The sequence below is a fragment of the Glycine soja genome, chromosome 1 (assembly GCF_004193775.1).
Source record: "Glycine soja cultivar W05 chromosome 1, ASM419377v2, whole genome shotgun sequence".
Taxonomy (NCBI): Eukaryota; Viridiplantae; Streptophyta; class Magnoliopsida; order Fabales; family Fabaceae; genus Glycine; species Glycine soja.
In genome coordinates, this window is record NC_041002.1 from 7,051,867 (window position 1) to 7,123,955 (window position 72,089).

Below are 72,089 nucleotides of genomic sequence, written 5' to 3' on the forward strand. Positions count from 1 at the left end.
TCAATGAGGTTTTTCACTAACATGATACCATCTTGCATATATGATTGAGTCTTAATGTATGTGTTGCATAACACATGTGTAATGATATTTGTGACTTGTTACGTGATGATGTGTAATGAATTGTGTGAGATGTTGTGTTGTGCTTGAGATATGTTGTTTTGAACACATGATTAATGTGAAGGTGTGGAATGTGATTTTGTGATTGAATCCTTAGGACAAGTGATGTTATGCAATGAATGGTAAAATGATGTGAATTGTGCTAAGTTAAGCCTCTTATACTTATATTATATGTGTGTGTGTGTGTTTTCATTTATATCTACTTGTTTAGGAATGTGATAACTCACTCCCCGTATGTTGCTTGTGTTTGGATCCTATGATGATCTCGAACCTTGTGTTCATGGGAGCAGATGGTTAGGTGGATGACTTTAAAGAACCTCGTGTTAGAGGATGCTGAGACACAATGCTCTGATAGGATGTGACATTGGGGCATGAGTTTTTATTTCAATTAATGATGTTATTTTACTTTATTTTATTCCATTGCTTAACTTGAGTTCTTTTGTTAACTTTGACAGCCTTGTTCTGAGCTGGATATGTTTTTAATAAGTTTCATTTCGTAATAGTGAAACAAATGTGATCCTTTTACCCACATGAATTTGTGTACGTGATTTAAGTAAAATTGGTTCAATTAAATTCCATATTTTTATATGTTTTTCTTAAGTATATGTATGTCGAGGTAGAGAGTGTCACAGTTGTTAACGCGTTTAACTCGTGCAAACCAATAATCCCAAATCGATGGTACATTCTTGTATGAGAAATATGAAGGAACCTTGTTGATTGCACCTCCCAAGATGGAAATGGTTATGTATTGCAAATTGCTTTTGGCATTGTTGAGAAGGAGACACAAAGTAACTAGTCATGGGTTTTTTCTAACATACGACATATCACCTAACAAAAAGACATGTTTGATCTCAAATCGACATCAAGGCATCAAATTAGTGATGTCTCCACAACCACCTAATGCTTATCATGTGTATTGCATTCGTCATATTGCAAGCAACTTCAACCATAAATTCAAGAATGCAAAGTTAAAAGAAGAGCTAATCAAATTAAGTACGTCATCATTATATTTATATCTAATTAGTGGTAAACACATTTTTTTTTCTTCCACTTTTTCTGTAGCTTATACAACATGTTTGCACCAGTTTAAATGAAGACTTGAAAAATTTGAGGAGATAAATGAGGAAATTGTGCACTGGATTGGGGCATTTTGAAAGAAAAATGGAGCTTGGTACATGACCAAGGTGGTCGTAGGTATGACCATATGACAACCAATCTATAAAAGGCAATCAATAAGATCTTCAAAGGTGCATGAAATATGTTGATAACCACTTTGGTTAAGGTTAGGGGAGTTCAAGGGTCTGGGTGACCTATGAACCCAATCCAACCCAAATAGATTGGGTTAGGTTTTTAAGTGTTTCGTCAAAACCAACCCAACCCAATTAAACCTAGTACTAAACGGGTTGGGTAACTAGTTTTGTATTTTAGACCCGTGACCTAACCCAACCCAATTTGAACATATATATTATTTTAATAATAATAATAATAATAATAATAATAATAATAATAATAATATACACAAAATCAAAATTCAAAAATACTAAAATAACAATTAGGTTTAGGTAATAAATGAGAAAACACAAAGCCTTTGTTGTTTGCTGTTTCACCGTCTCAACAAAGCTTAAACCTTGTCTGAGCCGTCTCTCTCACTCACGTCGTGGTAGCCCTGACACCCTAAGTCATCGTTGTCGTTGTCATAGGAGTTGTTGGATGCCACGGCTTCATCCCTTCGTCATGCCTTCACGAGTTTCCTTTTGTTTTTCACGGGTTTGCACGAGTTCCTTTTTCTTCTCTTTTTCTTCCCTTTTCCCTTTCTTCTTTTTCTTTTGTTCTTACATGTTTATCGTATTTTGATTTTTGCAAAAATGCATGAGTTCCCTTCACGAGTTCCCTTCTATTCTTCACGAGTTTGCAAGAGGAGTTCCCTTTTCTTCTCTTCTTCTTTCCTTTTTTCATTCCCTTCTTCCCTTTTTCTTTTGTTATTACATGTTTATCGTATTTTATTTTTGCAAGTTGAATCCGAAGAGCAACTCGATATTTCCAAGGCTTCCTCTGTCTCTGTTGTTCTTTTCTTTGCCTTCTACAAGGTGTCGTTGTCAATTATGATGCCTTCCTTCTTAATGAAAATTGTGTTGTTATTGTTATTGTATTGGTATTTCTCATGTCTCTTGTCCAATAGAGTTTTTGTGCTTACTGCTTAGGTAATGTTAATTTCAAATTAAATGACAAAGTGGGTCCTGAGCCTATTGTTAAAGAACATAATTTTTTTTCTTAGGTAGTGTTAATTTCAAATTAAATGGCAAAGTGGGTCTAGAGCCTTGAGTTAATTTCAAATTTTTGTGCTTACTGCTCAGATAATGTTACATATTTTCGAGACAATTGTTAATGAACATATAATAATAAATGATTTTTTAATATCAAGGGTCTCGAGCCTTCAATTTGTTAATGTACTAATACAAAAGTTGACTAAATATACTTCATAAAGGTTATATTCTAGTGTTTTGGTTGTATTCACATTTATTTTGGTTCTATAACAATAATAACTTTATGAGATTTTGGATTGTATCTCTGTTTGATTGAGATTTTGGATTATTTGAAGGTTTTATAAATGGTAGATATTAATTGAGATTTTGGATTATATCTCAGTTTTTTTTAATTGAGCATATTCTATTGTTGATATTTTTCCTTTATATTGCACATGTTATTGATCGATGCCGTACCCGAATCAAATAAACATGAAAATGCAGTAACTAGGAAGTGATCCTAGGTCATTTCCCAACGAGCAGTGACAAACCAAATGTTCATAATATACTTGCAGTGACAGTAACGATTGGGGGGGGGGAGGTTTGGTTGTTTGGTAATTAAAGAGCAGAACAAGTAAACAGGAATACGAAACTACTAATATTAAAAACGAGTTGTTTCCTCTTATTCAGAAGCCATCCTCTTATCCTGGGTTATGGAGAATTCGTCCCTAACAGTCAACCACTTAATCCAACCCTATTTCAATTTACTAAGCGAAAATCAACTTAGGGTTTTCAATACGTGATTAGGCACCATATACACCAGTTAGCCCTTCGTCCATTAAGCATGAACGCAAGTTAGGCTTAGAGGCAATTAATCGAACACGAAGCGTGCACTGATTAATATTCACGAAATTGGGATAACTGGTGAAGGGAAACTGCCAGGAAACCACATTACAAGCGAAACCTCAAAGAGAGTTAGGCTTCGTCCTCAAAAGGAAACAACACCAGAAAATCTAGCCTTCCATGGATTCAAACAGAAAACGCAAATGAAACATTAAACAGAAACGTAAATGAACAGAAACGTAAATGAAAATAGAAGAAGAAGCAAGAACGAAACTGTAATTAGAAGCAGAAAACGTAAAATTGCATTACGTGAATAGTAGCATCAAGCAGAAAAACGAAAACCCTAAAACAAAAGCTCTGAATAATGAATAGCATAACAGAATGCCCTGCACGAATCCCAAGGCAGCTATTTAAAAAGAGTCACTCAAAGTCATTGGGCCCTATTACAATACTCTAGCCCAAAACGAAATAAACACTAAACAACATAAAATAAAATTGCGAAATTTCCTAACTAGAAATTAACTAAGGTAAGCGCTGCTTTATTTTCCCTCTTCAAGTCCACAACCAAAATCCGGATTAAGCCCAATGTTTCATTAATTCCTGAAATTAGATTAAAAACATCAAATTAGCTAAATGAGCCCAAATAATAAAACTGCCTAATTAATTGAGAATTAAGACCAATCAATAATTAAAATGGTGCAAAAAGGGTTTAGAAAATAGAAGAAAATGGTGACACATCAGTTATCTTACACAAATGACAAATAGAAGTTGTACTAGAAGTGTCAATGCCTCAAGTCCTTTGCCATTGCTTACTCCTTCTTAATGTCCTATCGAACCTGCACATGCTAAAGCTCCACCACTATTAGAACAAGTGCCGGAGGTTCCTACACAACAAGGGTCAGAAGCTTTGTCTTCACAAACAAAGGTGCTAAAAAGAAAACCTGTCAAAACTCCTTATAGTGTTTGGGTTCATTTTTATAAGGTAAATGATGATGTTTTTTTGCAAGATTTGCCGAAAATCATATAAGGCTAATAGTTCTAAATATGAAACTACTAATTTGATGAAGCATGTAAGCGACTGTCAGAAAAACCCTAACAGGCAAGTTTATAAGAAATAAACGACTATTGACTATTGCTCTTGGAAAGGGATGTGAGGGTGACCCTAATGTTGTTAGTATGAAACTTGTTGAATTCAATCAAGAGCGGACTCTTATAGCACTTGCAAAGATGATAATTATAGATTAAATTCCTTTTAAATTTTTTTAAAATGAAGGGTTTAGGAAGTTCATGGAAGAAGCTTAACCCTATTTTAAAATTCCATTTCGTGTGAATTTTGCTAGATATTGCATTTTAGTGTTCAATGATAAAAAGAAAAGTTGAAATGCTTGTTGTCTACAAATAAACAAATTATTTCACTTACAACTGATACATGGACATCAATCCAAAATGTAAACTACATGTGTGACAACTCATTATATTGATGAGGCATTTAGATTGCATAAGAAAATATTGAGATTTTGTTTCATTGTTGACCACAAAGGCGAAACCATAGGGATAACCCTAGAGAATTGCTTGAAAAAATGGGGGATTGAAAAAAAATTGTGTAATAATGGATAATGCAAGTGCTAACAATGCAACCATTTCATATTTAAGTAGAGGTCTAAGTGTTTGAAATGGTCATACTTTGTTGAATGGAGAGTTCATGCATATGTGATGTTCCACTCACATGAAGGAAATTGACTCCTCAATTAGTAAAATAAGGGATGCATGTAAGTTTGTGAGGTATTCTCCAAGTAGGCTGACAACTTTTAAGAAGTGTGCGAAGGAAGTTAGTGATGCAATCCTACCCCCCCAAGGGCATTGGATAGAAGACTCCAAGAAGATTGGGACAGAGATGCAAGAGAAGGCCCTAGGGTTCTCATGAGCCTTAGGGTATATTTCAGGTCTATGGGCTAAGTATAAGTCAATTTATCTTTGTATATATTAGATTAAGGTTTCATTATTTTTGGGCCTTGTATTTAGGACTTCATAGTGTAGGGAGGGTACCCTAGTAATGAAAGATTTTTCAGCCCTTATTTTGTGATTTCACATGCATTAAGTGTACTATTTGATGTGTGTGTGTGTTGAGAGATAAATTTAATTGAATTGGGAGAAGCCCAATCCAATTAAATTTTGGACCATCTTAAGGAGGAGGTGAACATTTGCTTGTTACACCCCATTGCCACATCATATAGTCACACTTTGTGCATGCCCTTCATGCTTTACATGCCTCATGACACCTAAGCACACTTAGTAGAGAATCTTGGACTTGATCTTGGATTAATGGGCTGAACCATAGCTAAAATTCACTAATCATAATTAGTGAAATTTTGGTTCCAAATTTGGCTCCACAAATTCAAATTCAAATTCAAATTCAAGTGAAATTTGAATAGAAATTCAAATTTCCCTCCAATTTTGTGTGACACTTAAGCTGTAAATAGAGGCCTTGTGTGTGCATTTTTTCAACTTTGATCATTTGAGAATTACACTTCAAAGTTCAGACCTTAATTGAGGCACAAAATTTCATGCTACTTCTCTCCTTCTACCTCTACTCATCTTCTTCTTGACTCATCCTCTCCTTGAAGTGGCGTCTCCAATCATCTTTCTTTCTTCTCCATTTTGCTGCCATAGATCTTCAAGAAGCAAAGGACTCCATTGATGAAGAAGATCCAAGGCCTACAAGCTCCACCTGGAGCTATATTATTAGTGAAATTTTGGCTATGGTTCAACCCACTAATCCATGATTAAGTCCAAGATTTTCCACTAACTGTGCTTAGGTGTCATGAGACATGTAAAGTATGAAGGGCATGCACAAAGTGTGACTATATGATGTGGCAATGGGGTATAGCAAGCAAATGCTCACCTCCCCCTTAAGATGGTCCAAAATCTAATTGGATTGAGCTTCTCCCAATTCAATAAATTTATCTCCCAACACACACACATCAAATAGTGCACTTAATGCATGTGAAATCACAAAACTACCCCTAATACAAAAACTAGTCTAGGTGCCATAAAATACAAAGGCTAAAAAATCCTACATTACTAGGGTACTCTCCCTTAACACTTGATGTGCCAACTAGGTGGAAATTCACTTATTTGATGTTAGATGTTGCTGAAAAATTTGAACAAGCTTCTTATCGCTTTGAGTATGTTAAGGCAGCATATGTGCTCACTCTTCTTACTAGTGAAGGAGGATGTCCTAAATAGGTTGATTGGAAACATGCTCGTGTTTTTGTGAGTTTTTTTTAAGGTTTTCTATTATGCAACTTTTTCTTTTATGGTTCATTGCATGTTACAACTAACAATTTCTTTAAGATGTTGGTTATGTGACACCTTCTACCCCGACATACATATATTGAAAGGAAATATAATAGCGGGAGTAATTTAAAAATATTTACTTCACATCTCAATATAAAACTTTTCAATGAAGTAAAAGGTTCACATTCACCAATTAACCAAGTTAAAACTTATTGATAAGAATATAAAAACATGTTCCGGTTCCAAACAAAGACCGTACAAGTATTACTACTGAAATTCCAATGAGAAACATAGAAGTAAATCATGTTTAACTACATATCTTAAACTAGCATATGATAAAACAACATAAAACTCTAAGCCCCGATGTCACATCCTATCAGAGCATGGTGTTCCATCGTCCTCTAGCATGAGATTATCTATAGCCATCCTGATGAGGACATGACCAAGAGCAAGAGCAAGGATCCACTTGAAGGACTTGGAGGACCTATGACAAGGGCTAGAGCAAGGAAAGCCAAGGAAGCTCTTCAACAAGTGTTGTCCATACTGTTTGAATACAAGCCCAAGTTTCAAGGAGAAAAGTCCAAGGTTGTGAGTTGTATCATGGCCCAAATGGAGGAGGACTAAATGACACCACTTTGTTTCAATTTTAGAGTGTTTAGTTTGTCTAAATAATGGCCCAATCCTTGTAAAGTTGGCTGACCAAAAATATGTTTTGGGTTAATCAACTAAAAGGGCTTTAGTTAGGTTTAGTTCAAGTTGTAATAAGGGCCCAATTGGCAACCTGGGCATCAGCCTTTTGGGAGACCAAATGGTGGCTGACTTGTTGGCTGTTGGGGGTGACTTTTGGTTGCCACAATTTCAGTTACACTCAGTCATTAAGTTTTTTTTAATTCCCTAGGTTAATGGCATTAAGTTATTTTAATTCTAGGTTAGTGGGCCATTACTAAAATCTGCTGTAAAGCTTCTATATAAGCTGAACCATTTTATCAATAAACACAAGTTGAGTTTTATTCAGAAAATTAGAGTTTATCTCTTTTATCTTAGTGAGAGTGATTCTCCTAAATTCTTGAGTGATTCAAGAACACCCTGGCTGTATCAAAGGACTTTCACAACCTTTGTGTGTTGCCCTCGCTGGAAAGAGTGATTCTTTCCTTCCTATCATCTCCACCCTTGTTCTTTCAAACCACAATTCCAGAAAATCCACCTCTGCCCAAAATTATCTCGTGACCATAACTCCCATTTTACACACTCAAATTAAGTGATTCTTGAGCCTAAATTGAATTTCAAAACGAGACCTTTCACCTCGTTTTGGAATCACCTCATTTGGAGCCTTGTAGCTTCCGTTATTGCCATTTCTATATTTCTGTCCAGCCACCACTTAACCTACGTTTTACCATCCCATTCATCCATTTTATGCCAGAAACCACCTTATTAAGACCCACGAAATTAACCACCTTATTTTCCATCCTTTCCTTAATCAATTTCCGCATTTTCCATCAAGTTTTAATCCTAGACGATCCTAAGTCAGCCCTTGTGCCATGAGGGTTCATATCACATCCACCTAATCATCTACTCCCATAAACATAAGATTCGAGATCATCATAGGATCCAAACACAAACAAAACATAGGGAGTGAGTTATCACATTCCTAGCTAATAAAGACAAATGAGACAACATGTAGATATACATATTATATAAATGAAATACAACTTACTTAAACACAACTCACATCATTTCACCACTTATCGTATAACATCACGTCTCAATAGAACACGTCTCACACATTTTCACATTATTCATGAACTCAAAGATCAAAACACAATATCACTCAACCAGACAATAATGATCAATACATAAGCATTATGTAACAGATATACTAAGACTTAATCTTAGATGCAATGTGGTACCATGTCAATGAAAAACCTCGTCGGGCACCCAAGAATACATGACAAGACAGACCACACACTGGTAAGTCAAGTTACTCTCATTGGGTGAAATCATAGGAAGACCAGTCAGAATCATGCTGTTTTACAAGAATGCTCCAACCATGTGGGATTTGCACAAACTTAAAGGGACACTCAAATCAAGTGTATTTACTCCCAAGGCCCAGACTTCGAGAAGTCCATTGAGGCCTCTCCCTCCTGATTCAGGTCCAACCTAATTTTTTTTAACACATAGACTCTACCCTACCTATGAAATATGCAATACACACAACTACTCAATTGTTTTTAAAATCATTTTAACTTGTCATGCCTCAAAGTGACTAGACTCGTCGGGTTCCTATAGTGGAACCCATCATAAAATTCGTCACGCATTAACTCATCGCTCTTAAAGGGTCTTACAGTTGTGCAATTGTACAACTCATAACTCACAACTCAATGCGTACAACATCTCAATACACATGTTTCTTGCAATTCAACACATACTCAATTTATCATATACACCCAATCTCAATCACAATGTTATAATCCCAAAGCAACATGTTAAATGGTCTTACAATTGTGTGATTGTACAATTCATAACTCACAACTCAATGCATACAACATCTCAATACACATGTATCTTACAATTCAACACATACTCAATTTATCACATGCATTCAATTTCAATCACAATGTTATAATCCCAAAGCAACATGTTATCACACCTCATGAATCATATACACATCACACAATATTAATATTTACATGGCACAAAACATGCATATATTAAATTGAACTATATTATTTTCCATTAAAAAGAGTTAATAAATGATTAAACTAAAAATGCATTAAAAGTATTTATCATTGAATCTTAATATATTAATTTCCTTCAATTTAATTTTATTATTTGAACTATTAATTCCTAATTTATTTTAACAATTCATATACATATATTTGTGTGTGTGTGCATGCTATAATCATTAACACGTAATAAGCTTGAGACCAAAACATGACAAGGAACGTTTCCAACAATCTAATTCTCATGCTAATCTAATAAATCTTGTCCTATTCTTTATATAGCTTTATGATTATCCAATTGATTCAAGGGCAAAGTGCAACCCTGCCATTCGCTTGGTATCATGTAGTATTATATAAAAATCTTTCCAATCATCATCAATAAGCAAAATACAAAAGTTGTCGTCAGTTAATTGAACAATAATATATTAAAATCAAATAGATATCTCATGACACAAATATACTAAAAGCGCACTCAATTCAAGATAATAAAACAATCAAACATACAATTTATGGGTACGAGAAATAAGAGAAAGACACACATTAAAATCATAGATAAATTTTTAAAGCACGAAACAAAGGAATATAACACATCAATTTCACAACAATTTCACATTGAAACATCAATTGATCCATCAAACACAATCAGCTCGCGATCAAAAGCATGTGAACAAAATTGAATTTCATAAAACATCCCAAAATTGATCCTCTAGGGATTCCTACACATGTTCATTCTAATCCCCAAGCGTGATTAACTCATCCCTTATCTCTAAGCGGGCTCACGTGTATAGTCTGACAACGATAGCGGTATCTCTAACGATTCCCTAAGATTCCTCAAGCTTTTTCTCTAGTTGCTCTGCTAGGATTTTCAAATGTTATTAGAGCCTCAATTTCACTATCTTTGTGCGAGAGGCATATCTATCTCTATAGACATTATTTTACAAATCCCAACGGTGGGAATATGTAAAGATGGGTTCCAAAGGTGGTGTTTAACTTTTAGGATGATCCAATGGTTAACGAGTTTGGAATCATAATTTTACTGGGATAAGTTTGGGTGTATACGGAAAAAAAAATTGGGAGAGGAAGAAGAGAGAATGGATTTTGGAGGAAGAGAGAGAAGAGAACATGCTTAGGTTTATAAAAACTACTCTGACTTTAGGGCTATTTATATGCCTGGGTATTCTAAGTCTATCATTTAACCTATTTTTCTTTATTTTATTATTTTATAAAAATGAATTATATTTTACTCTTTTATTAAATAAATAACCAATTAAAATATCCTTTTATTTTCTAGAATATCATTTTACTCTATTTTCTAATATTATGAAACCCTTATTTTAATTAACAAAAATCTTTTTCTCTTATTTATTTAATTTCTAAAAATTCTATTAATTTCTAGTCCATATGACAAATCATTAAAATTCAATTTCAACCCAATATCTCACCCCAAAATATATACTTAATTTAATTAATTATAAAAACTCAAAATACACACTTAATAAATATCAATATATATTTATTTACCAAAAAATAGGGTGTTACAAGTTAAAATTCAGAAATCCCTGAACCAGTGGAGGCACAATGATAATCCAGTGATACAAAAGATGACAACTAATATGCAGCTAAAGTTTAATAAGTATTGGGAGAGTGGTGAGATAAACCATATTTATCGCTACTTTTCTTGATCCATAAAACAAATTTGAGTATATTGAATTTTGTTTTAAGAAAATGTATGGTGTTAAGAAAAGTGAAGACATGATGATAAAATTGGATGATCTCATAAAAAATTTGTTTGCGGAATATGTAATACAACATCCTGTTTCCATTGATAGTAGTACTTCTAGTACTCTAGCTTCAAACATTGCCTCAACAATTAATGCAAACAATGGTGATGAGGATGAGGGTTGGGACGGTCAATTTAGATTGAAAATGAAGAAAAAACATGGTGAGGAGAAAAGGAAGGAGTTCAAAAGGTATTTGGAGGATGAGATTGAAGAAGACAACCCTGGATTTGACGTTTTGGCAAGGTGGAAAATGAAAGCAACCAAATATCTTGTTCTTTCTTTCATGGCTAGAGATATACTTGCCCTTCCAGTGTTTACTGTGTCATTTGAGTCCGTATTCAACACAGGAGGTCAATTACTTGATCCATTTCGTAGTTGCTTGAATCCCACTATGGTTGAAGCTTTGATTTATGCCCAAAATTGGCTTAAAACTGGTAAGCAAAATGTTAATAATTTGTGGTTAGAATTAGATGAAATAGAAAAGATTGAATCAGGTATGAAAATTCCTAGTTTTTTTTATTTGTTTACAATATTCTATTCTAATGATATTTTATTTTAATTTTTAGAGTTGTATGGTTTGGCTTCAAATACTGCTAATGTTGGGACTAATACTAGGACTACTATTGGGACATTTAGTATTGGGAGTTAGGACCACTAGTTCTTAAGGTAATATTTTCACTGCTTTAAATATAATGGCTATCTGAGAGAGGAGCTATTGGATATTGAACAAACATGTAAAATGTGTGTCATATTTAATTGAATTTTGTTATTGATACAGACTTGCAAGGAGTGCGGCATGACATTATGGTTGTCTAGCATTGCAGTGTTTGAGCAATTATCCAACATTGGATCTTATGGTTGTCCAAGTCCAACAAATTGCGTTATTGCTTTCAGTTTTATTTTGTATCATTATTGTTAGGTGTGTGAAGTACTTCAGATGAGAAACACCCTCAAAGTGGTGAGATATATTATGTCTTGGACAAATTGACTATGGACATGAAGGATTTTGGTTATAAGCCACAAAACAATTCAAATTAAAAAAAGTCCATTTGAGACTAATACATACTTATTATTCAACTTGTATTAATTTTTGCATAACTTATTCAAATTTAAATTTTGCAAAATAAAATTTTTAAAATGTTGTGACCCAATTGATCCAACCCAGCCTAACCCATTCATGACCGGGTTGGTTTGGGTTGGGTTTGATAGAAAATTTCTCAAATTCAACCTAACCTAACCCAATTTTTTTTGATTGGGTTGGGTGATGGGTTTAGCCAAACCCGACCCAACCCAACCTATGTACACCCCTAGTTAAGGTAGCATACAACATATTGGTTCACTATTTTGTGTGAAGAGGTGTGCAAGCCTGAGCAAAATACAGTGTTGGTCGACACTATTGCAAGAGGTTGTTAGATGCCCTTAGAAAAAATCAGGTTGAAGCTTCTGTGTATCATGTTAAAAGATACGATATCAAAAAGACAAAAATTGATGTTGAGGAGCTGTTCAATCATGTCACACAACGAGGAGGAAAAATGAGGTCTGTTCTATTGAACGAACGTTATTGTGAGTGTGGAGTTTTTGAAGCCTATAGATATCTGTGCTCCTACGTCATCACAATGTGTGCCCATGTCCACATCAGCCCATATCAGTATGTAGACAATGTGTGCAAAATCAAAAACATCATTAAAGCCTATTCGGGCAATTGGAATCCCCTTGGCTCCAAGGAAACCATTCTTGAAAAAAGTGAACCTATTATTGTTTTGGATGAATCCAAAATACGTGATAAGGGTCAACCAAAGTCTATGCGCATAAGGAACAAAATGGATTGGATAGAATCTCAACACACACAAACATATAGCTAATGCAGGCATCAAGGCCACAATAAGACTAATGTCCACAGAATTGACATCAATGTGTCCATTGTAATTTTAATGCATTTTGTTGTTCTTTAGTTTTTTTGATTTTCAATTTTTTTTTATACCTATAATATCATTATTTGTTTTGGTAAAACAAAAATCAATATCTTTACTTTAAAAGGGAAATACAATAAATGATCAAAATATAGAAAACACATGAACATTACTTAAATATTATTATCTTTTCAAATAAAATCAACCAAATACAATATTAAAAATTAAAAATATTAACACCGACACATTAAACCCTAACACTTAAACAATAACCCTAATCACTAAACTAAAATCTCAAATAAAATCAACTAAATACAATATTTGAAATCGTCCTTGAATTGACAACTTACCGGATCTACTAATTGATGCAAAATGTACCCATTCTAGTGATTTTGAATAATAATAAAAAACCTCATTAGGATTACACCTTAACCCTAAGCTCTAAACATTGGAATGAAACTGGTGAAGCACTACTAGGTGGCATCTCTTGTGGCAATCACTAACATGACGCCACTTGATGAAATATCATAGCGTGGTGTCCCGTATTCATGTTTTTTGGGGAAATGAACTCGATGGTAGCATGTATTAAGGTGACACTTCCGGTTAGAGCATGTTTGAGTGATGCCATATGTATCCTATGTGATAAAAATTATCCATTCTAATAAATTGTTTATTGATCCACCCATTTAAGTAAATAATTTTTTAAGAAAAACTAAAATGGTAAATAAGGGGGCCAATGACCCCATTTAGGAATATTCATAATAATAATAAAAAGAAAACAGAAGAGAAAATCACACAACACAACACAAAGCAAAATCAATAGCCCTCACAAGAAGACCCTATCTTCCTCTTCCTCTCAGGGAATGGGTGGAAGATGGAGAACCCTCTCTTTGATCTATAACCGCATAAACACTTCTTCTTCTTCCAAACCCCACTTTCCCTCCTTCTACCGCTCCCTCTCTCTCGCCGCCGCAACTTCTGAAATACCCGACCCGGATCCAATCGGGTTCGGAGCCCCGGAACTCGACCCCTGCGTCAAAATCCCCGTCAAAGCTTATTTCCTCTCCACCAGGTACCTCCCCAATACCCTATCTTTTTCAAGTTCCTTAGTTTCTCTCGCCCCTTTTGTTATTTTGTGAAATGCGCAAATGGGTCGTTTTCTGAATCTCGTTTCTCTGCTGTTACTTATGGCTTCCGTTACTGTTCCATTTAGGAAGAGGAGACCATGCTGAGTGGGAGTTAAAATTTTTACTTTTAGCTTTAAACTTAGATTTTGAATTTAGAGTTTTATGGTTATGTTATTATTTTTTAATTCATTTGTATGTGTAAAATTTGCAGCTTAGCTTAATTATTTGTGTGTTTATAATGTATAGCCTTTGTGTTTCTGTTTATCCTATGGTTTACTGTTATAACGTTTAATGTTGGATTTAGAAGGCTGTCTGTGCTGTTTTGTGCGGGGATTGAATTTTTGTTGCATTTATGATATTAGATTGGGAATTTGGAGGTTTTTTTTCTTCAGTTTATTAAAGTGGGTAACTTTAATGCTTGTATGTGGTTTATAGGTTTTGAGGTTTTCTGGGCTTTTTTTTTAGTGATGCATTTTGTTTTTCCCTATTTCACGGGTTTGAATTGAATGGAACCCCTCTCCTCTTACATGTCTTTTTGTTGTCCTGTTCTTGGTCTCTATGATTTGGCTGTCTCAGATTCATAATTTTGGCAGTATAAATTTGAAGGGCATTCAGGCTGATAATCACAGAAATGTTGTTCCTCCATCTTCCCGCTCGTCTTCAAACTATGTTGCTCTCCGTTTCTGTGACTTCAATTTGGACTCCAATGTAAGATTTATTAATATTTCTCAAGAACAGAAGAACCTTTTGTGTTTCTATAGGAAGTCACTAAATAGTTCCTAAATATCTCTATTTAGTCAATGCCTGGTTTATTATAAGTTTATAACACAATAAGACCTTGATGTTCCTCTTGGGGCAATGTGTGCGTGTCCAGACACTAGATTGTGATTATGAGCAGTGAGGACCGATTTTTAATGGAATGGTATCATGGAACTTATGCGTGCATTTGAAGGTTAAGGGTGAGATAAGAGGAAGTTCTGGCTCCATATTCTGTTATTCTGCTAATTTCTCCTTTTGGATTTGGGGAGGAAGGTTAGGTGCTGAGCAGCCTGAGCTGCATCATAAAGAGCAATATTTTCATTTTTGATGATAATTGATAAGTAAATTAATGCACTCTATCAAAAAGGAAAATAATACTATCTGGTTAAACCGTTAAAAGCAGATTCAAGTGTTCATAATAAGAAAATCTATTTGAATAGAATAGATTCATTATACAATAGAACAACGTGATTGATTCAACAGAGTCTGAACAACTTTAGGCATTTGATTCAGGGACATGGGTTTCATGTGAAAGCAAGCAACAGTCGTTACATGGTTGTTTATCAGTATGGGTCAGCTGTTTTGTTTAATATCGAGGATCATGAAGTGGAAAGCTACCTGGAATTAGTTAAGAAGCATGCATCTGGTTTACTTCAAGATATGAGGAAAGATGGTATATTTCTTCAAAGAAACTAATTAATCATATAGTGCTTCTGAATCCTGTTGCGTATATGTAACATGTTCTGTGTGATTAGATTATGCGATAAAGGAGAAGCCACTGCAAGTTGAGGACATGCAAGGAGGTCCAGACTACATAGTTCTGAAATCGTTGGATACTGATGGTATCCGTATAATTGGAAGTGTATTGGGACAAAGCATAGCTCTGGATTATTTTGTCTCACAGGTTAATATGTGCCAAATGTCATCTTCTTTCCAGTACTTTCTTGGCCATTTGTTACCCTGAAGGAAAAAGACAACCCTTAAACTGAAGCCGTTAATTTTTATTTTAAAAGAAGCCATTGACTTTTTGGCATTTGCTCTCTCTCATTATCAGGTTGATGGTTTAGTTGAAGAGTTTGCTGGCATAAATCGCGGAATGGAGAAAACTGGAACCTTCACTATGGATAAGAAGAAGCTACTTCAGCTAGTTGGGAAGGCTAACTCAAATTTGGCCGATGTGATTCTTAAAGTTGGTCTCTTTGAGAGGTATTTTATCCCTGTTTTAGAGAAATATGCATACGGCAATGATGTAAGAATATATTGAAAATTTAAGATTCTAGTATCCCTAAAGATTTCAAATATTTGATTTTTAGATTCATTTCATCCTAGAGAATAGTGAGAAAATTTGGTTAATGTTTTTTTATTGTGGATTAATTAGATCAGAAATTGCTTGGAGGGATGCAAAGTATGCTCAAATATATGAGTATCTTAGGGAGGAGTATGAAGTTGCACAACGCTTTGGAAACCTGGATTTCAAATTGAAATTCGTTGAGGTATTTGAGCTTGAGCCCCTCCATAAGTATTAGTCATTTCATCTAAACAATGCAATTGAAAAATTTGTTTGAATCTGAGCCCATCTGAACTCAATAATGTGTGCTTAATTTTATGAACAATTCTTCTGCTAGATGCACACCATTTTCCCCTACATATTTAACTTAGTAGTTGAGGTTGGTCAGTATCTTCAAATGATGTTGTCCAATTAAGGCTTATTTCATCGATTTGGTTGTTTGCAGCACAATATTCATTTTCTCCAAGAAGTTCTCCAGAACAGGAAATCAGATTTCTTGGAATGGTGCATTATTGGTCTATTGACTATTGAAAATGTTCTATCCTTATACGAGATTCTTGGAGCTTCAAATACAGTTTCTTAGTAGATAGTAGTAAGAAGTTGAAGCTATAGATTAATTTATTGTAGTAACAATTCTAGCAATTTTTGAGCCGATAAAAAATTTGCCCTTTTGTATTTAGTATGGTAAATAATGTCCACATATCCCGGACCCATTGAGCTGTATGAAATTTATTTGAAATTGTGATATAATTCAAAAACAAATGGATTAGGTGCATCTAGTTCCATCATTGTTGGAACTGAACTATTGTTCATATTGTAAACTTTTATCCTCCGAGGATGGCAAATAAATCTGAATTTGTTATCATAAAACCCAAGGAACGTTAAAATTTTGCATTGTCTTCACATTCTGGTATTTCATACCCTATCAATCCTGCATTCGAGTTATTTCCCTGTATCGCCTCAAACAGTCTTATCTTTAGCCATAGTTAATTTGAGAGTTAACTCTACTTACTCTTCCAACCACTTCAAAGTTACTACATTAATTCTTTAATTTTTATCATCAAATTAACTTATTAATGATTTAAATTACTTTATCAAAGATTTAAAGTTTATCTCCTGGGAAGATTGAATATAAAATATAGCTTTAGTGGTTATTTTATATTTTTAATAAATTAACTTTAAAACAAATTCTTCACAAGAAAAATGTCGTGACATATTGTATTTGAAAGATTTATGATGTGATTGGTTGCGAATTGTGAGCAAAGAAAGAGAGGGAATATAAGTGAATAATTGAGAAAAGAAGAGATATATGGTGGAAATAGAGATTGTTTGATTGAAGAGAAATAAGAAGAATTAGAGAAGAGAAAAATAAAAATAAAAGCAACAGATTGCATTTTCTAGGGGTTTTGAACCCTTGTAAAACCAACATAATTGATTATGTCTTACACCGGTGCGGAGCAATTTAGTATAGCGGCCATAGCAGGCCAAAGAGTGGCCGTAACGGGCGTTGTAGTGGCGCCGTGTGTTGATTCCTAAAATATCTTAAGAACAAAGACGCCAGGTCTTTCTTGGAGGGTTATTTTTGAGATTTTAATTGCCAGAAATAAAATCTATAAATGTAATAATAGTGAATATGATAAATAAGAATTGGATTTAAAAGATGATGATATTTAATGATTGATAATTACTATGTAGGAAGCTTGTATTTTACATTTGTTGGTATTTACTTGCATGTTTTGCTTAAGACACCTTTGACTTAAATGAATGTCATTAATTAAGTATATTTTATCATTTTTTAGAACTTATATGTATATAGTATTCATTATATAATGTTTAAATATATTTTTCGATGCAATTTAAGATTTTTTTCGTTTTTGTCCATCCAATTCTATTTTTCCGTTTTTCAATTTCATGCAAAATATGTTTTTTTTTTGTTCTTCATTCTTAAAGCCCTTTAAGTAACATTTTTGTACTGTTTAAAATATTTTTTTTACTGTTTAAAGCGCTAATTAAATACTTTAAGGACAAAAATTAAAATAAATACATTTTATAAGAACTAAAATAATTTTTCTTACAAGAACAAAAACGCTAAATTATATAGACAAAATATATTTAAACCTTATATAAATTATAAAAAATGTCAAAATAATTACTATCACCCTATACGCTATAGCATTTTTGGAGACAACCACTACGTGGCGCTATCCGAGATTTAAAACATTCTTAATCGATCTGATATCTTAATTTATGAAGTACTACATATGAAAGTTCATTCTTAATTTGATGCATGCAGCAACAACAATCAAATCAAGTATTGTTCCTTGCGTATTTCTAACTTTTACATGTACTTAAAAGATGAAGAACTAAATTAAAAAAAACACCAAAAAATAAAAGACAAAAATGATCATTTAACCAAAACTAAACTAAACTTCTTAAACCACTGCTCATCAAACAGGGCCTCCGAATCATTAATTCTCCACATTAAACATAGGGGCAAAAGAATACATTGATTCAATTTGTTTGGCATCATTAGAGTTCCATTTGATCTTGCCAAATTAATCATGTTCAATGAGACAATGAATGATCAAAACAGGAATACATCCAATATTAATAGATAATATAGAGAAGAGGATCCTAACTTGTACAGCTATTGTGTGTACCATTTCCAACAACGTAGACTATCTATTCCATATCAATACTAGTAATGACATAATAACCAGCATTTTGTAAACTCAGAATTCTGATACTCTGACAGCATCACGAGGTGTATCATATGCATCCTTTGTCCTTGACTTCTTAACACCAGCAGTAAACCACAACTTGTCAGACTTGTAACCTTCAACTGCCACGTTTGTCACCTTAACCCACACAAGAACCTTTGTTTTCATTCCATCTATGGCTGAAAGTTTTCCCCTGGTGAGAACCCCTTTGACTCGAGTTGCGTATCTCAGCACAGAAGAGTCCTTGAAGCTGACCTCACATGTAGATGGCAAGTAGACAATCAGCTTACCCTTGGTTTCATCAAACTCGTAACAGATTATGTTCTGTGGAAATAGCCCTGGCGGTAAATTGTACTCTCGGAGGAGATCCGGTAGGCTTTTCTGCGGCTTGCCTGAGGGAAAGCATTGACAGAGAAGAGGGAGAGAATGAAAGACAGTGATTATTAGTTAATTCAGTGGTTTATAAATAGGTCAGCATACCTAAATAGATATGATATTGATGCCATAACAGATAGCTGCTACAAGATTTTGTTGGGGGTGAAGCTGACTACCCCCAACAATGAAAATTAGAATATGGATGAGTCTACAATGCCATAAGCTGTATGGATACCAAAGTTGTTGGTGGAATCTATACCTTTGAAATAATAATTTTCTTCACTTGTAATTTTCATGTGTAGACTGTGGTGACAACTTGCCACAATTATGCAACTTGTAGTATTGTAGAATAAATTAGTCTCAAAACCATGGAATGAATGTTATACTATGCAATGTAAAATATGAAGAAAACAGCTGGGTTGGAGAAGACAAAAGAGGGAACTCAAAGGTGCAGAATGACAAATAAAATTTCAATTCGGGTGAGAAAAGGGGCCAAAGGTGAAGGTGGTGCCACATGGAAAACTTATTATCGTCAGTTAGCATTCATGAAAACACAACTAACACAAGGACTGGATTGCTATTCAGCTAACTGATTTATTCATTTGGTGCATATTTATCCTAGTTTACCATGGTGCTATGTAACCGTTTATTAAAACAATGCAAGGTGATCACGTTGGAAAGCATGAGATTTAAAAATGTCAACCATAAACATCTCTTTGAGGGTCAAAACACACATACCTTTCAATTTGTTGAAGATCCATTTTGCCTTTTCTTCAACGGTATTTGAGAAAGTCTGCAAAAGATCACCATTTTTTCTTCAGCAAAATCAAGGCAGTGGCATCAAACTCCTCAGTAAATCTAAAAGTCTATACACCAAACAGGATTTATCCGCTGGAAAAGTTTTTCTTTTTATAATTATAAATAGTAAAACTTTATCCAGCTTTATGTGTCAATACAAACAATTTGTAAAATCTTACTGAACTGAAACTAATTCCCATCTTTTCATTCAATTTAAAGAACATAAATCTATACAATATAGTTCAAGCTTATCAATTTCATTAATGCAACTTCTTGATTGATGTAAAATTCAAGGATTACCATTATGGCCTTACAAGTCACACAAAACATACATGCACAACTGAATTAATGACAATGCTACATCAATTACCAATTTAAGTAATAAAATAAGTGCCAATTTTAAAAATTTTGTGCCATTCCAATTGAATGAAGGCACTCTTCCAGACCAAACAAAATACAAAAAACAACCAAGCCAGTATGATACACCACATGGTCCAAATGGCTCCAGAATGTTCCATGTGATCTACGATATCTAAACCTATCTTTTTTTTTAGTGAATCATATCTAAACTTATCTTTTCCTCCTATTAAGCAAAAGCAAACCATGTCATTTCACTATCTGGAAGGAACTGGAAGAGAATCATGATGAAAAACTAAAAACACTTTAAGAAAGAGGCATCTGGCAATCATTCAGTCTCCTTCATTCCCCATGTTCAATCTATACCCTTTCACACATTTCCCCTTCCCTCTCCTTCAACCAAAGCACACAGGAAATAGTCTTAACAGAAATTACACAAAGCCCAAACCCCTGAAAATTTCTTAAGATAAAGTCAAAAGGAAAAGCATATCCCCATTTTACACAGACAAGCAAAGCAACAATTTTTAATCCGGAATCAAGCAATGTCCTGCCCTTTACATCATGGAAATAAGTCCATCACCCTAAAATGTAGAAACATCAATATGCAAAGCTTTCTATTTCAGATCTCACAAACTCCAAAAGGTAACAATGCTAAGAACCAAGCCAAATTAAATAAGATTAAGAAGAAAAAAAGCAATGCAAGAAAACCCAAAAAAGGTAACAATATACTCACAGAGAAGTCTTCAGAGATGTTAGAGAACTCCTCCTTGGCCTTCTTGGTGATCCATGAGCTCCCCAACCCCACCTTCATGCTGCTAACTTTAGTGAGAGCTCTCTCCATTTTTTTGGGGTGTTTAGTTTAGGCCTCTCTTCCTTTCCCTTCCCTTCACTTTTTGGGGTGCAAAGTGCAATGCAGCCAAGGGGAAAAGAATCTCAGACTAGTTGGAGTTGGATGGAACACACAACCCAACACAACACAACACAACACAATCCAATCCAATCCAACCCAACACAAAACACACAAAACAAAACACAAAACACAACCCAAAGGAAGGAAAAGGGAAAGGGAGCGTTTATGTGAATGTGGTGGGTATGTGAAGTGATGATAAAGGCTTCACCTTTGCAACAGATGTCGAGCTGAGCTGGCAAACGGTAAAAGAACAAAGTACGCTGATGCACACACTGCTCAAAGCGGCGTTGTGATCCCACATTTCTCTTTCAAGTACAATTTTTTAAAATATTTACAAATAAAAAAAGAATGTTAAATATTATTTGTATTAATTAAAAATCAATAAATAATTTTTTTTGTTAAAATTGACTATAAAATGTATTGATAATTATGGATAAAATATATTGAGAATAGTTTTATAAATTTTGATGTCATTTTGTCCTTGTTATTTCATCATAATTTACCTTTAACTTTTTCATATTAAATAAAATTAATTTTATGTTGTCATCAAATATGATTTCTTTATAATACAAATTCACAATATTATAACATATATATTACATTATCTCATTTTTATTTAATATAAATTTAAAATTTAGAGATAAGAATAGAATTAAAAAGAGGTTCTTCTAATTTTTAAGACAATAAGTTATTTAAAATAAATAAAATATAAAGCCATAATTATTTCAATATATATATATATATATATATATATATATATATATAATTACCACATTTAAATTATAATTAAGTAATTAAATATATTTTTGTACGTTATTTTATATTTATTAATTAATTTAACAGTTTTTATTATAATTTAATTTAATTTAATTAATTAACTTATCAATTTTAAAATTTTAATTTTTAACTAGTTTATCCCGTTTTTTTAAAGAGATATACATATAATAATTCTTATAACAATTTGTATATTATTATTATTATTACATTTCAAACCTGTCACCTTTTTTTTCATTAATTGTAAAATTTGTTGTATAATTTATTATCCAATTCCAAGTATCATTTCTCTATTGTGAATCAAGCTTTAACCATATGCGAAGAACTGGTGTATATTATTAAATTTTTAAAAAGTGATAAACTAGCTGTACAAGTAAGCATTAAATTTTAAATTTTTAAAAAGTAATTAATGAAAGCCGTTGATTGTCAGTTGTTTCAACGAATAAATTAATTTTTCAACCATACATATTAAATACCTTTTTTACGAAAATATCTTTTGTTTGCTTAGCCTAAATATATTATTTTTTATATATATATCAAGTGCATCAGTAAAAAAGAAACTATAATAAAATACTTATATTAAAAATGAATATTTAGTTTTTACATAGTTGAAAAATTTAAGAGAATATGCAGTGTCATTTAATCTATAAATTGATGGATAGGATACACAGATCGTGTTTATAAAGTGCATTTTTTAAAATAAAATGAATAAAATTCTCCAAATATAATCTTAAATTTAATAGTAAAATTCACATACGAAGAAAAGATTATTATTGTTATGAAAAAAGATTATTAAAAAAGTAGCTTCACATATTTGAGTTGAGGCTAGTCTTTTTAATCACAAGATAATAAGATTTTTTTAAAAAAAGTATTATTATTATTATTATTATTATTATTATTATTATTATTATTATTATTTTGCATAGAGCTTAACTGATAGATAGGGGTGGAAATAGGTACCAAAAAAATAAAAATAAATAACACACCTTCTATAATAGGTTAAACACAGAATATTGATTACCTCTACCAAAAAGCTTGAAATGAAAAAGATATGATTTTTGTTTGGTTAGGAAGGTAATAGGAAAGTTAAAAAAAAAAAAAAACATGATAGAAAAAGGATATGATTTTAACTTAAATAGGATATGATAAGATATGATTATTATATAAGAACATAATAGGAAAGTTAAAAAAAAAAAAGGAAACCTGACAGAAAAAGGATATAATTTTTGTATAGGAACCTAATAAGATATGATGGAATATAATTTTTGTATAGGAACATAATAGGATATGATAGGATATGCTTTTTATTTGTTCTAGAATACAGGAACCATAATAAAAGAAAAAGAAAATCTAATAGGAATAGAAAAAAGAATCGTTAACAGAAATAAAAAAACTAATAAAAATAATGAGAAATATAAAGGAACACCTGACTCACACTTTGTAATTAAAATTTTACTTAATTATAAGAATCGAATCTACTAATTTTTTAAAAAATAATATTAATTGTACCCAAAAAATAATATATATATATATATATATATATATATATATATATATATATATATATATATATATATATATATATATATATATATATATACCCCTACATAGACTTTCAATAGATCCCATTGACAAAATAATGGAAGATAACCGCAGGTTTTTTTTTTTTTTTGCTGTTTCAGTAAGGTTGAATACAATTCCTTTCAACCCAATGTAAGTTTCAAGTTATCTTATTATAGATATATCTACATCTTTTAGACGCTAAGTACTTTTTTTAGTTAACGTGAGTGAATGAAAATTCAATTATTATAACACAACTCGCAGTACTATCTAGCTAGTACTTTTGAGAAATTATATAATTCTATTAATTTGCTGCATTATTTTGTAAGAAGATTAAAGGAATATGTTGTGTAATATCTCACGAGGGAAAATGAATTTTTGTATGCATCGTTAATTAATTAGGATAAATTAGAAATTAAATTTCTGTTCAAACCTTTATGGTGTGCTACTTTTACCCTACAATTTTGGCGACAGATCTTGTTTTCCATTATTGCTTTTCACCCTTAAGTTTACAAAGGGGACCATTGAGAATGTTATGATAATATCTTAATTCTAAAAATGTAAGCTAATGTGGAAGCCATATGTGATAATAAAAATATTTGCCAATACACATGGTGTGGGGTCAGAATTTGTATTTTCCAGCTCAAAAGGCTAATAACACCGACCGTGCACTATCATAAACGAATTTATTTTCATTCGGATGGAAGGTTCCAATTATTGAGAAGAAAATGGTGATAGATCAGTAGATCACAGATCCAAGCATGATTGTATAGTTTTCTCCAGCTGTTTGCTGACTTATTAGACTTTTGTCTAAGTACTGTGGATAACCCATTTAAAGCATCTCACATTTTTTTTCTTCTCTTTTTCATATGCTGGATTAGAGCATTATCCTGTATTGCTTTTTTTTTTTTTAAAGCACAGTTAAAGGCATTTCATTGATAATCCGAATTTGAATACAAATAATATAAAAAATGTGGTTACAAGAATAAAGTCTTGATGTCCTAGCCAAGGAATGAGCCACAAGGTTAGCTTGTTTCCTTAAAAAACTCACCCTGTGTAGTTTGAGATATTAAAAAGGGAAGTTCTACATTTAGCTATTACAACATTGAAATCAAAATTTCCTTTTGCTGTATTTTTGCATGCATCTACTACCATCTTGCTATCAGACTCGAGAATAACATTTTGGAGGTGAAGTTCATCGATCCAGGTGAAGTTCATCAAAATTACCTTGATCCCCTCTGATGCAGATTCCTATGCCAAATGCGTGAATATCTAGGAAAATTGCAACATCAATATGTTGCATTTGAGATATCCTTGAGCTGGAGGTTGCCATTGCAAATCACGTAAGGGAGGTTCTTATGAAGGTGTATTTCTCAGCATGTGCATGTTTCTTGCAAAGCTCCATTATGAGAAGAAATGTTTCGAAAAAGAGAGTGATATTGATGGTGGAATATCAATCTCCTTCCACACTTTGTCATTTCTAGCTTTCCAAATTGACCACAAGACAATAGAAATTCTGCATTTCAGATCATTATTAACATTTTCCAGAATAGTAAAAAACAAATCTTTTATGTCTATGGCTGCATGAATTTTGCAATCGATGTGAGTCCAAAGGCCAGCTAAAATCCAAAACTGATTGACTTTATAATTGTCAACTAACTGTTATGAATGAAGAACAAGAATTTGTTGTGAAAACAGAAAATTGGAAACAAAATGGAGTTGTGTTCTTTTATTAATAAAAAAATAAAACTTATATACCTGTGATAGCATGTTTTTAACAAAATAATAGAAAAATACCTAAGGCTGCTAGCTAACCTCCCAACTAACCAACTAATATTAGACCACATACAACAATCTTCATCTTGATCTAATGCTTAGTTAGAAAAGTAATATTCAACTAAACAATAGTTGAACTTCTCATAGGGTAAAACTTTTGTGAGCATGTTTGCAACATTCTCACTAGTAGATATCTTCTTAATAGCAATAGCTTTACTATTGATCATATCTTGAATGAAGTGATACTTGACATTCACATGCTTTGTTTTGTTATGATACACTTGGTTTTTGTTCAAACTCACTGCACTTTGACTATCATAGTGTACTACAGTGATTTATGGCTCTTTCACTTGAAGTAGTTTTGAAATCAAGCCTCTTAACCATAGTGCTTCCTTTAAAGCTTCACTAGTTACTATGTATTCAACTTCAGTAGTGGATAAGGCCACTATTGATTGCAAATTAGCCCTCAAACTGACTAAGTTTCCAAACACCTTGAAAGCATAACCACATATCCTTCAGTAATAGGAACTTCACCTTGATTAACATATTTCAGTCCAACATCAATGGTCTCAGATATGTACCTCAAAACCCATTTAGCAGCCTCCCAATGCCTTTTGTCTGGATTTGCCATAAATCTGCTTACCACACTCATAGAGTATGACAAATCTGGCGTATAACAAACCATGGAGTACATGATACTTCCAACAACACTAGCATATGACACTTTCTGCATATAGGCTATGTCTTCATCAAACTTTGATTCTTGTTCCTCAGACAACTTAAAGTGTTGTGCTAGGGGAGTGGTAAGTGACTTTGCTCCCTTTAAATTGAATCTTTCCAAGACCTTTTCGAGGTACTATACCTGAGATAGGTACAACACTTTTTCCTTCTTATTCATGGTTATTTCTATACCAAGAATCTTCTTAGCATGTCCAAGATCTTTCATCTCAAACTCTAGATTTAACAATCTCTTAACTCTAGCAATTTTAATCATGCTTTGGCTGTCCAATAACATATCATCAACATAGAGTAACAAGTAAATTGGTTTCCCATTCTTGTGACATTTTCAGTACACACAACAATCATAAGCACTCCTAGAGAATCCAATTTTAATCATATAATCATCAAAACGCCTATACCACATCCTAGGAGACTGTTTAAGACCATATAAGGACCGATTAAACAAACATACCTTTTGTTCATCACCCTTTTTGACAAAACCAGTAGGTTGCTTCATTAAATGGTCTCATCTAGCTTTCCATGCAAAAAAAACTGTTTTGACATCCATCTGCTTAAGCTCTATATCAAAATGAACTACCATAGCAAGAAGAACTCTTATTGAACTATGCTTTACCATAGATGTTAACATTTCTGCAAAATCTACTCCTTCCTTTTGAGTAAACCCACGAGCTACTAGCCTAGCTTTGAACCTTGCACTTTGAACTCCTTCAACACCTTCTTTCCTCTTGAATAGCCATCTGCATCCAACAATTAACTGCCCTTTAGGATAATCCACAAGTGTCCAGGTTTGATTATGTTCTAAAGAAGCCATTTTTTCTTCCATAGCTTCAATCCATTTTGAATTGTCCTTGCTACTTATGGTCTCATCATAGGAATGAGGTTCCTCCTAATCTTCAATCTCCTTTCCAACTATTAAATCATAAGAGATCAGATCTGCATGACCATATCTTTCAAGAGGTTTGGTTGTCCTACTTTCCCTGTCACTAGCCAACCAATAATCCTGAGCTACTTTTTCATTTGCTTGTCCAGGTGCAGGGACACACTTGTTTCTTGCCCCAATTGATTCCTCATAAGTCTGAGTAGTCAGACTCTCTTCAGACTTCACCGGAACCTGTGAACTCTGACTTCCACTAGACTTGAATGGCATAATTAAATTTTCCATTTGTAGTTCATTAAACATTACACCTCTACTGATGATGCACTTCTTGTGTCCAGGTTCCAAACACCATAGCTTGTATCCCTTTCCTTATGGATAGCTTATGAAGATACACTTCAAGGCCCTTAGTTCCAACTTATCCTGCTTTAGATGAGCATAAGCAATACAACCAAATGTCTTCAACTCACTATAATTAGCTTTCATGCCACTACAAGCTTCCTGTGGGGTTTTAAAGCCCATGACAGTTGATGGACTTTTGTTTATGCAATACACAACAATGCTTATAGCCTTTGCCCAAAAGGACTTTGGCAGACCAACATGATTTAACATACACTTAACTCTTTCAAGTATGGTTTTGTTGAACCTTTCCACCAAGCCATTTTGTTGTGGTGTCCCTTTCATAGTTAAGTGCCTAGCAATAATATTCTATTTGCATAAGGTTTTAAACCTTTCATCACATAATTCAAGTCCATTATTTGTCCTTAATTTCTTCACCTTTCTTCCTGTTTGAGTTTCAACTAAAATTTTCCATTCTTCAAACACTTTGACAACTTCATTCTTGTGTTTTAGAAAGAAAACCCAAACCTTTCTAGAGAAGTCATCTACTAAGGATAAAAAATACATTGCCCCTCCATGTGACTCGGTTCTTGATGGTCCTCATAGATCTATATGCACATAATCAAGAGCTTCATTGCCGGAATAAGTGCTGGTGGGAAATTTTTGCCTCTTTGCCTTGCTCAGCACACAATGCTCACAAAACTTTAGTGGCTCAATCCTGCCTTGCCCTAAAACACCTTGTTGTGCTAACTCATCCAGCCCTTTCTGACTGATATGTGCCAACCTGTGGTGCCATAACTGTGTGTTGTCATCAATTACAATATTTGCAGAATCAACAAATAATTGTTTGTCCAACCAAGGAATACAATCCATTCTTCCTTACTCCTCTCATGATCAAATTCTTCCCCTTATAGATTTCAAGGCTACCACGACCACACTTGTAGCCATGACCCTTCTTGTCCAATATGCCTAAGGAAATCAGATTTTTCTTCAATTCTAGAACATGTCTCACATCTTCTAACACTCTCTCTATTCCATTGTGCATTTTAATTCTTAATGAACCAATCCCAATAACCTTACAAGACTTGTTATTTCCTAGTAGTACAATACCACCATCTATTTGCTTGTAACTTTCAAACCAACCTTTATTGGGGCATATGTGGAATGAGCACCCTGAATCCAAGATCCATTCCTTTTGAGAATCCTTTTCTGATACAGCAAGAACCTCTACATTGTCATATCCTTCTTGAGTCATAGCCATATTTGCATTGTGCTTGTTCCACTCATTGAACCTTGACTTGTTTGGGCAGTCTTTCTTGAAGTGTCCCTCTTTGTCGCAGAGGAAACATTTCTTCTTCTTATTTTTATACTTTGATTTCTTATTCTTGAAATCCTTCTTTTGATTCTTTTTACTTGCAATGAGCCCTTCAACAATATTTTCCTTCTTGGAGTCATTCTCCTTTTGATTTTCTTTTGAATTCAACACAGCCTTGACCTCATCCATTGATAGAATGATGTTTGGGAAGAAAACTCAATAGAATGGTGGCTTGATCTTCATCATTTATCTTTACGTCAATGCTCTTAAGGTCCAAGATGATCATATTGAAATCATCCAGATGTTTCATCAAGGGCTTGTCATCCTCCATCAGCAAAGCATACAAACATTTCTTGAGATATAATTTGTTTGCCAGGGACTTCTTCAAGTACAAATCCTCTAGCTTATCCCAAACCGCCTTGGCAAACTTTTCTTTAGCCTTTTCCCAAAGCACTTCATCTCCAAGACTGAGTAAGATTGCACTGTGAGCCTTCTTTGTCACATTTGCATGTCTCTTCTCTTCTATCTTTGCGATTGCTTCCTTTAAAAGTGCTGCATCCAAGCCTTGATGAAAGAGCAATGGATTCATCTTCACCCGCCATAGGCTAAAATCATCTATTCCACCAACAAATTTTTCTATCTCCATTCTTGCAAGAGCCATGGTTTTCTTCCTTCTTTTCTCTTAGGATCTCAACTCAGCTATTGATACCACTTGAATTTGTTGTGAAAACAAAAAATTGGGAACAAAATGGAGCTATCTTCTTTTATTAACAAAAAAACATAACTTATATACATGTGATAACATGCCTTTTGTTATTAACAAAATAACAGAAAAATAACTACCTAAGACTGTCAACTAACCCCCCAACTAACCAACTAATATTAGACCACATACAACACAAACAGGTGCCAATCATTTTCTATGTTGGTGGAGAAAAATGGGCAGTGTGTTGGGCATTCAATTCCATGCTTGATAAGCCTTTTCCTTGTTGGTAAATAACCTCTTAAGAATCTCCAAACAAAATGCTTTCTTTTTGGTGATTTCTTGAGCTTCCAAATAGTCATCCATGGTCCAGGAACTTTCAAGTGGTCATTATCAATGATGTTATTCATAATAGCATGATAGAAACTTTTAATATTGTAAGAACCATTGTTATTGTACCTCCAAATTAACTCATCCTCTGCATGAATGTTGAAGAGTGGCATTTGCTAAATTCAGTTGGAGTTTACAGCATCAAAAAATGTGTCAACAAGATCTATGTTCCAAGCATTTTTCTCGTGTTCAATAAGGTCACCCATATTTAGATCTTCAAGACTAGATATAAGAGGAGATGTGATGCATTGGTGTCCTTGGGAAGATGACACAACTGGTTCCAAACTTTGACAGAGAAGTCATTTCCAAGTCTTCATTTCATACCTTCCTTCACCACTACTCGTGAAGCATTGATACTATGTAAAACAAAACTTGGATTATGTCTAAGAGGAGCATCCAATTTTTTTTGATGGAAAATATTTAGCTTTGAAAACCTTAGAAACAATAGTATCATGGTTGGTCATCAGTTTCCAACCTTACTTCCTTAGCATGGCAAGATTAAAAGCATGAAAGTGCCTAAAATTCGTACCTCCCTGATTTTTTTTCATTGTTAATTTTCCCAATCTAACCAATGCATTCCTCTTGTTGATTGCTTTTTATTTTCCCACCAAAAAGAAATCATTATGTTATCTAATTCATTTTGTATAGTGGAAGGAAACAAAAAAAAAAAAAAACTCATGCAATAAGTAGGGATGGATTGAGTAGCTGACTTTATGAGAATTTCTTTACCAGCCTTTGAAAGAAATTTAGTGGACCAGTGATTGATGTGATTCTAGAGTCTGTCTTTGAGGTATCCAAAAATAGTTTTTTTCTTTCTTCCAATGTTAGATGGTAGCCCGAAGTATCTACCTGATCCAATCATTTCTGAAACTCCCAAAGAAGAAGATATTTCATGCCTTACATTTGTGGGAGTGTTGGAATTGAAGAAACTTTTAGATTTATGGAGATTGATCATTTGGCCTGATGCTTGCCTATAAGAATCCAAAATGTTCTTTAGAATATTTGTTTCTCCTTCATCTGCCTAGCAAAAAAGAAAATAGTCGTCAACAAATAATAGGTGTGAGAGGATAGAAGATCCTCTGCACACCTTCACTCCATGGATTTCACCTTTCCTCTAACGATATTTTAGAAGTGATGAGAGTCCCTCAATGCAAAGAATAAAAAGGTAAGGTGATAGTTTGTCGCCTTGCCTTAAACCTCTCCCTGGAGATATGTGCCCAACTAAATCACCATTTTGTTAGAATAACCAAAAATCTAGAAAGGGGAGGGGGGTGAATATATTCTTTTCAAAATATTTACCTAATCGTTATTTAAATTCAATTAAACCATACCCTTCATTGTAATCAAGGTTTTCTCAAAAAATTGTTATGAAAAATTTTCAATCAATGAAAACAATTAATACACAAACAAATGAAAAACAAAGTTTTATGTCCCTTTCATATCAATTCCATTATCAAGATTGATAAACAAAATAAAGGTTTAGAGAAAGAGAGAATCACACTTAGAATTTATACTGGTTTAGTCCTCAAGAGGACTTACATTCAATTGTTCTAAGACCCCTTAGAACTTCCACTAATAGAGAACCAAGTACAAAACCATGCACATGCAATTCCCTAAAATTCTACTCTTCCCTTGAACCCTACAAGAAAAGGATTAGAAGTTGAAACCCTATCAACTAACACAAACCGTTGATAACCCTAATCAAGATCAAAATTTAGAAAGTAATCGAAATTAGATTGAATACACCTTGATGTGCATATCACAACATCTTCAAGCTTTTCCTTTGATTATCAAACCATCATGAAGAATGAATGAATCTTGATCAACATGAATCCCTTGTGGAAATGCATAATACCCTTAGATGATTCTTAGAATGTGTTTTCTAAAAGATAAGATCGAATCAAGAGTCACTAATGATTTAATCGATTATCAAATGTGGTATTTATAATTTTAACAGATAAAACTGATTTAATCGATTATCAAATGTCGTAATTGATTAATTCATTAATCGATTATCAAATGTGGTAATCGCTTAATTCATTCGAATCCCTCTTTGTTCTACATTTCCAGAAACATGGTAATCGATTACAGATTGTGGTAATTGATTATCTCATTTCAGAAAGAGCTTCTCAAGTTTTTTATGGTTAAGAAATGAATTTTCAAATGTGGTAATTGATTATTTCAACACATGAAGAACTCTAAAAGTTTCCAGACAGTCTAATCAATTACTAAATGTGGTAGTCGATTATCTTGAGCCACAAAGACTTCATTCTAGCTTATGTAATTGATTAATTAAAATGGTAATCGATTCATTTGATAATTCTTGCCAAATTTCAAGAGAAGTGAATTTTGTTCCTTGTAGTAACAGTTTGTAATTGATTACTTGGTAATTGATTCTTAGCTTGAAACAAATTATTGAAATAAGTAGTTACATCAGGCAGATCCTTGAGGTTATGGACCAAAGTTCCATCCTCATGAGTGAGAGAAGAAATGATATTTGTGGTTTTCCAAACACTTGCTGATTTGTAAAATTTTTGAATTGATATCTCCATCTTTTGGTCATAGAACTTTTGCCCCTGACACCAATATGACTACTCTTGAGATATAAGGATTTTTAGCTTTCTTGGATCTTTGGAAAAAACGTAAAACATCATTAGAATCATGTGATTGGCGGATAACATCAAGCTTATGTCTACAAACTTCAATTTGGTCTTTGTATTGCCTTCTTAGAGCTCTACTCCAATTGTTCATCTCTTTGGTGCAACGATTTATTTTTGAAATAATATCATTAGATCAGGTTCTAAGAGCCAAAAATTTTCAAACCTGAATTTTTTCCTGAAAAACATTTTTTTAATGTGTCTAGGTGGAGGAGAATTATTTTGTATTGCTTTGGAACAAAAAAAAAAGCAAAAATTACTGCTTAGCATACTTCCCTGTTCTCACCTACTTGCATGCCTTCATTTTTGGGTACCGCATTGCCTCTATACAAGACCATCTTAAACACATCGACCTGTGAAATGTGAATATATGCAGGGGGGAAATGCTAACAATCAATAGCAAATATAACACATTTTTTAAAACTTTTTACCCATCTTTACCAAGCTCAAGTTGCCTAGCGTATTTAATTTAATATTGGTCACCATAATAATGAAGATATCGACTACCTCCATTCCTATATATCAGATCCTTTCAATTTATTTACACCCTTTAAGAAAAATGATTAATTTGATTAATCACATTAAATTTATCAATAATTTTTATTACTCTTCCAAGATAATGCTTCATTTCTCTCTTCATATAATTGCTTTTCACCTAATTAACTAATGTGACTTCTTTTATCCTCCAATCCTAATAAGAGAGAGTGTAATTAATTAAAGATATTATAAAAAACAAATAATTAATGCATCAAACAATTAGAAGATATTTTTATAAAAATAGACAAACAATAAAGCAAAACAGGTCTTATATATAGGACACAGGTAGCATAATTAAATTATCAATTATTAGATATATCTTAGATCTTATACTTATATAGTTGTTTTTGGTAGGAAAAAAACAATATTTTTAACTGGGAATTGGTTTGGTGACCGACCGAACACCCCCATAAAACTGGAGCATTTTAGAATCAGAGAGAACCGGTCAAACCGGTCTAAAACCAATGTTGAATCCGTCTTTTCAATTTTTTTATATACATTTTTATTTTTTTATTTAATCAAAAGTATTTTTTAGATAAATAAAAATACATACTTAAATATATCATAGCATAAATTATTTTGTCAATTATGATTAATTTTATCTTATGAAACATATAATTTAATCATTTATAATTTTTTAGATCCTAATTTTTTATATTCATTAGTTTATTACTTAAAATATCATATAATATTAGCAAATATAACCAGTTCAACTATAGTTGAACCATTGAACTTTGAATCAATATCTTCACCCATTTAATCACTAGTCTCATTTTAAAAAACATTGAAAAAAAGTGATAAAATGGAGAGACATCGCAGTACCATAAGGAAAGTGGCAATAACACGCTGAAACTATCAACAAATGTCCACTTAGAAGATTACTAAACAAGTTTGAATCATAAGTATTTCTATCCAATTGCATTTACTCAATTAGGCACTAGGCACTAGGAGATCTGCTTGGAGAGAGTTGTCCACCAAGCAAGAAAGTGGCATAAAAGCTTTAAGGATTCAAATCCACACATAAAAAAAGGGGGAGTTTGTACGGAATTCTTAATCACTTGTCTCATCCCACATTGAATTGATAATATCAACTGCATAATTGGGAGGCTGTGGACAATATGTCCTTGTTGAGCCTAAACACTTAGATAAGCATACCATCCATACATTAAGAGATGTTTTTAAGTGCGCTTATTTGTATACAAAGACAGTTATCCTTATTTTGTCTTGCTGTTTGACTTAAGCATTAAACTAGCTTCATAAATACTCACCCATCTCTAACCAGAAAAGCACCATTGTTGTCCAGTGTTAAGCTTTACAAAGTAGTCTAAGTGTCCCAGGCCATCCCTTACTGATAACTACAAATACCCTACCATGCATATTCTGTTTGGGTCATCTTTTCTTTGTTTAGTCAAGTCTTCTCAACAAGTACTCTACCTGCACTTCTTTTGTGAGAGGCATTACCCAATCTCCATAAAGATTTGCAATCAAACTTGGCTTGATTTTATACACAGGAGTGGCTATATCGCCTGTTTCACCGATCTTCACCACCTGGCCATATTGTCTTGCCTTAATTTCTACCCTCTTCTTGACTAATTCCTCCACTGTTTCATATGTCAACAAATCCAGCAAAAGTTTCCTGTCCTGTGAAGCATGGATTAATGTAGCATCAGAAAATTAAGTATGGTATCTAGAATCACAATGGAAAATAAAATGAATCAGGTATGCAAAAGTTTACTTTCGCTTCAATGGCAGCTACATATTCAGAAGGGGCATCTTGAAACTTTGCCTCAGCAACAAATTTGCCATAGTGGATTCTTTTTGAGAGAGCCTGTAATGGTGCCGAAGCATTATAGCGAAAACTCGGAATTTGTACTGAACTACCGTTACATGATTATGATATCAAATGCTCAGAGAGTCAAGAATGGGAATTAAAGGACCACTCACTTGATGCTCTTACACTATTGAGTACAGTGAACTGTTATTAATTGTAAATTTCTTGTAAAGTTTATTAGCAGCTGTTCTTTAATCAACTTTAGAAAGTAGAGCTAGAATATTAAAAACTTAGCTAAATCATTTTGTTACTCAGGATACTTAATGGACCATGTTTCAGAAGTCAATGAGCTGAACGTTATATTAGTGTTTAGGTGCATATACTCTACATTCAGTACTAAGTGCAACAGAAGTGAGCTTCTTTTGCACACAAATTGATACTAATGGTTAAAACTGTCTAAGCACCATTAGATTTCAACTTTGGGATAAAAGATCCTTAGCAAGTTCTTGCTGAGGCTTGTGGCATGTGCGCAGCCTTAGAATCAACCTCCTCTCCCTCTACACTTTATTATTACCTAGAAAAAGATCCTTACAAATGAATTGAGTTTCTTAAGTGTACATGAAGGAAAGCATCTAAGATAAAAGAAATACTTACAATTAACAATATTATTATGATGTAATGCATGATGATGTGAAACAAAATACTATCCCAACGGTCCTTTTTAGACTAATAGTAAGGTCAAGTGTTATTATAGTAATAGTATTACTAGAAAAATCCCAAACGCACAAATACATTAAGACTAATAACCCGAACTAGATAAGAAAACAAATCAGGAAAAATAATATTAGAAAAATAACTCCTCAGTGCTTCCTCAATGACTAACTGATGTAATGTAAAATCATTCATAAGCCTTGGCCTTCCGCCATTGATAACATTGATTTCAGAACAGGGCAGGGTTAGCCTATGCATCATCCATGTTTCAAGCCAAAGGACTCGTGTGAGGGGACATGTTTAAGATGTAATATAAAATCATTCATTGCTCTTTTATGAGGGGGTGTGCTAGAAAAAAAACTAATCACCAAGGCACAACTTTACCGTTAGGCCAGGGTATTCTTAAAATTTAGGAGGAAGGCATGATGGTGTCTCACTTCAAGGCGAGAAAGCCCCCAGACTCAAAGAGAACTTATAAAGGTAGTTATATTTACCTCGCTCCAAAGAGATGAGAGAGAGCACGAATTTGTGACCTGTTATAGGCAAGACCCTTGCTCCACTAGACCAACCCCTTAGGAGGTGAGCTAGAAATGTAACAAAAAAAAGACATCCATGCTCCTTCACCTAACAACACAAGTTTTTATGGTATAGGGATTGATGTTTGTGAGAATTAGCATGAAGGGGAATGTTGAGAAAGTTAAATATTATTATATAATTAGGATAATATTAATTTTTAAGTAGGTGCTCATGGACTTGTAGTAGGAAGGTGAAAGGTGTAAAGTGTAATTGTTTCCTGCTGGTCCAAGTTTTAGTATAAATGACGCGCTAAATTTATGATTTTGTATATAAACAATCTAAAACCTCTTTAGTGAGTTTATTGTAACTATCACACTTCAGCTTCTTATAGAGTTTTGAAAATAATAAAAAAGTATTCTATAACACAAGAAGCTTAATTAGTACCTGCAAGCAAAGAGTGTCGCAAACAGCAACAGATCCACAGTTATCATCATCTCCCGCTTTTACCAATCTTGGAAGGAGATCCTTCAAATACATATTCCAAATCTTATTGTTTATATTGATAGAATCAGCACAGTGATGCAGAACCTAGTATAATTACAAGGAACAATTGAAGGTAGATTAGTCAAAATATAATCAGAAATACAACGCATAAGCTAAAAAAGGAACACTATTTTCTTTTATTGACAGATAATCATTTAGTTAACTGAAGGAGTTACTATTAGGGAATAACTAAAATGTATGGACTATAGACAGGCATTGACAATCAAGTGGAAGAAAGTATGTTTTATAAAGTGGCTTGTATGTCCTCCATGGGCTAGGCTTGACATGCGACTTAATCCAAAAAACGCTCATGGTGCAGTGCACGCAAAGTTTGGTGAATCTTTAGCAATTTGACGGATTTTCTCTCGATTTGACCCATGACAGTAGGCCTATAATTCTTTGTAGATCAAATCAAGTTAAATTCTATGTCCATTTTTCTTCTCCCTATTTTACAATTTTATGACTTTATCTTTATGGACATATGAAAATATAATCGTAAACACAACATTTTCTTAGAGAAACAGATACAGGTATTGTTTCTTGAGTTTTGAGCACAGATGACTCACGTGTAACATATGGGCAACAAAACAATCAAGTATTCTTCATAACACAAAAAACTAAGTACACATGGCATTCCTATTGAAGCATTATAAGAATTTAATATTTTAAATTGAAGAGGTGATGCCCCCATTTTATACAGCAGCTGGTTCTCTCAAAATAAGAATTGAAGTTGCTTCACTTTTAAATGCGACATTAATATACTACATCCCTGGTGCAGCGGTAAAGTTGTGCCTTGGTGACTTGTTGGTCATGGGTTCGAATCCGGAAACAGCCTCTTTGCATATGCAAGGGTAAGGCTGCGTACAACATCCCTCCCCCATACCTTCGCATAGCGAAGAGCCTCTGGGCAATGGGGTACGAAGTTTTTAATATACTACTATGATTATGATATGCCAATAGGTAGTAAACAGTCTCTCATTCTCACTAAAAAGAGTAAGTACAAGCACAATCATTAACCAATCTTCACCCATCTATCTTATAAAAAAAAAGGGAAAGCTTAACTATTCTCATGAGGCTAGAAGAAGGAAACCTGTTTCTCACCAAATGAATTTTTATCTAATGAAAGAAGATAGAATTCCAAAACCTGCGGGTACTGCAAAGGTGGAAGCACTGGCTCAGGTAAGCATTCAGGGAAGAAAGCATGCTCATCCGGGCTCTTGTATCTTCCCACCTATTTCCAAAGGGAAGCCAAGCAGAATCAGTTAAATGATGATTTCATGACTCTTTGCTATTCCATATTTTTACTGTCTCAGAATTGTAATAACCTGTGAATGAAGCTTTTCAGTTTGCAAGACCATGTACTCAACCAAAGACCCATTAAAGCCATCCATGAAGAATGCATCTTTGTCATATGCATCTGCATTGTAAGAATACTTAGCTCTCTCCAAAAGACTGACTATTATGCTATCCTCCTGCCTAATCAAAGAGTTCCTGATGCCGTCTAAAGTCAAGGTCTTACTCTCATCCACCCTCTTTTTACCAGTATGTCTATACAAAAAGAAACTGTTCAAAGTTGATCTACATGATAGCAAAATACTATCCATTTCTAAGGTTTAAGTGAATCGAGGACTTAAATTATCATTATTTTGATAAACTCAAAAGAAAGGGAGGATTAACACATTGGGGTAAGGAGAACATAAGGAGAAATAAAGGGAATATTCGTGCTGATAGTCTAGAGGGAGATGGAGGGAATTCATTTGTAGCAAATGGCAATATAAATTGGAAGGATAAATTTTGGGAGGTTGGAAAGAATTCAGAGACTTCAGTTGTTGTAGTTTCTACCTAACTGCTGTAATTTCCATTTCTCAATGCTGAAATTCTAGATTCCAATCCCAATTTTCATAATGAAAGAGGTTTATATCCTTTTGTAAAAGAAACTCTCACTTGATCCCACAGAGGGACCTTAACAATTTAAAGATAAAGACATTCAGAAATAATATTAATTAATAAATCATCATTAAACCAAAAGCTTAAAGCATTGAGAGAGCATCGAAATGTTGAACATCTATATGTTTGCATTCTTCTGGTCAAAAGTCTCTAGCTGCTCTGTGGATAGGAGATTACAAGTGTGTGTGTGTGTGTGTATACATATACACATGCAGATATACATTATACTTTGTGTATGCATGCATTATAAACACAGAAAGAGAAGGACCTTATGTATGCTTATTTGTTCTTGAAAGCACAAGTTTTATGGCTGTATTTTCATTAATCAATTATGAATTGAGTGAACTGAAGGTAACCCAATACTCACTAAGTTCCATTATTTGGATTCTTTAACATAGTATAGAATGTAACATAATCCATTATTTAGATGAACTGTTTTGTGCATCTTCATCTGAAAACACGGGCGGATTAGAAATGACAAGATTTTTGGATACCCAGATTTCAAATTCAAATGAGTGAACTGAGATTGGTGACATCCATTCCACCATACCCAAATGCATAATGAAGGCCATAACATCTGAACCTACAAGAGATGTCTTTCGAAAGCCATAAAATTCATGAAGCGAAAAAGCCTTGTTCAGCAACAAAAGAGGACATAGGTTAGACAATTAGCTCACTGGGCATTATCACAACATTTATCAATGGCATGACACATAATAATCATGTATTGACTTTACAGAAACATAATAGAAATCATCGAAAAAAGGAAGCGTGGGTGAAAAAAAAGCACCTTATTGGAAAGGAAGGAGGGGGAGAAGAGGAAGCAGTTGAAGCAATGACTCGACACAATTTAATGGAAAGAGAGCTTTTGTTGAGAAAAATGGCGGATTTGGAAGGAAAATAAGATACGGGTATGCTACTACCATGGGGAAACCGCAACACTGCTTCCATTGTTTATTGCAAAAGTGAAAGTGATAACGACAGCGATAATGACTGACACAACAACGTAAACGAGACAAGCGGCGCTGAAATATGTCTTGCCAACATGGGTGGGACAGCTTAGATTTTTTTTTTTTTAAAAAACATACAAGATTTTTTTTTTACTAAAACACAATTTTCTGTTATCATCTATCGTTATACAAACAAGGCTCTGGATGTTTAGTGTCACGTTGCAGTTAACCCACTTTCCCGCCCAAAAATGTCACATTCTACTAAAGTGAATGACCTACAAAATGATGCGTTTCCAATTCCAAGTCTTTTCAATATGTTCTCTTTTTCCAGATGCGCTTGGGTAACCGAAATGCCAAACATTTATTGTGACACACGTTTTAACATTTTCATTTATTGTTGTACGTCTTTTCCTTATGTCGTCCTTCATAAATCTCAAGCACCATTTTTTTTTACCATTTTCACTCTCTCATTTCTCTCTCCCCAATTGCTATCTCTCCCTTCTCTGGTCTTTCTTTCCATCTTTTCATTCTCCCTGTTTTTTTACATCTAAAGCTGTGATTTTTTACATCAAAATTGTGATTTTTATCTCAGATTCCATGACAACGATATCGTATTTGCGTTCCTCTCCAAATTTTCATTTCTATATCGTGTTCTTGGTGGAAGAACACACCAAAGTTGTCATTTTGATCTCAAAACTCTTTGAGTTCAGGTTCGTTTTCTTTGTGACTTCTAACAATACAAAGGTTTAAATTTTTTTATTTTGTTTTCTGACTTCTCTCATTGCCTTCGTTATTGTATGCAGAGAAGGTGAAAGAACACTAAAGCTGCGATTTTTATCTCCAAAAAACTTCGATTTGTATCTCAAACAGATTTGTTTTCTTTGTTTCTCTGTTTACGTTTTCTTTGTTTCTTTGTTTCTTACAATACAAAAGCTTACATTTTTTTTAGTTAACCTCTATTTCATGCAGAGAAGGTGGAAGAGCACACTACAACTGTAGGTTTTATCTGAAAACTCCACGAGTACGGGTTCATTTTCTTTGTTTTTTTGGTTTATAGTTAAATTTTTTCATCTTCGTTAGCCTTCTCAAATGTGTTCATTCTTTCTTATACCCATTTTTTTGGGGTTTTATGATTTTTTGCAAGACAAAAACTTTAATTCTTTTGGGTGTTCTCCCTTTATTTTGTTTTCTGAGTTCTCGCACTACAAAAAGTTTAAATTTTTTTATTTTATTTTCTGACTTCTCATAATACCTTCGTTATTGTATGCAGAGAAGATGGAAGAAGACATTAAAACTGTGATTTTTATCTACAAAAAGCTTCGATTTTTATCTCAAACAGGTTTTGTTTTCTTTGATTCTCTGACTACGTTTTGTTTGTTTCTTTGTTTCTCACAATACAAAAGCTTAAATTTTTTTGTGAGCCTCAGCCTTCTCCGATGTTCCACTTTTTTTGGGTTTTATGATTTTTCGCAAGACAAAAGCTTTCATTTTTTTGGGTGTTCTCCCTTTATTTTGTTTTCTGAGTTCTCACACTACAAAAAGTTTAAATTTTTTTTATTTTGTTTTTTGACTTCTCACAATACCTTCGTTACTGTATGCAGAGAAGGTAGAAGAAGACACTAAAGCTGTGATTTTTATCTACAAAAAGCTTCGATTTTTATTTCATACAGGTTTGTTTTCTTTGATTCTCTGACTATGTTTTGTTTGTTTCTTTGTTTCTCACAATACAAAAGCTTCAATTTTTTTGTGAACCTGAGCCTTCTCCGATGTCTCACTTTTTTTGGGTTTTATGATTTTTCACAAGACAAAAGCTTTCATTTTTTTGGGTGTTCTCCCTTTATTTTGTTTACTGAGTTCTCGCACTGCAAAAAACTTAAATTTTTTTTGTGTTTATGAGCCTTCTACAATTTGCGTTTGCATTTTGGATTTATATTTGGACCATTGGGTAATTTTTTTTTATTTTTTTTATTTTTCGCAACCCAAAAGCTTAAGTTTTTTTGGGTGTTATGCCTTTATATTTTTTTTCCTTTAATGTTGGCTGAGTTATTTCAATGGGTTATATTTTTATATTTGTTCAATCCCTTTGAGTTAGACACTTTCAGCTTTGATTTTCAAATATATGACATGCTTTATTATCACATATATGTCATCCTTTATTTATATGGTCAGATGATTGAATATAGTAGTTTTGGACTTCTTTTTGGGTTACAGGGATTTCAATTTACATTTTGATGCAGAGGCTCTCAACATTCGCAGCTTGAATTATATTTATTCATTAATATAGATAATCAGGAAGCAGCAAAATTGGAGTGATGATGACCCCATTTGATTGATGAAGAAATTTTTATGTTACTTTGTTTTAACAGTTTAAAGTTGTAATTTAATAATTATGATTTCTAGACAATGTATTTTATTAATATTGTATTTTATTAACGATAGATGATATGAGTCATGTTGAGTGTTTGATCAAATCAATTTCATGTAGTTTTTTTAATGGTTGGATTTCATATATATACAATTTTATTATATATTTTAAAAAGAACAGTGTTCACGTTACTTTAGTTGAAACCTGTATAACAATAAATTATTGAATTAATAAATAAATTTTAGAGAAATAGAAAAATGTTAGGATGATGAGTTAACGTTTAATTTTCATTTTCAATCATAAAAAAATAATGATCAATTAGGAAGTTTGAGGGATTAATATTAAACTAATGTTAGTGCAACAACCTCTTTATTTTCTTTAATAGATTCCTAAGACCATTTATATTACATAATTATTTGTTTATGAGTTACTTATTATAATTTTGTGGGTCTTATAATTTCATAAAAATTTAAATATTTTAAATTAAAATTTACTCCTATGCTAAGATTACTTTATACTTTTGTTTAACATTTGTGTCAATTTTTTTATTATATTTATATCGTTCTATATATCAATTTGTCATTTTTTTTCCCGTTTATTGTTAATGGAAATATGTGTGATTGCTCTATTACGGAAAATTAATTAGCTTCATACTTAGGAAATAGTTGCATTTCTATTTCACTCAGCTTTACACTGTGGTGTTGTTTATATCGGGGTCACATAATTTTGGACCAGTCATGGAAATTAATTTATGGATAATAAAATCAATTCATTTGGTTGAACAGTCAATTTAAAATATTCATATGGAAGTCACAATTTCAAATTTCTATATTCAAGTTTCAAATTTAAAATCAATTTGTTTGATTTAACAGTCAATCTAAAATTCGTTTGTGTCTATCTTCACTTCTATGTTTGAAAGTGACCATTTGGTTGACAATTCGTTACATATTTTATTGACATTTAATTAATAAGCATATTTTATTCCTATTTTTGTTAATTTTCAAATAGGTACTTAAGAATCAATTTTAAATATTATGTTAGGATATAAAAATAATCATAATTTTCAAATTAATAACCATATATGGAAATAATCATAATTTAGACGATGATTTATTCCTAATTAGTAGGTACTTAACAATCAACTTTCAATATTACATTATCAAATCTAACATATTATTAAAACAACTTCAATTTTATATTTGTTTTGCCGTAATCATTGTCAATTTATTGACGTTAATTAATAAACATATTTTATTCGTATTTTTGTTAATTTTCATTTCAAATTAATAGGTACTTAAGAATCAATTCTAAATATTATGTTATGATATAGAAATAATCATAATTTTCAAATTAATAAGCATATATGGAAATAATCATGATTTAGACGATGATTTATTCCTAATTAGTAGGTACTTAACAATCAATTTTAAATATTACATTATCAATTTTAACATATTATTAAAACAACTTCAATTTTGTATTTGTTTTTGCCGTAATTATTGTCAATTTATTGACGTTTAATTAATAAACATATTTTATTCATATTTTTGTAAATTTTTATTTCAAATTAATAGGTACTTAAGAATCAATTTTAAATATTATGTTAGGATATAGAAATAATTATAATTTTCAAATTAATAAGCATATATGGAAATAATCATAATTTAGACGATGATTTATTCCTAATTAGTAGGTACTTAACAATCAATTTTAAATATTACATTATCAATTTTAACATATTATTAAAATAACTTCAATTTTGTATTTGTTTTTGTCGTAATCATTGTTAATTTATTGACGTTTAATTAATAAACATATTTTATTCATATTTTTGTTAATTTTCATTTCAAATTAATAAGTACTTAAGAATCAATTTTAAATATTATGTTAGGATATAAAAATAATCATAATTTTCAAATTAATAATCATATACGGAAATAATCATAATTATACGATGATTTATTCCTAATTAGTAGGTACTTAACAATCAATTTTCAATATTACAGTATCAATTTTAACATATTAAAATAACTTCAATGTTGTATTTGTTTTTGCCGTAATCATTGTCAATTTATTGACGTTTAATTAATAAACATATTTTATTCATATTTTTGTTAATTTTCATTTTAAATTAATAGGTACTGAAGAATCAATTTTAAATATTATGTTAGGATATAGAAAAAATCATAATTTTAAAATTAATAAGCATATATAGAAATAATCATAATTTAGACGATGATTTATTCTTAATTAGTAGGTACTTAACAATCAATTTTAAATATTGCTGTATAAATTTTAACATATTATTAAAATAACTTATTGACGTTTAATTAATAAGTATATTATATTCGTATTTTTGTTAAATTTTATTTCAAATTAATAGGTACTTAACAATCAATTTTAAATATTCTCTTAGGATATAGAAATAATCATAATTTTCAAATTAATAAGCATTTCTTTTAGGATATGGAAATAATCATAACTTAGACGATGAGTTATTCCTAATTAGTAGGTACTTAACAATCAATTTTAAATATTACAGTATCAATTTTAACATATTATTAAAGTATCAATATTACAGTACCAATGACGTGACTCATTTCACGCATTAGAGTATATATATTGATTAATAGACTAAATGTTTGCTAAGGTACAAAAGATTATCATGGGAAGTGAAAAAAATTATCATTATATGATCAACAATAAATATGGATGACCCACGGGACAAACAAACATATTACTTTTCATGTTGACGTCATGGGACCTTTCATACGTTTTTTTTATAATTGTTTGCTTGTGAATATATGGAAAAGATTATCATTATACTGATAAGCAATAAATATGATTGAGGAACAGAAATCGTAAAAGGTTAGCACTTAATATACTAAGTAGATTATTAGAGTATATATATGGATGTGCAAAAGATTATCATGGAAAGTAAAAAAGATTATCATTATATGATCATCAATAAATATGGATGACCCACGGGACAAACATATTATTTTCCATGTTGACGTCATGAGACCTGTCATACGTTTTTTTTTTTAATTGTTTGTTCGTAAATATATGGAAAAGATTATCATTATAGATTAGATATCATTTCCAATAAGTCAATATTTAATTTACAAATTTTCAATATATATTACATTTATTTCTTTATGTTGCAGCATCACATGACCAAGGTAACTATTGGATGTTTGTTATTATATCACCTCCACTAAAGTAAATTGATTTAAAATATCTACTTATCACGTGAATATTGTTGTATATAGTACTATCGTCATACTTCTGATTATTAAATGATCAATAATTGTATCCAAAAATCTAATGAACTCATTTACCTCTCTTTATTGTGTAGTCTCTCTTTCATTGTTACATCAACACCATCCAACAATCTACAATAACATCAGGTTTGTTTGTATTCTTACTTTACGTTGTTTTTTTTTTCTAAACATAGCTCAACATTATTATCATACAAATAAATATCGAACTTTGCACATGTGTTGATAATATTCAAATAGGAGTATGAGCCCGGGCGTCCGCACAGGCAAAAGACTAGTTTACCATTAACATACATGTTTATTGTTTACTGTGTAAATTCTGGTTCGAAGAATTCGAATTTACATTGCCATGTGTATTTTTTTTAAAACAAATATGTTGAGAATTTGGGTCCTTCAACTCAAATTCTTAATGTTATTTTTAATTTTTTAAGAAAAATTAATTTTTTAAAAAGATTTTAAAAAAATATAAATAAATGAAATTAATAAAATTAAATAATATTATGATATAATTTTTTAGTTACTATGTAAGTACTTAAATAAATTGTAAGTTTAAGGTAGTTGAACATGTTGTGAATTATTTTGAAGTTAAATTTATGTATCGTTGAAAGTTTTGTTTCGTTATGTACATTAATCAAAAGATGAGAAAATTAATTAGTAGTCTTAAAAATATGAGAGATATGGAGACATACTTAATAAACATAACATAATAAAATGAGAATAACGAAACATACTAAAAAAAATACAATTGAAATACGAAAATGATGAAACTAATGATAGTTTGAAAGATGCTTTGTAAGAGACATGTTTTTTTCCATTTGGGTTACTGGTTTGCTAAAAATAGTTAAAATTTTTATTGGGCAGAATCGTTTCCCGTAGTTAGATTCTGCTAACACCTTTAACACGTTTTCATCATTCTTTAACTTTGTTATTTCATATTGGATTAATTTTTCTGAATATTTAGCATGATCTGGCTGTCGAAAGAACAGTCGTGTGACCACCTGTGATTTGTGAATTCCATAAAGGGAACCCCTAGAGGTGAAACTTGCTTGATGACATCCTTGAGTTTGTTGATATTGCATTGTGAAGGAATGTCAAATCTTATTGGATTTGTTTGTTCTAGTGAAAGAGTAACCCAACAATAATCCACCTTGGCGTGGTATATTCCACTTTCCATTGTAATACAACATTGCATAATAAGTAAAAGTAATGATGGATTGAAGTAAGTTGAGTATACCATATACCATCCGGTTCCATTGATAGTACATAATAATTCTATAGGGCCAACACACGAGTATTGTCCATTGCACATTAACATTATGTAAACATCATTATCATTTTTCAATTGCAGAGATTGAAAAAAAAAATATTGCTGACCTACATCTATGAATGGTTGTCAATAATAGATTTCATCCACAAATTCGTCATTGGTTAGTTGAAGGATGTTGTGCATTCTATTGTTGAATATCTCAAAAGAACAATTATTAAGAATTCACATTGAGACGGTAAATAATTGATCCATTTGAAAAAATGAATGATAATCTCGAGTTTGTAATACTTGATCTCAAACACCAACACAGTCACGAACAGAACGACGCATGATATGGTTGTGGTTCTCCAAATTGTCTTCATCGTCACGTTCGTTGATTCTTGATTCAATTCAAGCCTCTTTCTCATAATCAATTAATGGTCATAGAATATAATCTGCGTTAGAAGAAATTTTTGAACCCCATATAAGAAGCCATGGAGATGGACGTGTGTTTGAAAGAGTCAAGGAACCTTATTTTATAACTTGATTTTTTATATCAAATTCAGCACTTATGCTGAAGCTTTAGGCTTCAACCTTTTGATGAGAAAGCAGGGACAATGAGGTTCTTTGCACAAAAAGTCAAAAAGAAAGGAATAAAACGTGTACACGAAAGAAAATTTTTATACTCTACTTAAATAATGATGTTTAGTAAAAGAAAATTTAAACATTTTTTCCTTCTAAAATTAAAATTTTGTTTTTAGTTCTTATAAATTATGTTTATTTTTTAAAAATTGTTAAAGTAATTTAGATAGCAATTTGAACAGTAAAAAAAGCGTTATTCAAAATATTATAAAAATAGAAAATAAAGTAAACATAATTTGTGAGAAATAAAAATAAAAAAATAATTTTATAACAACAAAAAATAAAAAACATTAAATTATAAGAACTAAAAGGATATTAAAACAAAAATACACTAATTGATGTGAGTAGTATTAAGTTTGATCCTCTTAAATAAGATATTGTATTCAAACCTTAAGATAAAAAAAAATAAAATTGAAAGGAGATACTCCACACTAATATCTTCATTTAAGAAAGAAAATGCTCAATATTATTCACTTAAAAAATAGTGATGAAATGATTTATTTGTAATTTTTTAAAAGTTTCTCACTACAATTTTGTAACGCCGTAATTAGTAACAAAAAAGTATTTTTTTTGTCGTTAATATATTAATTTTCTGTAGTGATTATTTGTTAGTACTATAGATAAACTTTAATTTACAATATGAAACTATTGTTTTTTTCTAGAATTTTAAACTTACATGAATTTTATTTCTAACTTTTTTCACAGTATTCAATACATTTGATGTCTTGTTCTAGAAGTTCAATAAAATTTGTAAAGAATTACTGTTGTTATGAGTACTTTTTGCGTGATTGATTCTAAAAATTCATTCTCAGGCTCATCTTCACAAGATTTTCAGTAACACTAGTCAATTAGTCATACATTTCTTCTAAGTTCTCTTTAAATTCATAAAATATTAATTACTAATTAATACCTCTCTGGATTAATAAATTTTGATGATTAAAAAATTATTATATTATAAAGGTATTATTATATTTAGTTGAAGAAATGAAACAAATTAAAAAAGCAAACAAAAACATATTTGAATTTAAATATGTATTATTTTATGTTGTTGTCGTTCAACATCTAAAGATGCATGTATGTACCTACTAGAGGACTGAGGAAGCCAAAGTTGACCTTTTTAACATGTTTACTTAATTAGTTATAATGACAGCTATCAATGTATAATTTAAAAAAAACAAAAAACAAAAAGAATCAACGTATAAATATATGTATTGCATATTGGGACCATTAACTTTTCTAATTACTTTCATGTCTCCAAAAATTACGTGAACAAGCCCAATCATGTCAAAAGTATTCAAGTCCATAAAACTAGAACAAAATGAAGAAAGCAAATAGATTGGAGTCTCACCGTCTCACCCTACCCAAGCCAAATTCTATCCTATTCATAACAGTAGCAGATTTAAAATCTTAAGTCAGTGTAAATTATAAAAAATCAAATTAGGGGATTCAATTATATAAATATAAATAAAATAAAATATAAAAATATAAGATTTTATTTACAAATTTAATAAATTTTAAAAAATGAGAAAGTGCAAATACACACCCTCAAAGCAATATAGGTCCACCACTGTTGATAACACATCTATGCTATAGAATACCAAAACTAAAGTTAGGATAATTAGGGAGGTAAAGTAGTATCTCCAAGTTAATTCATACACTCAATGATAATTATAATTTAAATAATTATGTTGAATAACTATTATAATAATTTAATTATTTTATGGAAGAGTAATTATATACCAAAATCCTTCCCGACAAACCATTTAGGTACAGGAAAAAAAATAAACCCGATTTATAATTAAATAGAATTTTTCCTGTCAAAATCAAGACAGGTTTATTACTCAGGCGTACGGATTTGTTTTTGATAAGTCTAAAAAAAGTTCAATTATTTTTTTTCCTCTAATTTATTTTTTATATTCATTTGATTTTTTATTTTTTTCGGATTCAACTTGCTCCTCTAGTTTTTTTAAAAATTGATTTGATTTACAAATAGAATTTTTTTCAACATACAAAAAGAATTCTTGTACTTGTTAGGCCATTACTTCATGCACCCCCCTCATACATCAAATTTCCCAAATTGTCCTCCGTCTTTCCTACCCTTCATCTCCTAGAGTCCAAGTTTTCTTTGCTTGGTTCACAGTGCCATCACCAAACCCTATTTCCCCTTTCTTCACTGACATCAAAAACACAAACACGAACACTTAAGTACAAACACTTTTGCACACCCAAAAAAAAAATAGAAACTCAAATTGCAAGCACATAACCACCACGCGACGCACATATTGATTCCTTTGTCGTCGTGAGCCCGTTCATGGTTTAGATATAAAATCCTTATGCACACAAAATCAAAGTGTAAGTTTGAAGGAGGGTACCCCTGCAAACACTAGAGCCAGAGGACACCCTCGCGAAGGAAAATTGGGCTTCCATAATGCATTTTTACATTTTCCATAACAACCAATTCGGATTGTTAAAAAATTATTCCGAATTAAGGATTCTGAAACATATAAAAATGGGCCAGTCCTAAATTATTTTTTGATAATTTCGCATTAAGCAATCCGAAAACGAATATTCCAAAATTGTTTTCCAGATTGTGTTCCAGATTTGTGGTTCCGGGAAATAACCAAATAATAATAATAATGCCTCATAGGGTAGTTTTGGAATTTTGTAAGAAATATAAAGTTTAAGGAGTTGCAGGAAGTCATTTATGGGGTACCGGAAGCAATTGCCTACATGCTATTTCATCCTTTTACGTACTGGGCCTGAACAAATGGATTGATCCAATGGATTTTTTTTATATAAGATAATCTCTCGCCTACGAGATTAGCCAACCCATGTCCCATTTATTTTTGCTTTTGGGCCGATGATATTATTTCTTATTAATTTGTGTCATTTACTAGGCCGAAACGTTTTTGGCAAATGACAATATATCTTCTTTATATTGACAAAAATTTAGGTGAGTTAAATTTCTAAAATTCATTAAGGTTAGAGCATGCTTCAAGATTATCTTAGTATTTCTGTACTTACAAATTATTCACCAATAAAATTTTTACATCTGAAAAGGAATTTAAATTTATATTCTTGTAAGACATTAGCTTGATTCTTATGGATTGAACCAACCTTTCTTATGGCAAATGGCAATTATATTGAAGTTTTATTTGTGGCCCTCATCACGTATGGTACATGTAAATATGTGCTCTCCACCTTGTCAATTGGGACACGTTTACTCTCCCAAAAAAGAGGGTAGCCTTAGCCAGTGAGTGACTCATGAAACGAAGACTTTTGCTTTGAATGGCAAATTGGGAAACACACCTTTGCGTATCTGCACGTACACATTGGTAGCATCCAATTTGGTGTAGCTGAAATTGGAGATGCCATTCATTTATGTAATAGTTAATGGTTTCTGAATATGTTTTCTGTGTAGTAGAGTGATTATCAGATCTTAACATTTAGATTAGACATAAGGCAAAGTATTGAAAGTGAACATAATTAATGTCGCCTATTTTATGATGCATCAAGTAATCGTTACTTCATCTTCAACTCAAGTTGAATTTTTATTCATCCCAGACATTAAATTATGTTGTGCTCAAGTGATTGTTGGTGTCAAATTTAATTATAGCTTGCTTGAGCAAATATTACTTAACATAATTCGTGCAAAAGGATACATTTTGAACTTTATTTGGAGATAGGGTATCCTACTAAAGAATACTTATGCAAGACTATAAGAAAGGAAAAACAAGGTGCAACGTGGTGCAACGTATTGCAAAATTTTAAATAGGATAAATTATAATTTTAGTCTCATTATAATTTAAATTCATGATTTTTGTCTTATTCTTTTTTTAAATTAATATATTTAACTCTTTTATTTTTTAAAATAAGTAATTTTGATTCTTCCATCAATTGATCATTAATTGATCATCAACATTAACTTTGATGTAATGTACTAATGTTGATATGTCACTTATATAAAATGTTGACATGACATTTATATAACAAATGATAGAAATTAAACTCATGATATTTTATTTAAATATATGACAAGGAATGCTATATATTTTTATTTTAAATAATTTACTTATTTTTAGCCTTTAAAAATAATATTTTTATATATTTTATAAATTATCAACTAATCTAGGCCACTAGTTCAAAATAGTATTTCTAATTATGACTTTACTATCAAATTAGACTTCATCTTCAAGTCACATATCACACTTTAACCTTAATTAGAAGATTTAACTAACCACTTTGATAAATTATTTTTAATTATATTGTTATTGGTTAAGTACTCCTACACATATTTAATTTCAATATGTTAAAATTGTAATTAAAATTTACATAGACATCTTAATTAATATTACCAAATGAAGTAAAGTGTGAATGAGGAAGTCAAGGTGGAAAAGCCTAGAATGTGTGTAGAAACTAGAAACTATCCTTGTCTTTTGCAGAGTGGTTTGACCGTTGAAGGAGCTAGAGGTAAATAAAAGCAGGCATGGCAAGTGGTTATTGATGTTAATGTTACAACATTACATTACATAAGGAACCAAGCACCCGTCGCAATCCCATGTACCACGTCATTATGCGCGGTGGACATGTCCTGTGGTAGATTTCTATGGTCCCACTTTATGCCCCTACTACGATGTTGAATATTCATTATCAGATGTATATAATCATGATTATTAGTTAAATTTTATTTAAAATTATATATAAATTTTATTAAATATAAAATGAGATTTAAATATTTTTAAAAAAATTTAACTAAAAATTAAAAAATATGTTATTTTTTTAGATAATAATAAAAAAATGTTATTAGTATCATTTTCTGTCTTTTCTCGCATCAATTGCTTAGTAAGACTGTAAGAGACACGAAAGTGAATATGTACTTTAACAATTTCCTTCTTAACGAGGTCTCTGCTCTGGAAACTTTCTCTTACTAGGTCCAATAATAATTTTCATATATTATTTAATTAAAACTATTTCAATATAACTTTTAAAATAATTATTATCAAATTTAAAAAATATAAATATGAACATGTGATTAAATAACATATTAAAAAAGTATTTTATTTAAAAGTAAATGATTACTTTTGTTCCTAAAAAAATGTAATTTAATCTTTTGAAAGAATACAACATTTAATTTAGTCACTGATGAATATGTAAAAATTCCACAATTACATATTATCATAAAATTAACATTAAATTAATCATCGAACTTTATTAAAATTAAATTTTAAAAAGTATAATTTAATATCAAATTATTCTTATACATTACAAATAACAAAAAAATGATCTCATAAAATTAGTATCACATATTTAATGTATTTTTTTACATATTTAATAACTAATTTAGAATATCTGTTCTTTTAAGAATTAAATTATTTCAGTTTTACACTTTCAAGTTTTAAGGATGAAAGTTCACATTTACCCTTTAATTAAATTAAAAAGATATCATTCAGACATTCACCTCCTATATTAGAAATGAATTGCACCTTTTGCAGCTGATTACGTACTTGACTTTCAAACTAATTGTGTTCATGATATTTTTCAATCTAATGCAATTACGCAAGTAGATTTTGACAATAAAAGGCTATAATTTATTCTGATTTAAACTGCAATCTTCCTGTATCTCTGCACTTACATGCACTTTGTACATGCTTAATGTATATTGAATTTTAATCATGAAAAATGTTATGTATATGAAGTAGAAAAACGTTATGTATAAAAGTAAAATTTGAAATCATTACGTTTTGGGTATAGTTCATATTTTTATCAAATCGGAAATTATTACGTGAACAAGTCTAGCTTGAACACGTTCAAAATGCGATTAAAGTATATCGATCATATATATTTAATTTCATATCATATTTTGGTCCTTTTTTTATTAGATATTATATTTTGGTCTAAGTTCTCAGCATCGGAATACCGCGTTGATCATTTCATTAATCAGATTTAAGTTGAATAAGAGTATCATAGGTATAAAACTCTCTTTACGACTTTACTCAGATTTAAAGGCAGTTAAATCCTAAAAAACATAAACCGGAGATTATTGCTTAAGTTAAATAAGAGTATATATAATAGTCATCTACCAATGGTTTATTTTAATATAATATTAATGTAGGGTATGTATTAGTTTTATTAATATTTAATTTTTGTTAAAAAGAAAAAATTTAACCGATGAAATTTTTTTAATCATAATTTTTTCATACACAAAATTAAAACTGAAAATCTTATTTGAGGAAATTGAATTTAGTATTTTTGGGACCAACAACTTATTAATTGCATACCAACTTAGTTATACATTAACGATATATTTAATTTGTTATTTAAAAATTGAAAAAAAAATACAAGTGATTTTAAATTAAAGTGTAGTTGTCCCTAAACTTATCAGTCACTTAATTAAAACATTAAGTTTGTTTGAGTCAGTTAATTGAATCACTTGTAAGCTAGTTAGTTATAAAGTTAGTTTAATAGTTGAAAAGAGGGGTTGAAGGTGAGAGGGGGATTTGATTGTGAATGTATGTATACATGATTTTGATGATGTCAAAGAAGAATCTAATAAGGCTGCTTCAAATGATAAGCATTTGCTTCAAGAATAATTCAAGATTGTTTCAACAAACAAAATCTTGTTTCAAGATTCACTAAAGACCAAGCCTTGCCTTAAAACAAAGTGCTTTCAAGACATGCAAGGCTCTGGTAATCGATTATCAGGAAGTGTAATCGATTACCAGAAGACAGGGTTGAGAAATAGCTGTTGAAAAAGGTTTTGAATTTGAATTTTCAACATGTAATCGATTACCATATGTCTGTAATCGATTACCAGCAACGGAACTTTGGAAATTCAAATTCAAAAGTCATAACCCTTCAAATTATAACTGTATAATCGATTACACAAACATTGTAATCGATTACCAATGGAAAGTTTTCAAAAAATCTGCCAATAGTCACATCTTTCATTAGATTTGTGAATGGTCATCAAAGGCTTATAAATAGGTGACTTGGGCACGAATTTTATTAGAGAGTTTTTTTTTGTCCAAAATGTCTTATTCTCTCAAAAGACAATGAGAGAGATTCCAAAAGAACTTCATTGTCAAATGCTCTCTCAAAAGAAATCTTTTGCCAAACACTTGCAAAATCTATAAGGATTCTTACATGATCTTCATTGTAATATTCTTCTCTTGAAGAGAGAATTCTTCTTTCATTCTTCTTATTCAATGAGATTGGCTAAGAGACTGTGAGTCTCTTGTTGTAAAGCATCTGAACACAAGGGATGGGTTGTCCCTCTGTGGTTCAGACTTTGTAAAGGATTTTACAAACATAGTGGAAATCTCAAATGGGTTGCTTGAGTACTGGACGTAGGCACAGGAAGTGGCCGAACCAATATAAAATTGTGTTTGCATTCTCTCTTCCCTTATCTTATTTATTTTGTTACAATCAATTGTGTCTTGCATGTTTAAAGAAAATTGTTAAATTGATTATTGTTGCTTCTTCTGTATTCTAAGTCTCTCCCTCTTAAGATTATTGAGGCCACGAGGTCCAACATTGATGATTTAAAAAATGAAAAGCTAGTTGTTTGGCTAAAGAATTGTTTGGTTGTGTTTTTTATTTTTTATTTTCCAATGTAATTTTTACAAATATTTTTTTGGTAAAATTGAAGTTGAAATAATTTTTAATTTAATTTTAAAATACTTTCACAATAATTTTCAAAATATAGTAAAAAAATATTTACACATTTGATTTTTAGTTTTAACAAATACAATTTGACTATCACTATCATTTTATCATGATTAGCACTACTTTCATCCTATTGTTGTCGCCATCATCATTCTTCTTACATGATAATTATTATAGAAAGGTGGAAATACTATTTTTTTAGCATGCTTAATTATTTTTTATTTTTAATTACTTTTTGTGTCAATAATTTTTTATATTGTATTTTTTCACAGTGAAGCCATATAAAATAGAAAAAATCAGTTTACGAGACCTAAGTTAATAATAGTGCATGGTATTTAAAAGTTAACCTATGCGTTTTTTTATCATATGGCTGTTAATTTTTTAAAATGATTTTTTTTGCTGAGTAAAAATAAGAAATTGTTTACTCACACTTTATTAATATCTTTATTTTCAATATTTATTTAGAGAGATATTATCAAATGAAGATAGATCTTATTTTAAGAACGTGAAAATTTTAAATTTATGAATAATAAAACTTTCTCTCTATTCAAATATTTAATATACTCAGATCCAAACTCAATACCTTTGATTAAGGTAACAATCCTACCTGCTCGGTGGTTTTGCCTTTTTTTAATTTCAACATAAGATCTAATAATTTATATTTATAACTATCATTTTTAACTATAATTTTTTTTTTCATTCACACGCATAACAAGTACTCTTTTTTCCTCTAAAATCACACTTAGCTCTCATTCACCTTTCAAATTTGGATAAAACTTAAAAAAAATTTCTTAAATATTTTTAGTATTATTCGCTGATCAGATTTGGAGTATCATTTTGGAAACCTATGCTAATATAAATGTGAATATTAATTACAACACGGATTATCAAGATGAAACTTCAATTTTAATTTGAAAACAACATATAAAGTACCAAAGAAATCAACTACATCTAATTAAATTTTATCCTTCAATTTTTTGCTAATTTTTTAACCATCAATTAATTAATTTTTCAACTAATTATACTAAACACAGCTTAAACTTACACATAAAACCCAAATGGATCTCGAACTCGCGCGTGTCTTTAAAAAAGTTAGTTGGTGACAAATGCTTTCAATAAATCCATGTTTGGACTAAGAAATCCCAAAACGAGGTTTGTTTGGGGAAAACTAAACACCCACAACTACTCGTCACCTAGTAGTTGGTACTATTGGGTACATACATTGAAATGGCTATCACAAGATCATATAGTATTGTTTGAACGCAATTATTGAGAAGATGCAGGTGGAAGCCCAAAAGTTCAGCTTGTGTATTATGACCATGAGATTTATTTTCTTTTTCTTGGTATAAATTACGGGTATTTTTAACAAAAAAAAAAATTATTTAAATTAGTTAAGATTAGTATAGATGACAAAAATTTTATTCTAAGTATTTGATGCATTTCTACAATAATTTTACTACTAGAATTAATTTACACACTCGATAATATTATCCCCATGAGATTTAGATCCACAATTAGTCCTTCCATTAGTCCACTCTTGTTTTATTTTGCAACAACAGATAAGAGAGACCAACTACCATATTCGTTAGGGAATTGTAGCTCAAATTATGATAAGCTGATAAAGTACCAAGGCCATCTATGGCCATAGGTATTGCATACCCAACTACTCTCAATATCCATGAACTGCGGGATGCGTACACCGTCTTATTGCATTAACATCGTGGTTATTCATTCACTCATTAAATTATATAAATTTAAATAATGGTAACATCAATCATCAATCTAAGAAGAGAGGGGTCCACCAATGGTTCGTGGGAAGATTGAAGGAAGTGAATGGCTTAGCTGAAGAACAAGAACTGCCTCAGTCGCAAGTTGTTTGTGAAAAAAAAAAAAAACTACGTTAAAAGTATTTTAGACCCTTAGATAGGATTTGTTTTAGTTGTAGTGTGATTGATTTAACTGGTATGTGTTTAATTTAGGTGATATATGTTTAAATTTTCTACAAATTAATAAAGTCAACTTTGAGTCTTGTTTAAGGAACAAATCACCATTTTAGGAGCTAATCCTAAATAAAATGTTTCTATTTTAATAGTGAAAGATATCTATAATCATAAATGAAGACTTTAATGAACATTAATAGTCAGTATACAAATTCTTACACGGTCAATCAATTAAAAGTTATTTTTATTATAATTTTTAAATAATTAATTATACACAACATAAATTAAAGAGGAATAATAGTGAAAGTCATATTACAAATTTAAAAATAATATTATTATGAAAAAATTAATTATATTTTTTAATCTATGTACAGAGACAAATTAGATATAAAGAAATAGAAAAAAATAAAAAATATTTATTCCTTATTTATAAATTAAAACATGATTTAAAAATAAGTTAATTCTTCAACTTTTTTATTCGAATAAATTAAAACTCGATTTAAAATTTTTATTTATTTATTTGGTACAATTGGAATTGGAAAAGGATAAAAACAAGAAGTCTAACGGAGGGACATATATGCAGTCCCTAAGTAAAAGGCTAAAGCTGCCGTGTTTACATTAATGTCAGTTAGGAGGTCCATTAATAAAAAAGTTATTAATATTATATATATTTATTGAAGAATATATAATCATAATCATTAATTGAATAAATTGACATTAATAAAAATATGAGAACAGCAATGAAATTACATTCATTAAATTTTCAATATCAATCAATTCATGATTGCCTCCTGTGTGTTATCTTTATTATTTTATTCTTAATCCTTTTTCTCTTTTTTTTTTAATCTTATTTCTATTATTTTATTAAGACTTGAAGTAGGTTGTTTCAAAGTAGATAACATATGATTTATATCAAATTGATGCAATAGAAAATACTAACAAGTGTGGTCTTTCAACATGGATCCGCTTTGGAGGTAGCATTCGAGATCACCTTGGAACTTTCATCTTTGATTTCTCCGGCAACTGTGGTGTCACCATCTGTCTCAAAGCAAAACTTTATGTTATTTTCTATGATCTTCGAAAAGCTTGGGAAGATAGATAGCTTCCACAATATCGTTTGTGAATTGGACTCAAAGCTAGTTCTTCATCTTATCACAACATGGGAATGATTTACACCTTTACTACCCAGTGATTCATCAGATTCAGGCTTTTAGCAACTTAAAGAATCAACTTAGAATCTCTCCTTTAGTCACACCCTTCACGAGGGTAACTCTTGTTCGGATTGGCTCGCAAAATTTGGCTCAATGCATGGAGATTTTTACTCTGTTTGGATTTATTGCCTTCCTAAGTTCCTTGTCCTTGTTTTAGTTGATGAAAGGGGAGTAGTTCACTTTAAACCCTAGTTCTCTCCCTTCTGTTTGTGTTTCTTTTTTCCTACACAAAAAAAATGTTAACAATAATTATCTCTCTATTTCTTGATGATTTCGTTTCAACATTTTCTCTTATTTATAATTTACCTTGAATAAATTAACTATTTTATTATTTGTTGAGAGTGAAATATTATAATTACTTGATTATAAGACATTATTAAATTATTTTTGCAGCTCAAAAAATAGTAGATTAATATAAAAAATAATAATTAAATCTTTTTTATAAATTTTGCCTATATTTAGACATGGCCATGTTAACTCTTTAACTATTCTTATCAAAGTAATCTTATTTCTTTTTATAATTCTGTTTATTATCTTTTTAAGAAAATGTTAAATAAAAAAAGAATTTAAAGTCTTTAACTATTCTGAAGTATAACTTAGAATTATTTCTTCTTAATATTTTTATTTTTGGTACTTATAATATTGGTGTGAAATATTTACTAATTGTATTAATAATTAATATATATATATATATATATATATATATATATATATAAAAGTACCTCATTATCATCTTTAATGAAATATGTTATTCAATTATATATTTTTTCATTTGTAAAATTTAAATTCAAAATTTTACTTAAAAAAATAAAATTTAATTATCAATTGAATTAACTGTATGTTAATTTAACTTAATCTAAACCTACAATCCAGGATAAACTAGACTAGCATACAAAAATTCACCCAAATTTCAAAACCAAATGATATTAGGTTAGACCACGAAGCTGGATTTTTATTTACACTCGACTTGATTTGGCATCAATCAAATGATGAAATGCACGCCTACCTCAACCTCTGTCTTTCTCTCCAACGTCTTTATCTCTTCATCGCAATAAATTCAATTCAATGACAGCATCCCATGATTGGTGTTCTAATCGCCCTTGATTAACATCCAACACTTATTGCCGGACCTACATAAAATACTCACTTATTTTTTTTATAAATTTTTTTTATAAGAATCTTTTTTAATTTTTAGATATATTAATTGCTGTTTTTCTTATATATTCTTTCTTAATTATTCTCTTTTTAAACATTAATAAAAAATAATTAAAAAGATGAAGAGATGAAAAAGAATAATTTTAAAATAATAATATAATTAATTGACAAATTTAATATGACTAATTAAGTTAATTATTTTTTCTTAAAAAATATAAATTAATTAAAAGATTCTTGTAATTACTTTGTTTTCTCTCAATTTACGCACTGTACGTGGTTTCTAATTTTTCCTAGTTTATATTGTTGATTTTATGCATGGTTGATCTAAACATTTCACACATGAAATAAAAAATTGTCTGTTTAAGATGCATTTAATTGGATTCAATTGTTCTTCATCGGATGCAACAATAATAAATTTTATTAATTATTATTTGGATGATATAAATATAGTTCGCTCCGTCCAGATTTTTTTTATGGTAGTTATTTTATTCCAGAATTTACTTGTTTTGTTAATTAATTTTTCTTATATTACCTCGAAAATAAAGTTTCATAATTAGTTTCAGCCTTATGTTTTTCTTCCTAGTTGTTGTTTCAAGAGCATGTAAGTCCCCGATTGATCAGACAAAAAAAAATAGTATAGTTGCACAACTGCAATATTAATTTATACAAATTTTGTGAATCGATGAAAATTATTATGTGTGTTAATAATATTAAAAAGTTATATATTTTTTCTGAATTAAAAAAATTGTATATTACAATTTAATAGTATGATGCCATATTATTTAATATGATTAATAATGCATAAATTGATTAATTTATTGAATAATATTATAAAATGTTAAAAAAAATTATACACACCCGTGATCGAATGGGATAAAAAACCAGATAAATGTATGGATATTGATGATTCAAATTTGCTTGGACCACATCTGATGAATTATTTTTTACCCGCTGATTTCAACAAAAGTGAACTTCTTTGTGCACACATCGTTCACGGTGTGTTTGGTTTAAACAGAACCAGGCAAGTAAAAAACAAAGTTATTAAAAATGGGAGTTAAATTTGTTTTCGTTAGTGTAATTTACTTTTTCTCTAATAGAAATTAAATTATGAGTTTGGATGTTTAATTTTCATCAAATATCAGTATATAGATTTTTACACTATACATCAATCAAAATTTTCATATTAGGTATGACTAGATAAAATTAATATATGCACTAATGTAAAGAGATTTTATATTTTCATCTAATTATAATTTTTTTAATGTATAATAAATTCATTCATTTTTACTATAATCATCTTCTATGTTATAAAAACTTTGTTTTTTAATCTGTGTGGGTCGACCAGAGGCCCAAAGAAAAGGAATTACAAGGTAACCATGCAACCATGCGTGGGGTAAAAATCCCAACACTGTCACCTGAAAACAACTGCTGTAAAATAGTTGGTTGTTGCTCAAACATCACATAATCATCCTCTAAGCTAATAGCCATATTATCCGGGACATCAACACATGAATTAGCTTCTCTGAAAATGTGCACCAAAGACACCAACTATTAATTTTATTGACTGATAATGTAAAAAATTTTACGTTAAGAATGCATAGAAAGTAAAGTTCTTTTAGAAATAAATATTATAAAAATTGATAAATTTACTATATACAATCATTTATGATTTGAATAATAATATAAAAATATTTACATTATCAATGAACTCTAATTAAATTATTATTATGATAGACAAATGATTTAATTTATATATTGTCAGATGTAAAATATTTTAACAAAAAATTAATAATAAGTTACCTTATCACCTCATCACTTTAATGTTTTAAATATAATTAAATGTACCTTAGATTTACAATATATATAAATTAAAATCTGAAAATTATAATGTGTATATGTTAGTGAGTGAATGTGTGTATGTATTTTTTAAGTAGTAATATGTAAAAGTAAAATTGTATAAAAATAATAATAATATGAAAAACATTAAATTTTAGAAGAATGAACATAAATAAATAATTGTCATAATTTTGGTCATTGAGAATGTTTTTAATTTTTAGGCTTTATAATTTTGATTCTCCTATAATTTTAAATATGTGATTTTAATTCCCTATTTCTAAATCAAGATATCATTAGTTAATCATCCAAAGTTAAACATTAAATTTCATGTGGCATATTAGTGTCGATGTCTTATGTAAGCAGTTGACATGATACTTATGGTACAATAAATTAAATAAAGTAAAAAAAATAAAAACTAAAAAGGGTCTCAATAAGAGTTAAACTCATGATATTTTATTCAAAGAAAATAATAAATCGCTAAATCACTTATTTTGTTTAGTTAATTTTATAAATAATATTTTACATGCATCATTAATCAAGAGTTATTATTTTTTTCACTTTATTTAACCTCTTATTACATAAATGTCACATTAACAGACTAAGTATCACACTAATACTAATACATCGTATCAAAGTCAACATTTAACTTTGAATGTGAACTAATAATTAACGACGAAATGATCAAAAATTATTTATTCTAAAAAATAGAAAAATTAAATGTCTTGATTTATAAATAAGGGACCAAAATTATAAATTTAAAATGATAAACGAACCAAAATTATAATTTAATATAATTTTTTATAACAATAATAAGCATCAGTATTTAAGATAAATTATTAAGCATTTATTATTCTTCTCAATAATTTTCTAGTAAATATGTATAATAAAAGTACTACTACATTTTTGCTAAGGAACGTTAGAAAGGGCTAAAGTAAAGGGGGGGAAAAATTGGATGTTTTAAGATAAGTGAAGTGAAGCCCAAGATTCGCGGACACAGATCCACATAGGGATTTGAAAGAGAGAGATCCGCGTCGCAGTTAATGTTTCGGATCAGAGACTGGGACGTACGGACAAACCAAACCATTGTAATCTCCGAATTCTTTCTCTCTCTCTCTCTCTTAGTCAATTTACGTTAACACCCCTCCCATGTACCTCTGTTCTTGCTCTCCATTTTCAATTGTCCTTCTGACTAAAATGTCATTTCAGTCTAGAAAACACATGTTAGTATGCTATATTATCTCGTTAATTAATTTAATAGCTGGATAATGAATGAACTAAAAACAAAATTAAGTTAAATTATCTATAAAAAAAACTAAGCTAAATTTAAATTATCGCTAATTCCGTAAAATAGTTTAAAATAACTTTGTATCATAAATTAAAAATATAATTTACTTGTTCAAAATGATTTATTTAATGTGACTTTTAATTATCATAAATTGTATACATTTAATTTTTGGGTTAAATATATTTTTCATACCTGAAAAATAGATCATTTTTAATTTACTATCTAAAATTCACTTTTGATAATTTGTGTACTTAAAAAAAATTATGTTTTAATGTAATATTTGTCGTTAGTTTCATTCTAATGATATGACAAATGAAGTGTTACGCCGTCAAGCCTAATGACACGTACCAAAAAATTCATCATTCTCACATCTCATTCAACCCTTTTCTCTCCCCTCTCGTTAAATCCACCTACATCGTCATAATTGGATCAAATTCTTCTTCAAGCGCCTCCATTATCCACTACAGTCATCGCTACCATCATCGCCAATAGCGCCCCACCATCGCCTCCCTCCTATCCTACTCCTCCTTCACAATCCACACTTGGCCCCGTCGCCTCACCCTTCTTCATCCTTCCACCACCACCCAAGCAAGTTCATCTTCTTCGTCCTTCCATAGCCAACCCTCCTTTGCGCATAATCATGACCCCACCACAACCCTCTACCATACTAGGTCGGTGTGCGTGCGACAACTACCACCAACATCATCATTGTGCGTCATCGCCATGGCATTGTTTGTGATCTCCTCAACGTGTGAGGTGTTGACGTGGACAAGGCAGGAGTTGAGGTCAGCCGCGAGGTGATCGACAGACCCAAGACAAAGGATTAGGTGATAGGAGCGAAGGCGGTGTTGAGTGGCACAAGGGACGTAAGCGAGCGAGTGGAGGAGCAAAGTGGCAAACTAGAGCACAACTGCTCGATCTTGCCAAGAGGAAGTCACATTTTCTTTTTTAATATTATTAGTTAATAAAATATAATAATTAATTTTTTTTAAATAATAAATAATGATATATGACTTTAATTTGTTAACGTGTCAAGTGATTAGACTTAATGATATGATACTATATGCTACGTCATTACTTAACAAAATAAGACTAATTGCATATATTACATTGAAAAATATATTTAAGTCATTTTTTATTATAAATTTTAGTAATATAAAATAAATATTTATCACTATTCATTTTATATACTAAATTCTATTGCTACCCACCCTATATAAAAAGCTACCGTTCGATATTTTTCTTAGCGATTCACAAGTAAATTCATAGCGTTGTGATTTTTTCTTTTCCGCGATAAGTTATTATAATAGAAGGTAATTTCTCTTTTAATAAACAATATTTAAATACGATTAAGATTATATTTGTTTTTACGTATCATTGATTAAATGAATAGATCAACTGAAATTATTATAAATTAATTATCTCAAATTCAAATCTTAAGAATTTAATTACACTAAAACTCATAAAAGAAAGTTTTTTCACCATTAATAGGTGTGCTTAGCTCAAACTTAAATATAATGAATCAAATCTAAATTTTCCGCATCGATCTTCTAACATCTATTGTTAAACAATTTCTTTAAATATGATATTCAGTTAAAAAAAAAACTAAGAATCTAATTTGAGATGGGTAATTTTTTTTGTTGTTGCAAATTACATATTTTTTTCTCACATGTTTGATTTAACGGAAGGAGTTAATATCTTATAGTGTGGTAAATAGAATTTGAACCCTTATTTATTAATGAAAATGTCTACATTTAATATGTGATAGTGACTCAAATAATTTTTCTTCTTCAAAGAAATGCTCGTAAGAAAAGAAAAAAAAATGTAATTTCAAGCAGAAAATAATCCTAACTCGACACATTGACAAAAACAAATATTTTCCATTTGGGGCGGTGGTCCCGACAGCCGGGGAAGTAGAGGATGTTATAAAAAAATAAAAATAAATAAATTTGTTTTGATACGAGAGGTTTTTGAATTTGAATTTGAATTGAATAGAATAAAATTTAGATATTATTTTTCGTTTAATATTAATATTTATATCAATAACTATTAATTTTATTTTCGTAATTAAATTTGAAAGTAATTATCGATATAAAATATCAATATTAATTAAAAAAATGCCAACAATATTTATCGTACTGTGTTTAAGTTACTATTGCACAATTTCTTACAATTCAATTTTTTTATTCAAGTGTTAAAATATTCAAGCACTTAGTTTTTAGGATTTTTAAGAGCCTTTTATTTTTGCTGCAAAACTAGCATTATCGGTAAGTAAAACTTTAAAAAATAATCTAATTATTTAGTTTTTTACGTTTGTAAACAAATATAATTTCTTTAAAAACAATACTATTTCACCGCATACATAAAATCATTAAATTTAACTATATTATGAGAAATCTCGGTCATTACAATTTACAAATAAAGTTAAATTTAAAAATTTTAATCTATTTATAATTTATCCCAAAGAAGAAAAACCGGGGACTGTTAAAAAACAATTTGATCTTTAACAAAAGTTAAAAAAGAAAAAAAATCAGAGATTTTAAAATATATACTATCTTTTTAATCCTAAATTTTTATAATTTCTATTTTTAGTTTCTAACTTATTTTTATCTGTTTTTAGTCTTTTATTTATTTTTTATTTCATTAGTTTTAATTTTTTTTATCCTTACTTTTAGTCTCTAATAAAGACAAGTAAGAACCCCAAAAAAAATAACAAGAATAAAAAAAATAAAAAATTAGAATCTAAAATAAAAAATTTAAAAATTCAAGAGTTAAAAAAATAATTAATTCAATTTTAAATAGATTGTAAATTAGTTATGTGAGGAAAGAGATGTGCTTGGACATGTGACACCCACCAAAACGTGGCATGCTTTGTGGTGTTGCAATGTGACAGCTATTGACTTGCTATAGTTGAATTGACATGTCGACTTTTGTGGATGATGATTGTATATGTGTGTATGTACTATATACCTACCTTTTTTTTAACTGAGAATTTCACATTGCAGAATTTCAAGTGTACACCAGCAACTCTAATTTTGACGAAGAGAAATGATAGTAATATAGTGTTACACACATTTGTTGACATATATATATATATATTAATTAAAATTTATTAAGAAATAAAGTTTAATGAATCTTACTTCTTATTTAATGAACTCTATTTGTAATTTTAATAACTTTTAAAAATAATTGAAAGTATGTTAAAAAAATGTGTTACTAATCTTATTTTCTAAAATCATTAAAAAAAAGTTGCTACTATCCCTCCATATGTCACTATATTTGAAGTCTTAATCTATACTATATATGCATAACTACGTACTTCAAGGTTTCGATTTTGTTATCAAATCGTTTTCAATCGTTTCCATATGAAACATATATAAGTTTGACAATTTCTTCTTTGTTGGTAGTGGTAAACGTATTTTGATTTTTCAATCTTTACTATTTAAAAGTATTCAACTAATAATTTCACATTCTACGAATATGAGTTGACATAAGAAACAAAGAATTTTCTGTAAAAAAAAACAAAAACTAACAAAGAATTCAAAATTAATTCACATCTTTTTTATAGATGTAAATTTAATTCCTTATGGCGCTATTAAAATCTTGCGGTTTAGACTTATGTAATAATTTGGATAGGTAGACTTGTTTTAACAACCTAACATACTATTAATAATGTCCTGTTCAATATTATTACATATTTCTCTTCATTCTACTGCTTTTTAGGCTGAATGTTACTTTTGTTGCTATATTATATTTTAGTTTTATTTTAATACATTAAGTTTTAAAAGTTTATTTTATTTTTTTATGTTTTTAAAAGTTTTATTTTAGTCCATTAAGTTTTAAAAGTTTTACTTCGATCTTTTTTATTTTTAAAAGTTTCATTTTAATCTTTTATAATTTTTTAAAGTTTTATTTTAATTATTTCTTATGATTTTCATTAGCAAAGGTTAGTGTGACAGTAACTTTAAATTTTGAAATAATTAATTTAAAATAGCGACAACTAAAAATCATCATTATTTTTCTAAAATGCATTTAACAAACCTATTTTTTTAATTTTCATCATCTTTTTCTGCAAACACTATAGTCACCACAACATAAACAATGTAACCACCGTCCACTCAAACAAATAAGCTAATAAACTATCATTTCTTTTGTTCTATTTTTATAATAACTAATTACTTTCTTAACTTGTTCTTTTGGAATTTTTATTGTGATAGGATTATGTTAGGCTTGTGGGTAGAATGATGGATATTAATCCATAATTTGATGTCTTTTTTTTAGTACAGTCATATTAGAAATTTTACTACTATTTGCCTATGTAATGAATGAAATTTTACGTTTAATTATGAATGTACGTTTTTAATTCACAAAAGTGTCGTGAATCATTTTGTTATTAAGCTATCTGATGGGAACTAAAGTGTCATTGCGTAATAACATATTAGCAAGAAATTTGGAAGAAGAAGCTTCTTCTCAAAATAGCCAAAAATATAAAATTCAACATTTTAAAAAAGTTTCATTGACATTTTAATCCAAAACACCATTGGTTGACATGGAATGTTGCCTTGCACACATGAATCTATCATGTGGACCTTCATGTGTCACATATACACTCATTATTAAGGAAAATAGAGATAAGTTAATTATTTGACTAAATTTTTAGTATATTTGCACATTTGTGGACTAAATTATTTATTTCCATAATACAAGGACTAAATTATTTATTGACCATTTACCCTAAAAAATAAGTGACTATAACATTGATTAAAAATTAATTTCATGTCACATCACTAAATTTGGATCACATCAAGTTAATTTTTTCATCGGTCAACATTTTGAATTTGACAAAAGGACTAAAATGACAAATTTTACCTAACGGGAGGATTAAATGTCTTTAATTTAAAATAAGAAGATTAAAATTGTGTATTTTGAAAAATATAATGACTAAATATCTATATTTTAAAATATAAAGACCGAACTTACAAACTTTAAAAAATAAAAGGATCAAAATTACATTTAAGTCTTTATATAATATCAACTTTTGTGTTTATCTTTCGTTACTAATCATTTATTATATTTCAAATTTTCCTCTTTTTTTTTTCTGTACACACTGCTATACAATTTCTCTTTAAAAAGTTATATCATTTCCACATTCTTGCATCAAAATATCACATATTTTCTCACGATAAAATAATATGAGATAATTTTTTTAGAGAGAGAGAAATAATATGAGATATCTTAGTATTTTATATGTTGGATATTATATATAATGTATGCAGATTTGTTCAGTCGTACATTGTTCGATTCAGGTAATATTCAGACATTATATTTCCTCTCACTTGAAGTAAAATAGAATGTTGCCAATGCCATGTGTAGTAGTGTTACTGAATGGAGTTACTAGTCTAACTTTTACAAAAACGTAAACACGTGGCGTGGGTGCAAATGACTTTTTATGCATTGGAAATTAGTAGGAAACAAAAGAACAAAGACAAAACTAGCAAATCAAAACTAAGCTAAACTAAATGACCCATTCAATATAATGTTGACCACTGGTAGAGCATCAGATTCACATATATGATATAGTGATTTTGGCTAGCTAGGTTCCAAACTAAAATCAAACTATGAGTGACAGCTAACAACCCATCCTTAAAATCATCTCCCATGCCCGGGTTATAAGCAAAACCAACGACCCAAACTTTTATGTTGTCTTGTCTCTAATAACACCGCCCACGCCAATCAATTATACGAGGATTACCTGCACACAGTTGCCATTAACCCTAGGCTTAACAAAGTCTATTGGACGAGGATTCCATCACTATAGGCGTTTATTAAGATTTTATAAGAACTCATCTATCGATGCTTCCCCAAGTTATCAAGGAAATTATAATGTCAGCTATAATGCTGGAAAAAAAACTAATTTGCATTAATTAATGAAATTAGTTTACATCATTTAATTTTATTAATCTCAAGTAAAAAAATATTATTTCTAAAATATTCTTCGTTAGAACTTATTATCATAAATAAAAAAGAGTCATTGAAAAAAAAATTAAAATTAAATGAAAGATATTTTAAAAATGATAATATTAAATAGAACAAAATTAATTAGATTTATGTATATTTAAATTCAACATAGGATACCATTTTTTCTTCTTATAATAGATATTAGTTAAAGCTTTTGTAATAAGAGACTTGATTTGTACTTTACTACTCCCTTCGTTTAGTTCCATATTACATGATGTTTAAGATTTTGACATAGAAATGAAGGAATACAATTAATTTATTGAATTTTTTAGAAATCATTAGTTAATTTCCCAATATATTCCTTATCTCTCTAATTAATTAATCATTAACTCAATGGTTAAGGGTAGTCTGGTAAGAAAGTATTTAACATTTAATGCAACATTGATTTTATGAAATGACATCTATTTTGGTATAAATTTTTTTCTCTATAACGCCATATAATATGAAACTGATGAAGTTTTATGGAAAAATAACAAAATAATATGAACTTAAAAAAAAAAAGATAACTAAATATTCTTATTTTTCAAAGAAGTCTATATATATTGTTGAAAGTTGGTCTCTGCTAGCTTTTTAAAAGCTAAAACTTATATCAAGTCATTATCAAATTGGGCTAGAAAATTCCAAATTTAATGTGTTTAAAATTGAAAGGCAAAAACTTACAATTGATTTGGTGATTTTGAGTTGAATCAATTACAAACTCAATGTAGGTTGCATGATATACAAAGTCAAACCAAAAATCTCAAATTCAATTTGGTCTTATCATCTTATGCAAGGTTATCAAACTTGAGAATCTATATAAATTCGTGTGAGCTTCATAAACTTGACTCATAGATTCATGTTAAGTCAAAACATATTTGTGTCTTAAGATGAATAAGGATTGTTAACTATTTTGCTTAGATATAAACAAATATAAAGGTTAAAAACTAAGTCTTATACGCTATCAGAACATGCCTTGTGAAATCTGCGTTTGATGTTTCAGACGATAGCTAGATAGAAGCATGATCTGATACGATATAAAATATGACATTCAAGACTTTATTTAATATTTTGTGTCTGAAATCTGTTTTGCAGAAACATTCTCCTAAGATCTGTCGAATTCTATGAAAAATAAATGAAGTCAAGACTTGAGATTCCTCAATCACCATCAAAAGAAGAGTTTTGTTGAACATACATGCTCTGACAAAAAAAGAAAGGGATTGTATGTTGAAGTGTTTGACATGCCAATGAAAAAAAATGAACTCTCTACATAAGGAAAGGACGTGCATTTAATGCAAGTAATAAATGTTCCAACGACCACATTCATATGACGAAGAAAAAGTGAATGATTCTACATGTTGTGAAACAATAGGCACTTGAAGATGCACTTATATATACCAGAAGCTTTGAAGATATGAAAGATAACTTTTACGCGAAAACATTCATTATTCTTTCTATAAAAAACATTATATGTATATATTCTTGAAAAGTTAAAAAAAAAATCTCAAAACACCTTGAACATATTGAGAGAAATGACTAAGTGTTGATTGTTTATCCTTCTTTAAGACAATCATAGATTTAGTCATTGTTCAAACACAATCAACATATCTCTTCTGATTTGTTTAAAGCTAGCAATGACTTGGTATAGACAAAAAATACTGGATGTTGATCAAACTTGGGGTGGAACATTTTTTGTAGTCAGAAGTGGTCCTGCATAATACTTGTAACTTGTGAAGTTAGTGAAACTTGGTGATTTGTCAATAACTGAACATAATTTCAGTGATATAAATGAACCAATATAACTCATTGTGCTTGATCTCTATTTAATTTCTTTATGCTTTAATTGACCAAGGGTTCGAATTTACTTTTAGACATTTGAAAACATCTTTTGCCTGGCAAAATCATGTTTCATTGTCTGACTGTGTTTCAAAAATTTGTTATCTGTTTTACAAAGTTTTCTTTTAGACGAAAACTTTGTTTGATTGCGAAAAAGGCTTTAAAATTTTTCTAAAATCACAATTCAACTCCCTTCTTGTGATATTTGCCTTTACAACTCATAAGAATTTACTTCATATAAAAATAATAATAAAATACTTAGAAATAATATACCAATTAAACTTTTCAACATAATAAGACAAAATAGTAAACCATAAATTCCATAATACTAAAGTAATTAAGTCTAGTAATGCATCACTATTAGATAATAACTTTCGAAGGTTATAGTAGTAGTAAATCATTCCCATTGAGGGTTTGATGTTGTTAGAGGTCAGAGTTCTACGATTCAGGAACAATCCACTAAATAAAGGTATGTTGAACACTAAACACACAAAAAACAACCCAAAACGTCCTGTGTTTTTGTCAATTTTTTTTTACCTTGCTAACTCACTAACTCGATGATAAACTTGAAAATCTATTGAGTTTGCACCAATTCTAACCTGAATCCATTAAAAAAAGAGTTTGTCCATGAGTCAACTCATAGAGGGTAAGTGGACTCTCTTAAACTCATAAGAGTTAACAAGTTAACTCAAAAATTTGATAATCATAGTCTTATGAAATATGAACTAGGTCTAGACTAGGCTAAAAGAAACAAATTTAATTCATATTCAAAATTTAAAAACCTAAGCTAAATTTTTTTATCAAGTGAGTTAGGGTTGGATAGGGTCGGTTGTGGATTGAATGTGGATTGTGGGTTGTAGTGGGTCAGGTTAAAAATTTAAATTCAATTTGGACTTCTAAAATGGAATTCGAGCTTAGTGTGTATGGGATTTTGCAAGTTAAGTCCAAATCAGGCGATGATCAAATTAAGTTAAAAAGACATAGATTTAACTTGTGCACAAAATTTAAAACCCATGCTCCATATTTCATCAAACAAGTTCGGGTGGAGTTAGTTATGGACTCAATGTGGGTCATGGGCTATGGTGGATTGATAAAAAAAAAGACCATGTTCAATTTGAAATTCTAAAATAAGATTCAATCTTGATGAAAGTTCAACTTTTATGGGTTTTAATTTGTATGCCTATATCTAGGCATCATTAAATCAAGATAAAAAAAAAGGATCAAATTTAATTTGTGGTCAAATTTAAAGTCTAACTCTTATAATTCATTGAGTGAGTTCAAGTGGGTTCAGGTTGAATTAGTTTAGATTACCCATTTTGTCACTTTTCACAAAGACTAAACAAAATGCAACATATATTAGCCACGAGATGGAGGAAAATATTAAAATGGACAAGACAATTTCTAAAAATTTAAAACTAGAATTAGAAAACACTTATCTTCTGTTTCCAAAAGCGAGTTAAAGTAGTTTTAAAATTCCTTTAAAACTATTCCAATTCCCTTTTATCAAAACATGTTTTATTCAAATTTAAGTTTTAAAAAAATTACAACCACCCCAACATGCCTTTAATAATTTAAAAACTTGTAATATTAAACCTATCAACTATTAATTATAAAACATAAAAATAATCGAAATTTCTATTCGCTCCAATTTTTTCATTTAAAAGTTATTTTAAAGTAAGACTTAAAACTAAAATACAAGTTGTTTGGCAATTCTAACTGAAAATTATTTTAAAACTAAAACAAAAAGTTGTTTTATTGTCTCGCAATATTTGGTCTAGGAAAAGAGGGAGAGAGATATTAGTTGTCACAACTTCTCCTTTATTTTTTTTTAAAAAAAAGCATAAAATGTTGAATTGAATACTATTTTAATTAAATTATTTACCAAAATGTACAATGACTTGATAAAATGATTATTTCAATGTCATTTGAGGTTGTTTTATGTAAAATAATCCTTAAAAGTTTATAATAACCAAATTCATATCAAGTGAATTTACAGGGTACTGAATAAATAATTTATTCTTTTTAAGTAAATCATCCTACTATATTTAATAAAATATACACTATTGTAAACAAAAAATATTTAGGATTATTATTAATAAATTAAAAATAAATAATATAAAAATATTTATCAAATAATATATATATATATATATATATATATATATATATATATATATATAAACAAAGTTTGATTCTAATAATTTATATGGTTTATATCACCCGATAATTTGATATTTATTTCCTTCAAAATTATTAAATATTATTATTTAATTCAATCAATTCA

The 72,089-nt window shown here is 30.3% G+C and overlaps 3 protein-coding genes and 1 long non-coding RNA gene across 5 annotated transcripts; 2 read left to right on the top strand and 2 right to left on the bottom strand.

Annotated features, from left to right (window-relative positions):
• Positions 1-13,693: 13,693 nt before the first annotated feature.
• Positions 13,694-16,955, top strand: LOC114411765. Its single transcript, XM_028375452.1, has 7 exons — positions 13,694-13,983; positions 14,632-14,746; positions 15,311-15,470; positions 15,553-15,701; positions 15,852-16,003; positions 16,176-16,290; positions 16,531-16,955. Exons 1-7 carry the CDS (start codon positions 13,775-13,777, stop codon positions 16,666-16,668), a joined length of 1,038 nt encoding a protein of 345 aa, XP_028231253.1. The 5' UTR covers positions 13,694-13,774; the 3' UTR covers positions 16,669-16,955.
• Positions 16,956-18,539: 1,584 nt separating this feature from the next.
• LOC114411773 (uncharacterized protein At5g01610-like) lies at positions 18,540-21,449 on the bottom strand. The gene is made up of 3 exons (XM_028375465.1): positions 21,069-21,449; positions 19,919-19,973; positions 18,540-19,197 (listed from the first exon to the last, which is right to left on the bottom strand). Exons 1-3 carry the CDS (start codon positions 21,174-21,176, stop codon positions 18,818-18,820), a joined length of 543 nt encoding a protein of 180 aa, XP_028231266.1. The 5' UTR covers positions 21,177-21,449; the 3' UTR covers positions 18,540-18,817.
• A 12,475-nt stretch (positions 21,450-33,924) lies between these two features.
• On the bottom strand, positions 33,925-39,440 carry LOC114411782 (chorismate mutase 3, chloroplastic-like). 2 transcript variants are annotated; one of them, XR_003666526.1, is made up of 7 exons: positions 39,190-39,440; positions 37,778-38,000; positions 37,597-37,683; positions 36,354-36,497; positions 35,888-36,017; positions 34,647-34,739; positions 34,415-34,552 (listed from the first exon to the last, which is right to left on the bottom strand). XR_003666526.1 is itself a non-coding variant. In XM_028375477.1 (6 exons), exons 1-6 carry the CDS (start codon positions 39,348-39,350, stop codon positions 34,316-34,318), a joined length of 945 nt encoding a protein of 314 aa, XP_028231278.1. In that variant the 5' UTR covers positions 39,351-39,420; the 3' UTR covers positions 33,925-34,315. The 2 variants fall into 2 exon arrangements, 1 of the variants encoding a protein (XP_028231278.1); XM_028375477.1 differs by lacking the exon at positions 35,888-36,017 and having other exon boundaries at positions 33,925-34,552; positions 39,190-39,420.
• A 390-nt stretch (positions 39,441-39,830) lies between these two features.
• LOC114402255 lies at positions 39,831-41,769 on the top strand. The gene is made up of 5 exons (XR_003664406.1): positions 39,831-40,059; positions 40,153-40,370; positions 40,620-40,688; positions 40,951-41,019; positions 41,561-41,769. It is a non-coding gene; the product is annotated as an uncharacterized LOC114402255 (long non-coding RNA).
• Positions 41,770-72,089: the final 30,320 nt, after the last annotated feature.

Excerpts from the sequence above, each read along its gene's own strand:
- LOC114411782 (XM_028375477.1), bottom strand. The coding sequence starts at position 39,350 with ATGGAAGCAGTGTTGCGGTTTCCCCATGGTAGTAGCATACCCGTATCT. Across the intron at positions 36,498-37,596 it reads CACCTTTGCAGTACCCGCAG|GTTCTGCATCACTGTGCTGA; the intron begins GTTTTGGAATTC and ends TAATTATACTAG. Across the intron at positions 34,740-36,353 it reads GCGACACTCTTTGCTTGCAG|GCTCTCTCAAAAAGAATCCA; the intron begins GTACTAATTAAG and ends GCACCATTACAG.
- LOC114411765 (XM_028375452.1), top strand. The coding sequence starts at position 13,775 with ATGGGTGGAAGATGGAGAACCCTCTCTTTGATCTATAACCGCATAAAC. Across the intron at positions 14,747-15,310 it reads ACTTCAATTTGGACTCCAAT|GGACATGGGTTTCATGTGAA; the intron begins GTAAGATTTATT and ends CATTTGATTCAG. Across the intron at positions 15,702-15,851 it reads TGGATTATTTTGTCTCACAG|GTTGATGGTTTAGTTGAAGA; the intron begins GTTAATATGTGC and ends TCTCATTATCAG.
- LOC114411773 (XM_028375465.1), bottom strand. The coding sequence starts at position 21,176 with ATGGAGAGAGCTCTCACTAAAGTTAGCAGCATGAAGGTGGGGTTGGGG. Across the intron at positions 19,974-21,068 it reads ACATCTCTGAAGACTTCTCT|ACTTTCTCAAATACCGTTGA; the intron begins GTGAGTATATTG and ends GATCTTTTGCAG. Across the intron at positions 19,198-19,918 it reads GATCTTCAACAAATTGAAAG|GCAAGCCGCAGAAAAGCCTA; the intron begins GTATGTGTGTTT and ends GCTTTCCCTCAG.